Consider the following 72,089-nt stretch of genomic DNA (forward strand, 5'->3'; position numbering starts at 1 on the left):
ATGACTGGCACAGTACACACACTTGCACAAGATAACATCGCCTACCCGCCCATACACACCCAGGCAGCGGCATCACAAAGGCACCCACCGCCCACTGAGCATGCCTGCCCATGCACACCCAGGCCTCACTGCTCACCTTCCACCACCGGTGTGTAGACTGGATGACCCACCACATGCCGCTGCAAGCCACAAGCCCGGGGCCCGTGGACATGGCACCCTCCACACCATGCAGCCATGCAGCGTAGGCCACCAGGCCTCACGTTTGGTGCTGGGTCTTGAATCCTCCATGACAGAGGACATACCAGAGCACCCAGGAACATCGCAGGCTGCACACCCGCCCAATCTTGATTTGTTCAGCATTACGTACATCAATTGTGTGTCTTTTGCACACCTGATCAGCCCAATGGGTGCCACTAAGTCTGTGATTTGGAAGCGAGGCCACGTGGTGGTAGGCCCGCGCTGGCCGCAGGCTCTGGCCTACACTGCAGTCCAGCAGGGCAAACAAAACCTGAGTTGACTGGACCGCCGGGACAGGGCATCATCACAGGGTGCCCACCCGCTCAGAAGAGGTGCCACTGACTCGGTGCACCCAAAGTCACCGTCCTGTGGCAGGGTGCTTGTGCCTGCAAAATGCGCCAGGTGCGACTAGCCCTGTGCAACCCCAGTCAGCGCCACGTGGTGGTCGGCCCGTGCCTTACGCAGGCCTGAGTTGCCACTAACCCTGTGCAACCCCAGCCAGCGCCACGTGGTTGTGGGCCCGTGCCGTACGCAAGCCTGGGTTCCCACTGACCCTGTGCGCAACAAAACTCTTGGGCCCTTTATTATTGGGAACCGTGTCGTCCGTCATCCAGTCGCCATAGGCAGAAGAGAATGTGACATCGTCAGCCCCTTATGTTGGCGGGGTCACATGGTCTGTGACGCCTGTGCCGGATGGGTGTGGTGTGCGTGCAAACCAGCCCTCGGGGAGTGGCTGTGACATGCTGACAACTAGACCAGTGACCTGCACACCACCGGCGAGTATGCCTGCAACGGGTAGCAATGAGGGCCCCCCATCTGAGCGTAAGCCGAGTGGTCTGGCCTGCCATACGCTGGACCAGCGCAGGGCTTCCCACCATGACACGTTGTCTCTGGGCATGGTTCAGTCCGTGTCCGGATATGAAAGTGAGTGATGCGTGTGTCCCTGTTGTGTAGTGTCCATGGGAACCGGTATGGAAAATGCAATGTAGCACCCTCTGACTGGCATCCCACAGGATGAGCATCATTGACGCAAGGTTAATCACTGCCCCTACATACATCTACACATGCATACATGACTGATGAAAGATGTGATAGCAGTGCATCACATGGATGTTTATTGCACAGCCAGTGCAGTTATGCAGATGAAGCGGTTCAGGGCAATGCCCAGCACACTACACTATATGGGCCCTCGTAAGGCCAGACAGAGTCCATCCGGGGATGACAAGTCCTGCTGACGGGAAGGGTACAGTCCCCAGCCTAGTCAACATGTCATTGGTCACCATTCCGGAAGTGGCAGTCCATGTCGCTGTCCAAGGTTAGTGCACTGGAGTGTGTTGTGGGTCAGTGTAAGGTCATGAGGCCATGTGCAGGACCAAGCAGAAACAGGCCATGTGACAGTAATGAATGCTAGCGCCTGGTCCTTCTGACCACAGTCCCATCCATGTCCTCGTCCCCGGGTGTGTGCCCTGCCCCACATGTGGGTGTTGTAGAACTGTCTGCCGCACTCTGTGCCACTGACACATCAGGGGCCTGAGTAGAACCGGCTGCCACACTGGGTTGCACTGACACCCCAGGGGGCAGGGTTGTGGATGGTGTGGGGGCAGCAGCATTCATCTGCGCCACACCTTGTGGAGGCAATGCCATGGTGGAGGTCAGTAGGGCATGATAGATCACAGCTACATTTCGATGATGTGCAGCGGTGGCTTCCATCCTTTCCGCCTCCATATGCACCACGTCCTCCATGAGCCTCCGTATGTGTGACAGCTCACGGCTGGCATCGCTGGAGCCACTCTGAGCGGACAGGTGTTCTTCTTTCCACGTCATGACTCCAACAATGTCAGTCAGGGCTCTTGGAGACCATGGGGTGGACATAGACACCCAAGGATGGCGTCCAGTTTGGCAGCCATGATGCCAAAGCCCACCCACACCTGCTCAGCTGTCTCCATCTGGCACTCCAGCACACAGCGTTGGATGGCCATGTGTTGTTACTGGAGGTCTTGGGAGGGTGCCGGCGCTGTGGGAGCCTCCTGCTGGGTGGTTTGGGTGTGGGATGGCATTTCATTGATGTAGCTGGGCTGCCCTGAGCCTGGAGGTGAGTGGCGGATGAGGTCAATGATGTCTTGGATGTCGATGCATGAAGAGTGGCTGTGACTGCTCTGCAGGAGGTGTTGACGGTGCCCCTGCGATGTGAAGGGGAGATGGTGTAATGCAATGTGTCCACATGTGTAGATGCATGGTACAGGTTGACATTCAGACAGCATGGCATTGTAAATTGTGACAGTCTGTAGATCTGAGCGATGACCCAGAGTAATTGTGGGTTTGTATTGTGCTCTGCTTGATTGTGCATGTGTGCCATTGGGGCCATCTCCACCCGTCCCCCCAGTACCTGGTGGTCACTTACCCTGTTGCGGTTGTGTTGTGTCTCCACACTGATGACTGTCGACACCAGCTCCAAAATGTCATACAGCTCCAGCTGTGGCACTGGGCCCCCAGCTCCAGTCTGCATTGCTGCCTTCTGGTTGGTGGAGAGTTTCTCTTTGGTCTTATGCTTGATGTCATTCCATCGCCTCTTGACCTCATCCATTGTCCTCTTGTGCTCTCTGACAGCATTCACCTTGTCCCGCCATATTGTAGATTTGGTGCCCAGTGACACGTTGGAGGTGACGAAGATTTGTTGATGGTGTTCCATCACCTCCGTGACTATGATCCTGTTCGCCTGTGGACTGAACTTATCTGTGGTCCCAGGCTGGTCGTCCGGGGTGCTTGTGGGGTTGCTCTCATCCTCTGCGCCTGCTCCGGCTGCCTCCATGGTGCTTGGGTGTAGGTCAGTTTGTGTGTGGGTGTTTTTTCTGCTTTTATGGGGATTTTTCCCACCCACCAGGTGTGTGTTGCAGGCCTGGCTCTGCTTATTGCTGATTTCCTCATCGCGCTTTGGCCCATCGCATGTTTTCTGGTGTTGTGGTTTGTGTTTTTATCTCCGTCGGGGTGGTTGTATTGCGGACATTGTCCGCGCTATCTGGTGACTATCGCATGCTACCGCCTTGTTGTGAATCCCATGTTGTCACGGGGTTATTTTCCCGCAATGGGCTGCGATACTGAAAGTTGCGTTACGCTACTCATGCGGTAGTTATCACACGATCTTGTGAATATACCCCCTAGTTGTTATAATTCAGACCAGTAGCTACTGTATGGCCTGGGACTCACCGATCTATATTTCTCATACTTAATATAAGAAACATTTTTCAAATGTCAAGCAATAGGTCCATTTAAAATTCAAACTCTGATTTCAGTCCCTTGTGTGAATTATGGCTTTTCAGGCTGTTGAACATGACTCAACCTATTTTTGTTGACCTTTAGAACTCTGTGCACTTTACCACCGCTGACCAGTGTTAAAGTACTTGTGCTCTCCCCTGTAAAGAAGTAAAATTGATGTACACCCAATTGGCACATTTAATTTACGTGTAAGTCCCTAGAAAAGTGGTACTACATGTACCCAGGGTCTGTAAATTATATGCTATTAGTGTGCTTGCTAGAAGCAGCAACAGGGGTATACCCAAATAACCCTTAAATACCTGGATAGGGATAAATACATGAAACGGAAAAAGGTATCAAGGAACCAATACTGTACATTTGTGTGGAGCGAGCACATTTAATTACCCTCTCCAGAATACTTTATATTTGTACTGAATATATCTAATTCAATTTACAACACACATGAGCAAAACGCCTATTCAAAGAGCAAGTGCATGACATATATCACATTACAAATAACATAACATAAACAACATCACATATATACATATCAAGACCAATAACCCTAAAGTAATTGGTTCGTTATAGTGTCCCCCTAGAAGAATTCTGGGCGATCCACCTAGAGGTAGTCATAACGTGAAACACTGCAGGGCTAAAAATTAACCTAGCTATTAGTGTGTCACGAAAAAGTTTCAAGAATCACTCGTAGTCCTGTGACTCCTCCTTTGAAGTATCTGTCGACGTGACCACGTTTCAGCCTTATCTTTGTTAGCCTCTTCAGGACAGGGGTTATACACAACAAAAAATTAATACAATAACGCACCATTATACTCAACCACAAAACGATGAGGTGTAAATCGGTAAAGCTGGTCGACTGCCCAAGGACCACTCAAAACCTGTACACCACAGTGCCACCAAAAGCCTATAAAAATCGCTCCACCATGTGTCATTAAATTATCGACCAAACCACAGCTACCTTACATTACCGTAAACATGTATGACATGCCAACCATAAATCATTACACTGCATGCAGATCCCTGCAACTTAAGTACTGCCCGTCTTCTTCATAGTGAAAACAATTTACCAGAGCACCAATCACCAACGTCTAACACCGTGATGACACACAGTCTAACGCATAGCTAATTCTACTTACATCTCTGTGCAAGTGCAGACGCGTAAGCTCCCACACATTGAACGAATATACTGCAACCGGGGAGCCCAGCCTTTAAAGATATAGCCATATATTCATATACATAGGTAGGAAGTATCTAAATACTAATCCAAGTCGGGTCAATCCTGTCTCTATGGCCATACAGAGGGGGGCGCTTACCTTCCCGTTAATATGTGGAACACACCCTCTGCAACGGTCTCTTCGGTAAATACAGAGTGTCTCACAACTGGTTATCTCCCGATTTCGACCTGCAACGGTAGGGATGGGTTGCTGTTTTGCTCCAGAAATAGCGAATTTGGTGATGGACCATTTTGAAATGATACACATCTTCCATGAAGCGGCCCCATTAAGGGGTCACATCCTTGAGTGGGTCCGCTTCATTGATGATGTGTTCATGCTATGGAAAGGTACACAAGAAGAATTGGAAGACTTCCATATTTGGCTTAACACCCGGACTACAGATCTCAAATTTACCAAAACAGCTAGTAAAACATGGATTAATTTCCTAGATGTTTGGATTGTTGACAGGGACGGTAGATTGGAGGTAGACTTGTATACCAAGCGTACTGACCGTAACAACCTCCTCGATTACACATCAGGGCACCCGCGTAATCTCAAGGACAACTTGCCCTACGGGCAGTTCCTGAGAGTCCGACGTAATTGTAGTGATAAAAAGGACTACTTCAAAAATGCTAAGATCTTACAGAGAAACTTACCACTAGAGGGTACCCCAAACGTTTAGTTAGAGGGGCACTAAAAAGAGCGTGGTACACTCCACGGGAAAATTTAGTCACTCCAAAAAAGTAAACAAGAAAACAAACAATTGGTTTGTGTACTTACCTTTAATCCCAAGGCGTACAAAGTAAAACAGATTATCCTCAGGAATTTAAGGCTAATAGATCATTTGAACATCCCGAAGCCTTTATTCGCGTTTCGACGAGGAAAAAACATGAGAAACTATTTAGTAAAAACGATTCGTCAGAAACCCACCCCAACAGATTTGAGAGGTCTTTTGGGGCTACCAGCAGTAATAGGACATTGCAGGTGTAACAGTTGCGCCGCATGCCAATACACGGAAGATTCTAAATCTGTGACGATTCACAAGAGACAACACCAACAACTGTGTTTCTCAAATTGCAATACAAGAAATGTAATATATTGTGTGACCTGCCCATGTGATAAAACTTATATTGGACAGACAACACAAGCAGCGAAAATGCGGATATTACAGCACAAATCCCGCATACAATGCAGGACCGTAGGGGCTCCTATGGTCCAGCATTATATGGAAATGGGACATGGCGAGAATGAATTGACATGGTCCATCTTGGCTGTAGTGAAGACACCTAACAAAACAGTCCTTCAAAGGAGTTTAAATAATCTAGAAGCACGGCTGATAGAAAGATAGAAAGATATCAGACATCCAGTATAGGACTGAATGATCGAGATGAAGTGTGGGCATTGATCCACAATTGATGTCAGATGACTATATGTGAAATGTGGGGATCATATGCATAAACCCTGTAACTGTTGTCAGGAATTAGGGCCTGCTACAGGACCTCATGGTTCTAGGTATTTATGCATACATTCAGTTTCACCTGTATGTATATAGGCTCTGCCACTGTATGAACATATTGTGTACATATATGTATATATTTTATGCTATTTTATTTGTACTTGGGAAGAAAGATTGCTCCTCCCTCCGAGTGTTGGAGTCCATCGGGAGATGTCTGGCCGACTGCCTAATTTTATATCACTAATAATTTTATATCACTATTAATTTTATATCACTATTAGTTTTGGTACGGTGAGATAACTTGTTTTTTAGTATAGATTTTGGTTTAGACCTCGTGTAGGCGTTTTGTTGATTGTTTATTTAATTGCGGTCCTGGGGGTGTTTTGCCTGGCCAGTACCTGGTTCTATTTCCAGACTGTATCCAGCGGAGTGGTTGGTTAGAATATGAGAGGTTTGGATTAGTAGGAAAGTGTGAGATTATAGCCCTGTCCTGTATGGCGTACGACGTAATGTGGAACAGTGTGCCCGATGCTCAGTCCCATTTATATGTCCCTCCTTTAGATGGGCGGGTCGTTGCGCACGAGGAAAGGTACTTCTGTGCTTTCATACATGCCGGCATTTGCGCGTTTTGGATTCAGTCGGGCGTTGCGAGAGAAGCTACATAGCGAAGGATCGTGCACTCATTTGGAAAGGCGAATTCTCGTAAGTAATTTCCTGTGTGAATATTTTGAATACGTTTATACGTTGATTCACCACGGCTGAGTCAGGATGACTTATAGGCATGTTTGACCGTTGCAGGTCGAAATCGGGAGATAACCAGTTGTGAGACACTCTGTATTTACCAAAGAGACCGTTGCAGAGGGTGTGTTCCACATGTTAACGGGAAGGTAAGCGCCCCCCTCTATATGGCCATAGACACAGGTTTGACCCGACTTGGATTAGTATTTAGATACTAATCCAATAGTAGTGGATATATAGTGGATATATCTTTATAGGCTGGGCTCCACGGTTGCAGTATATTCGTTCAACGTGTGGGAGCTTACGCGTCTGCACTTGCACAGAGATGTAAATAGAATTAGCTATGCGTTAGACTGTGTGTCATCACGGTGTTAGACGTTGGTGATTGGTGCTCTGGTAAATTGTTTTCACTATGAAGAAGACGGGCAGTACTTAAGTTGCAGGGATCTGCATGCAGTGTAGTGATTTATGGTTGGCATGTCATACATGTTTATGGTAATGTAAGGTAGCTGTGGTTTGGTAGATAATTTAATGACACATGGTGGAGCGATTTTTGTAGGCTTTTGGTGGCACTGTGGTGTACAGGTTTTGAGGGGTCCTTGGGCAGTCGACCAGCTTTACCGATTTACTCCTCATCGTTTTGGGGATGAGTATAATGGGGCGTTATTGTATTCCTTTTTAGTTGTGTATAACCCCTGTCCTGGAGAGGCTAACGAAGGACACACTAATAGCTAGGTTAATTTTTAGCCCTGCATTATTTCACGTTATGACTACCTCTAAGTGTATCGCCCAGAATTCTTCTAGGGGGACACTATAACGAACAAATTACTTTAGGGTTATTGGTCTTGATATGTATATATGTGATCTTGTTTATGTTATGTTATTTGTAATGTGATATATGTCATGCACTTGCTCTTTGAATAGGCGTTTTGCTCATGTGTGTTGTAAATTGAATTAGATATATTCAGTGCAAATATAAAGTATTCTGGAGAGGGTAATTAAATGTGCTCGCTCCACACAAATGTACAGTATTGGTTCCTTGATACCTTTTTCCGTTTTATATATTAGTGTGCTTGCAGCACTTATTGTGCCACCCACTTAAGTAGCCTTTTCAAACTCATCTCAGGCTTGCCATTTGCACTAAGTGCTGGCACGATGGGCCAGCGTGCCAAGGATTGTGGGGCAAAGCTTTTCCCTGACTCACTTGCATTTCAAAGTAGCTGCCTCATGACACTCATTACAAACTTTACACCCCAAACGTGCTGGAGCATGGACAGAAAGGAAAGAAATTCCATAACCATCAACCTATGGATGGACTCAGGTTCTGGCCGCAGTTAGTCAGATTTATTGACTTTGTGAAACGCTCATAACACCATACCACAACATATAAAAAGTGTGCCTAATGATTTTATCAAGGGGTGAACATTATCAACATACATAAACCAGATCCTTCATCTTTGTCTAAAAATCACCAATAACTTTAATCAAATCTATTTTTCAGTAATTCACACAATGCAATGTTTAATAAAAGTGATTGTTGAAAAAAATACGTCCCAAAACACAAGATGGACGCAACATGTTCTTCCACTGAATATGAATCCTACTTTTGCAATGTAGGTAGCTGTAGATTTTGGACCCTAGCAAATCTAGCACCTAGGGAAACCTAGCAAACTTAAAGATTTTTGAAAACTAGACATGCTGGGAAGTCCAGGGGTGCATGACTTGCATGGCTCTCACTAGGTAATTTTACAGAGAAGCCCTAGAAAATTTCAAACTTTATTAAGAAACACACATTTTCCTCACATTTCTGTGACAGAAAGTTCTGGAATCTTTAGGGAGCGACAAATTTCCTACCAACTCACACATCTCCTGATAAGAACGGTACCCCATTTGTGAGGATGGGACAAGAGGTCACAACACAAAAGGTTACAGTAGATGCTGTATTTGGGGCCATGCTCTGGGGCCACCCATGAAAACCTATGAACCACAGACATTATTAAAAACTAGACAACAGGGGAGTCCAGTGTGGTGTGCCTTGCATGACTCCTAATAGGTTTTCTTACCCAAAATGCTCTGCAAACTTCAAACGTTGCCTGAAACAATGCTTTTTAATTACATTTCTGTGAATGAAATCTCCAGAATCTGTAGGAATCCACAAAATTCCCACCACCCAGCATTGCCCCACTGGTGTCAATAAAAACGCTTCCCCGCTTGTGTGGCTAGGTCTAGTGCCTGCCGCAGAAACGGATCAAACTAAGGTCAATGGGAGTCCCCTGGTGAGGGCTCCCATTGACCCAGGTTTGAGGTGTTCCTGTAGCGGGCACACAGAACTTCCTGTCAATGCCTTTTGATATTTGACGTTCTACTCCATCAACATGACGGAGCCTTGTATCAAATTTCTTTTTAACTATCAAAAACAAAATACTGATGCTGAACTTTCTTTTTGAAACAAAAACAGGTCCTCTCACCATGGAAGATCTCTCCCGTGGCAAGGGTTGCATTAGACAGTTATCACTACCTCTTCCCACCATGGTTTTCCAGGTGGTTTTGGGAAGGGAAAACTGACCTGTATGTCTGCATATCTAAATTTGGTGATTTTTTAGTTAATCCACTGTGTCAATAAAACTGCTTCCCCGCTTGTGGCTAGGTCTAGTGCCCGCAGCAGAAACAGATCAAACTAAGGTCAATGGGAGTCCCCTGGTGAGGGAACCCATTGACCCAGGTTTGAGGTGTTCCTGTAGCGGGCACACAGACGTTCCTGTCAATACCTTTTGATATTTGACGTACTACTCCATCAACATGACAGAGCCGTGTATCAATTATTTTTTTAACTATCAAAAACAAAATACTGAAACTGAACTTTCTTTTTGAAAAAGAAAATGATCCTCTCACCATGGGAGTTATCTCCTGTGGCATGGGGGCATTAGACAGTTATCACTACCACTTACCACCATGGTTTTCCAGGTTGTTCTGGGCAGGGAAAACTGACCTGTAAGTCTGCACATCTAAATATAGTGATTTTGTTTGTTAACCCAACACTTACAGAAATGCTAGCTTCAAAGCATAAATGTGTATCAAAGTATCTAAATATTGAAACCAAGACTACTGAAGATGAGCCATAAAGCCACGTTAAGGCACCACCCACTTTATGGTCCTTGCAAACGCCATTGACGCACAATACACCAGACTTTCAGAATGCCAGCCACAATCCCAGACCAACAAAAATTATGAACTCTCAGCTGTCCAAATATATTGAAGAAAATAATCTACTGGATGACACGCAATTTGGCTTTCGTAAGGGCCATGGAACTGAGACAGCACTCATTAAGGCATCAGAAGAAATCAGAATGGTACTAAATCAAGGTGGTGCCGCCGTCCTGGTGCTGCTGGACTTGTCAGCTGCATTTTACACAGTCGACCACACTACTTTGATCGACCGTGTCTCAACCATCGGTATCAGCCTCCTTCCTTTCTAACCACACTCAACTCACTTGGAGCTTTTAACTCCCCATCATTCACCCTCACGTGTGGCGCGCCTCAAGGATCATCGCTGAGTCCAACACTATTTAACATCTATGTGTCGGACTTGGCCAGAGTCATCAAAGCACACTGGATGGGTCTCACATCTTACACTGATGACACACAATTGGTGCTTGCGGTGCATAACGATGGAGGAGCAGTCGCGGCCTATTTTCAGGATAGAATGGTGGCCATCAGTACGTTGATGACTAACCATTGCCTAAAGTTAAACTCTGAACAAACAGAAGTGATGATTTTTGGCAAAATGTCCCAGGGTTGGTCCTCCATCTGGTAGCCTACCAAACTGGAACCACCTCCACTCCCTGTATCAAAGGTCAGAAATTTGGGTGTCACATTTGACAGCAAGTTGTCCTTTGCAGCTCATGTCAACACTGTTGTCTCATCGTCTTTTTACACACTGAGGATGATAAAAAAACTCTTACCATTCCTCCCACTCAGTGCTGGAAAAGCCCTTGTCAGTACTTTAGTAATGTTAAAAATTGACTATTGCAACAGTCTCTTCATGAATGCACTAAGTAAGGTCCTCAAGAATTTACAGCTGGTCCAGAATTCAGCTGCCAGGATTCTATCAGGCACCCCTAAGTACAAATCGATCTCAAAAGTGCTGCAACAGTCAGTTCCACTGGCTTCCTATAATAGGTCGAATCAAATTCAAGGCCCTGTGTTCCTGAAGGAAGCTCTTGGTGCTTACACCCCCAATAGATCCCTACGGTCAACAACAACAAACCTGTTAAGGGTCCCCCGCACTAAGAACGCTTCATGGGGTGACAGATGATTCACCGTCGCCACCGCCAAATTGTGGAATACTCTCCCTACCCAGATCAAGACTAGACCAACCGTGCTTGCCTTCAGGAAAATTATAAAAACATGGCTTTTTAGCCAATAGTCTATAGATCTTGGTTCATGCTCGCTGTCTGTAGCGCCAAGACACCCATGGGAATTTGCGCGCTTTATAAATTGTATAAAATAAATAAATAAAACAGATCAGTGCACTCACATCAACATACCACCAATATGCAAGGGCCCATCAAATTCATATGCCACAGGATGGAATCATCATTTAAAACATCATATCAACAAGTCATCAACCAAATTGCACTCAAAAATACCACAAACAAACCTCTATAAACACATATATACAGCCATGTTGAAATTTGGTGCACCCACACCCTTCAAAAATGGAAGAACAGTTTGACGAGGGGCGCTAGGTGGCGCACGACCAAGATGGCCGCACGCCTGTGAGGGTCTGGCAGCTTGGCATGAAAAATCCATCATAAATCCAACCCCTACCGCATGACTCCTGAATGAAATCCCGGCAGATTAATACTGGATCTCTCCTGCAACACTGTGCTGATTTTCGTGGCTCCCTGACACTGCTGACCGGCTCCTGATCTGCCTCTGTCTATCGAGGGGCGAGCATGGTGCAACTCCTGGAGGCCGGTGCGGCTACTGCTGCTACGTGAGTCCTGGGGATCCCACGTGGTGGCGGGCCTTCTTCGCCGGCGGCGACTGCTGTCTCCCTATGCCTGCTGACAATCTGTCCGACTGCAAGCCCAGGTGCCACTGGCATGTGAAGATTATGAGGCAAAGATCCATCAGAGCCTCTGGAGACATACGGTGTGGTGCCTGCTGCCCTGTGTTAATCCCTGAGGCCCAATCAAGCACCGCTGTCCGCTCCTCACCTAGACTTCTAGCCGGCTATGCTCTAACGCTACCTGGGAGCCTCATTCCTGCTCCAGCCTATAACACTTGCATGAAGCTTGACCGGAGCTTATCACAACTTATTTGTTACTGCTCACAGTTGGCACCATTCAGTTCTAGAGGTGACGATTGGTATCCCTGCCCTATACTGGTGACTATACTTGCAACGGAGCTGACGCCATTGTCGATTTTTGCCCGCGCTGGACTCCGGTGGCGCACCGAGGCTATCCCTGCCACTTCTGATTGCCACTGTGGCCGCCCGTGACCCCCTACTGCTGCACTTGTCTGCCTGCCTCCCTCTTTGGGAACTGATCGGTGCGCTGTCCGAGTGCGCCTTCGGCGGCCTTATCCCTGGTACTTTGGATAACACTGTGGACTCACACACTTAGCCCCTATTGGTTGCGCTTATTACTGGTGAACTGCTGCTGCGCCTGCTCTGGGGTTGCTGTTGTGTCCACATGGAGTCCGTCATGGCCTGATCCTGCACGTACTGCGCCGCCGGAGTTGGGCACAGACTCTTCTCCACCACCTGGCGTACATGCCTCAGTGCTCACTCCTTCCCTGGTGACCATCGCTGCTACTTGCCTGCCGACCACCTGCGAGGTCCTCATACTGACCAGTTGCTGTTTTTCTTGAATCATCCTGCACTGACTTCCTATGACTTGTGGCTCTCCTGCAGTTGATGTTTAGAATCCATTTTTGTGACTGTGCCCCCTTCTATTTGTATTGTCCACCTCGCCACTGGAGCTTCACAATCCATACACCGTCCCCCGCGGAGGTCCCTTGGGTGCACCAGCCACCGTCCAGCTCTCCTACACAATTGCCTAATTATTCTTGTAAGCCACCTGGCCCACACAATGGGGAAGCCTGATGGCTGCCAGCCCAAGCTGGTCTTTGACTCCAAAAAGGTGGCTACATGGTCCAATGCAGAGGACAATAGCCAACTAGGCCCTGAACAATCGCACGAGACGTCGACAGCCCCGGCGCATGAGGTCAAAACGCTATTGTTAGCTATGCAACATAGCCTCACTGATCTCTCTGGTAAGATGGACACCATGAATAGCTGCCTTGACTTTCTCATGCAGAAAGTGGACAAACACGGTGAGCAGCTCAAAGTGGAAAATGCAAGTCCCCAGATGCAGCATCAAATGGCGCAAATGGATAAACTCTTGAAATCATTGCGGTGAAAAATGAGGATCTCGAGGCCTGCAGCTGCCATAATAATATCCGAGTGGTGGGCGTACCTGAAAGAGAAAGGAAACGGGCTGCATGGAGGACTTTATTGAGCGCCTCTTGTTAGATGCCTTCGGATCTGAGACCTTCTCAGCACAACTCATTGTGGAGAGTGCGCATCGCTCCCTGGGCCCTCGTCCTCCTCCAGGTAGCCCGCCACGTCCCATCGTGGCTAGACTCCTTAATTACCGGGACACTGCACTAAAAATGGCTTGAGAGAAAAAATCACTGCACTTTGAGGGGAATGAGTTCACCATATACCCAGACTTCACTGTCGTGGTTCAGGAGGCACACCGAAAATTCCTGAAGTCAAACAAAAGCTTCGCAAAGCCCAAATTGACTATGCCCTCATGTACCCGGCACGGCTGCGGATCACCCATCATGGAAAAATCATCATTTGTACCAATCCGCAGCAAGCTGAGGACTTCCTTAAGTCTCTTAAGCACAGATCGCCGCATCAAGACTCCGCCGACCAGGATTACTGATCTTCCTCCCCTATAGGGAGCTGAACTGAAAGATTTGTCACTCAAATGTTGAGAATCGCCAACGGTCCCCAATACCCTCACTACCGAGCATTACGTTCTGTCTAATCTCAGTTGCTGCAATCACTGCCTGCACATGTTGTGGGCAAAATGAATGTAGTCAAGTGTTTTCCCTTTTTATTGCTCTCCTGTGTTTAGTCATGGGCAGATACATATTCCCTGTGAATTATAAGCATTATATTACTCTTTAGTGTATTTGATTGTTTCCTTCCGGTAGATTTATTCAGGACCTTGCCAAGCACCCTTCCACCGGAGCTCTCCCCTTGTTTGTCCATATAGATCGGGAACACTGCTTCACAGTTATGGGTTGGGAGACGGGAGGGTTTCGTGTTCCACAGGACCCACCCCAAATGTGTTAATTTGGCTTTTTTGGATCTTTTGTTTGGGTCTGTAAAATGAGAAGGAATTTGGGGTAGGGGTGGGCAATCATGCAACAGCACAATTGGGGTGCTGCTGTGGGTGGGGGTGGTTTTGTTTTTTGGATCCCACTACTCTGTCGGCACGGTTGGGGTGCTATCGCGTGTGGAGAATCGTTTGGGATTGTTGTGTTTTTTTGTTGGATTTTGGTCACTTCAGCAGATAGACATGTCAGCCCACACTATACGACCCGTAAGCTCACTGCACAATAAGACATCACTCCTACGGCACAGTATAATCTGGAATGGTTCCACACTCTGATCAGCTACATTTAAAATTACTTACATGGAATGTCAGGGGCCTTGGCGACCCACATAAACGTAGGCAATTCCTTGCATAACTTGTTAGGCATCACATACATGTTGCATTGCTTCAAGAAACGCACACTGCCCCCCACTGCCCCCAGTGCTTTGGAAGTAGGTGGGCCTCTGATCAGGTGTTTTCCTCCTACTCTACATGTGCCCGCGGCACATTGATTTTAATAAAAAAAACACCCCCTTTATTCTTGGCAGTTCTTACAGCGATCCCTTGGGGAGAAGCTGCTTACCCTGGGCACGCTGGGTACACAGTCTGTTACGCTGGTCTGCTGTTATGGAGCCAATACGGATGATCCAGATTTTTTTACTACCCTCTAGGGACACATTCTAAAGGTGGGACCTACACACTTCTTATGGGGGGTGACTTCAACACTACTTTATGTCCCTCAGTTGATAGGTCTAATCCCCTCCCGCACCATTGCACCAAAACCCAAGACACGTTATCCTGGCTGCTCCTTGACCACGGTCTCATTTATGCCTGGTGTCATGTTCACCCACATGGGAGGGAAGGCACCTACTACATGACTGCACACTTTTCATGGGCGCGTCTCGACTATTGGCTATGTACCCAGGGGGTTGGCCCATGGATCTTCTCAGCTGAGCATTTGGCTCAGACCTTTTCCGACCATGCACCAGTCTGTGTAACAATTGTGCCTCTCAATCTTCTTGCAAGCCCAATTTGCTGGAGGCTAGTGCCCGAGGCATTGTTGGGTACGGTTTTTCAGACAGAGCTTGGTGAGGAGATTTCTGATTTTTTCAATCTCAACAAAAGCACTGTTGCACATGTATGCACGGTCTGCTTAGGCATTCAAAGATACGATGCGTGGCACATGTATGTCAAAAGGTTTAGAAGACCTTCACGATATCTGTCGTAATTTGCGGCATCTGGCCGGTGAATTGAAACAACTCGAGAACGGTTTATGAGACATCGGGTACCCAAAGAGCATTACTCTGGGAAAAGCTCACTGACTACACCACTACGGCCGACCGTGAAGCCAAATTCTGGGGCAAATACTTCATAGCTCGAAGGTATGGAGAGGGGTCCAGACCCGGTAGGGCTCTGGCAACTGAGATATGCCTTCCCCGGTTCTATAATTACGTCATAGAAATTGTAGATGAAACTAGTGTGCGTCACCGGGATTCTCCCGAGATTCTTCGCACATTCACCAAGTTTTATACCGATCTCGTAGAACTACTCCCCCAGATTTATCTAATTATCTTAAGGATGTCGCTCTGGGCTGGTTGGGTGACAATCACGAAGAGTTTTTAGGAGCCCCATTTGAGGACGATGAACTCTGTGACGCTATTATGCAAATGGAATCGGGGAAAGCTCCAGGATCCGATGGACTACCTGTAGATTTTTACAAAACATATCTTGACCAATTACTCCCCATGTTAAAAGAGGTATATCTTGAAGCCCGAGAGATGCAAATTTTACCAGCAAAAATGAGGGAGGCACTCATTACTTTGCTTTTGAAACCCGGCAAACCTGCCGACAGGTGGGACTCCTACCACCCCCTCTCCCTTATCAACACTAACGCAAAAATACTTGCTAAACTGTTGGCTAACCGCCTCAGTCTCCCGATGGACAAACTGGATTTACCGGACCAGGCTGGGTTTATACCTGGGAGATCCACTTGTCATAATCGCCAGACGCTCTGATCTATCCTCCAATCTGTTGACCCCCAATTAGCACGTGTTGCGGTCTTCCTAGATGCCACCAAAGCATTTGATTCGGTTGAGTGGGATTACCTTTTTACTATTCTTCAATGCATGGGTTTGCCTGACGGGTTTCTAGCATATATTTGCCTCCTGCACACTTCCCCGAAGGCGAAAGTTTTGATTAATGGACATGTCTCACCCCGTCTGTCTCTTTCGTGAGGCATGAGGCAAGGATGCCCCTTGTCTCCCCTCCTGTTTGACCTCGGCATAGAACCCCTAGCTGCCAAGATTCGGCAACACCATAAGGAGAAAGGTCTTCGTTGTTTCCTTCGCCTGATTCTCATTTCCTTATATGCAGATGATGTTACCCTGTATGGGAAAGATCCCCAGTAGAACCTCAATCCGCTCTTGCAGGAATTTCTCAAGTTTTTGGGCTCTCCAGTATTCATGTCAACTGGACTAAGTCTCAGATTTTCCTACTAACTATGTCAGCGATGCCATTTGCTACCGACTACCCGATAGAATGGTGCTCTGCTGAGGTCAAATATCTAGGTATACATGTTACTGCAGATCGCGAGGAAATTATGCGTCTTAACTACAGGCGAACACTTGACCAAGTAAAGAGCTACATCACCAGGTGGAATGGACTTCCCCTTAATATGGCGGGCCGTATCTCCCTTATTAAAATGGTGATCCTTCCGAAATTCTTATACTGTTTCTAAATATCCCGTACACCCAAGGTAGACATTTTTTCTCCTTGCTCCGGACAGAGCTGCTCCGACTCTTATGGGGTGGCAGGAAGCCCCGTATTCAATGGGACACGCTTGCGAGACCGTACTCCCAAGGCAGCTTTGACGTCCCCAATTTCGAATTGTATTACTTGTTTGCCCAGGCTCATTATGCCCACTACTGGTTCCACCCTCCTACATACACGCCGCATGTAGCAACCAAGCACTGGCTCACAAATCCAATCCCGCTGGACGGGGTTATATTGTCTGTGGTAGCACCCCGGGCCCCCTGCCCGTCTACAGTTGAATGCACAATTAAGGCTTGGACTCGCATTGCTCACCGCATCCACACTCCCATGTTATACTCCCCACTGCTCCCACTCACTTACCATCCGAAATTGTCCCTATTACAGGAAGGTGTGCTTAAAAGAGTTAAACATCAGCGACATATACAGTGCTGGGGTGATCTCTACTTGAACGGCACATTCCGTATGCTCCAACAACTATACTCAAACCTCCCACCCTCTGCCATGGAAACCTTCCTATATGTTCGCTTGCACCAAGGGCTTAAAGACTGTACTCCTTCATACCCTCAAGAACCCCCAACGGTTCCCCCCTTGCATCTCACACTATTTTCAAGCACCGCCTCTCATTTAGTTTCTACACTCTATCATAATCTATAAAACGACACAGAATCTCTCCCATGCGCTGCTCGGGATAAATGGTCAGCAGAGCTCGGGCTGGGCCTCACAGATCAGCAATGGGTGTACTGCTATAAGCAGACGGAGTGGATTTCCTCTAGTAGTCGGCTTCGTCTCATATATTATACATTTCTGCACCGCACCTACTACACCCCTGTTAAACTGCACAAATTTGGGCTCAGAGACACTAACAGATGTGACAGATGCCGGATGGACGGGGCTGATTATTTACATTTGGCCTAGGAGTGTTGCTCAGTTCATACTTATTGGCAACAGGTGTTTACAGCACTGGGTCTGATGATCTCCACGTCACTTCAGGCATCCCCACTATTGGCTTTACTTGGGTATACCGAACAACTGCCCGTAGCCTACCGTAAATTCGCATCATTCACCCTACTACTGGCTCGACGGAGGGTGGCCTGCAGGTGGGGTCGTGTAAGGGCACCTAAATTCAAGGCATGGATTCGAGGACCTGATAATCTGGCAAGAGCAAACAGACACATATGCCAAACTACTCCCAACCTCCTCACGCCCCCGAGATATTTGGGGTCCACTACGATCATATCTCCTAGAACACCCCATTGAGAATTGATGTGATGCCTGATTCCCTTCCAGCCCAGGCCCGCTGGAGGGGATCTGTGATTTGTCTGGTGCCTAGTTCTATACAATGCCTACACACGTGCAGGGAATGGTCCCTCTCTCTCTTATGATTATTGTCATTTACTAATTCAAGTCCATCATCCCGTAAAGTTGTCATGTGTCATGAATCAATGATGTTGATAACTGTATATTGCTGTATTTCCTACTTTGAAGTGATACTTAATTGTCGTAATACAATAGATTCGCTAGAACTGTGCTGTATGTAACTCTAATTGAACCTTCGCTGTATAGCGGATTGTTTCTCATGTCTGCTCTGATATAATTTGTGCAAAAAATTGATAAAGAAATAAAAAATAAAAAAAATAACAGTTTAACTACATTTTTACCACCTTTCAAGTAGCCCCTTCCATTCTGAGCATTACCCAATGCATCCCTAGTGAACCTTTACTAATAGCTCCCATGACAACCACATGAGGCACAGGAAGTCATGTCTTAAATTCTCCTTTAGCGTACTCACTGTGGTAAATTCAACTCCTTCAAGTTTGTGGGTGCAAGTTGGTGGTGTCCGAGAATGCCTTCCGAGTCCTACATTGCTCAAACTGAGGGGTTTATTTACAAGCCCATTGTGTTGCTGATGCATCACTTTTTTGGATGCACCGGTGGCGCTGTGTGCCTGTCCATAATCGCAAGGACACGTAAAGTCAGCCTGCGTGACTTTTCATGGCCTTGTAAATATGGGCCTCTTTCACGCATTACTTTCTGTAAAAGGGGTGTTCCATGGGTGTTGCTGTGGGTGTTCCCCTGCAACATCTATAGAAGCTGACACATTCCCAGATTTACAAAGTGTCACAAACCTAGGAATGCATCAAAATCCTACATCCTTCCCAGGGGAGGCATAGGAGTGGGATGTATGACGTTACAACGCACACTTTTACAACGCATGCACTTACAACACATTTTTTACAACGCATAATCCATTACAACGCATGACATTACAACGCATGACACTACAACGCATTTTTAAAAACTACCTTTACAACGCATTTCCATTACAACGCATACTACCTTTACAACGCATACCATTACAACGCATAATATTAAATTGCATTTAAGGTAAGTATTAGATAGTATAGGGGTAAAAGTTACTTTTCTAACTCCAGGGGGTGCAACAGTAGGGTAAGTGTTGGATAGTATAGGGGTAAAAATTACTATTCTAACTCCAGGGGGTGCAACAGTAGGGTAAGTGTTGGATAGTATAGGGGTAAAAATTACTATTCTAACTCCAGGGGGTGCAACAGTGGGGTAAGTGTTGGATAGTATAGGGGTAAAAATTACTATTCTACCTCCAGGGGGTACATCAGTAGGGTAAGTGTTGGATAGTATAGGGGTAAAAATTACTATTCTAACTCCAGGGGGTGCAACAGTAGGGTAAGTGTTGGATAGTATAGGGGTAAAAATTACTATTCTAACTCCAGGGGGTGCAACAGTAGGGTAAGTGTTGGATAGAATAGGGGTAAAAATTACTATTCTAACTCCAGGGGGTGCAACAGTAGGGTAAGTGTTGGATAGTCTAGGGGTAAAAATTACTATTCTAACTCCAGGGGGTGCATCAGTAGGGTAAGTGTTGGATAGTGTAGTGTAATATTATGCGTTGTAATGGTATGCGTTGTAATGGTAGTATGCGTTGTAATGGAATGCGTTGTAAAGGTAGTTTTTAAAAATGCGTTGTAGTGTCATGCGTTGTAATGTCATGCGTTGTAATGGATTATGCGTTGTAAAAAATGCGTTGTAAAGGTAGTGCGTTGTAAAAGTTGCGTTGTAAAGGTTGTTCCCCATAGGAGTGGGGTAATGAGGATTGCTGTTTGTGTACCAGCCCAGGGGAGAAGGGCAGGGCAGGGTATCTTGTAGATGCAGAACATTCCTCCTGCCCTTTTATTTTGACGCATGGCAGCGCAGCAAGAAGGCTTGCTGTGCTGCCTTGCATCAAAATATAATAAATGTGGCCCTGAGTGAGCAAATCTACATATGAAACACAGGCAAACATTCTTGGGAATACTGCCTAAGTTCCCATGGAAAACATCATAAAATATGAAGAGTGTTAGTCTTTGACACACAGGGTAGTCAGTGAGAACATAGCATATGTCACGTCCATTGTTATGTACAGTGCTGTGACTGTAATGCACGTGTCATACATTATACTGAACATAGACTAGGGGGCTGATTTTTATAGCGGTGGGACTGCTGCCTACTATTGCAGCAGGCAGGAGACTGCTGATATGCAGGCGTACCGCCATCATACCAGACCGCCATCATAATGAGGTCCTAATACGTTCTGAAGGAGTGTTGAGATTGATAAATAGGATACAAAAGTATAACCTGATGTGTGCACGCATAGCAGCAGTACCGCCAATCAATTCAATATCGATGTACGCTGTAATCTGTGCACGCACAATGATGTCAATACCAGTAAATGCAGTACCGAAGTACACTGTAACCAATGCATGCACTGTGATGTCAATACCAGTAAATCCAATGTCAATGTACACCACAACTTATGCACGCATAATGACGTCAGTCTCTGTTAATGCAATGTGAATGTACGCTGTAACAATTGTATGTATAATAATGAGAATATAAGTAAATGTGATATAAATGATCGCCATTTGACACAGGCACTCCCTCACAAACTAGTATTATTGCTGTTGAAATCATCTGTGATGACCTGTCCCCCCAACCCCAAGTCAGAGATATACTTGCCTGAAGACAAATGCCACGACCTATCTGAACAATCCTACAGATAAGTAGTCACATCACAAGCATTGCTAAAGTGATTGCGCTAATAAAACACTTTTATCCAAAAGGGCGTGTTACCAAAATACAACAAAGTTAGATGACACATGTAGTTAGGAATACTCAGCCAATCAGGACACAATAGGTACACCGCATGGGGTGATCACATGCTTACCACACCGGACATCTGGCCACACACACACTGTCCCACACTAGCTCTCCCCGAGGTCAAGCGCTATCTGTGCCCCTTTTATCAGATGGTTGTAATTGTTACTTATGACTATGATCCTTTTCAAAGAATGTCGAGGTGTTTTATTGTACCCACAAAATGTATATATGTGGGGCCAAAATTTCTTATGTGTCCTCAGACGCACCTCTGTCGATACTCTCCCGTCCGCTGCGAATTAAACCAACTTGTTCCTGTTTTTCCAAACGCTTCTGTTCTTTTAATTTATTTAAGATAAATTCATATTCGAGCAATAGGAGGATGAACATGGCAAGAAGGACCAACATTTTTTCCATATTTGCAGCATTGGGTGCAGAGTTCACTCTAGAGGGTATCTTGTCGCCATCACAAGAGCAGTCAGGTCCTTGGAGTAATCTAGTTGAAGAGCTGAAGGTTCAGCTTTGTGTGGAATGCACTCATTTTAGAGACAGGGAATATGTGTAGCGGCAGGTCATTCTACCATTTTGGAGCCAATTAGGAGACGTCTATTCTCCTTGTTTTGGTGCTGCCTATGCTGGGGAAAGGTTTCTGAAATTTGAGGTGGTATTGAGGGTAAACAACCTTTACAATGCAACTTTTACAACGCACTACCATTACAATGAAAATTTTACAACGCAAGTGGATTTACAACGCATGCTTTTACAACGCAAGTCTTTACATCGACTTGCGCTAGATGGCGTGCTAACATTACAAATAGTGTAGTTTACTATCCCAACACCTTCCCTACTGTTAAGTGGACTGGAGTTGGAATAGTAAATTACACTTTTCTAATGTTAGCACGCCATCTAGCGCAAGTCGATGTAAAGACTTGCATTGTAATGGCATAGCGTGGTAACATCACAGTCGTTGTAACGACCGCGATGTAACAGCACGCGTTGTACTGACTCGCGTTGTTACGTCATACATCCTGTATTGAGGTATGCTGGACCAGTGCTGTTTAAGGCTTTAATTGTGTTTCAGGAGTTTGAAAAGAGCTGTGGATGGGGAGTCATTGAAGTTGTTTAAGGTGGAGGGTGTTTTTGTGTTGTGATGTTGAGGGAGGAGGCTGCCTGCTGCGTTTCTACATGGTTTGGAGTCATTTGCTTTGTTGAGTGAGGGAGTAATTCAGAATTGAGGTGAATGCAGCGCCAATGGGTTTGAATCCATAGGTGAGGATGAAGTGATGACATGTGTATTTGTACTACCTTGACTATCTGTCTCCTACCTATACAATATCCTTATGAAAGTACACCCCGCCTATGCTTTTCCTACCCCACTCATTCAGTGCTTAATTTGTAAAAACATAAGTAGTAGGGCTCCTGTTAGGAAGCCACTGCAGCTTGCACAACACATTGCCCCTGCCATGCTGCCAATGATAGTAACAACACTACTACTAACCATCACACTGCTACAAGTGTGACAATTCAGACTATTTCAGGCCTACAAAGCTATAAGAATGGCTTGGGCAACAGGTAATAGTAATTTGAATGTATGTGGAATTAATAAATACATGTTGTTGTGGTCATCTCTAAATTTGCCAGTCAGTGACCCCTTTTGGCTGACTTTCATAAGCAATTGTGTTGAAAATAAAGTGCCGGTATTGAGCACTCGAAAGCACCAGCTCAAATTAAGCACTGCGTTCATGTCTCTGTCCTCATTAAAATCCTGACTTATGTTGTATACTTGCCAAGTGAACCTATGCTAACGTCTTTCATCTCTAGCTATTTGAAGCTCAAGAAAATGTGTCTTTCATGGGCGTAATATTAATGTATTTCCCATAGTACGATCACAGTAAATATTACTCTATAAATATAACAAATCACAGTTTTCTAGTTAAAGTTGATTAATGTAATTGTGGATTATGCTAGCAGCTATAGAAAAACCAAAATAAATACATAAATAGGTTGATGAAAGAATTCACATCATTTCTGCATGATGGTAACGCGTGCATATTTATTAAGGAAAAAATATAAAGTTAACACTTGTTAGGGAACAAATGTCACAGTCTTTTGTATAACATGTTTTCTAATCCACCCTGCATCCGCTCAGTTTAAAAGAATATGAAATCAACCGTCTTATTAATAGTCATCTTTCCTGGTTGGGCCCTTTCAGTGTGCTTGGTACTTGCTGTATAATTACAGTCAAAAGAGAAATTATAGCCAGAAGGCTGGGGCCATAACTAGGGTTTCCACCTTTGTGAGATAACAATACCTGCCATTTGTTCATGTGTTAAGGACCTCAAGTGATAGTTAAATTGGACTTTATATAAAATTGTCATTATTCATTTTCACCATGGCTTTGCTGTCTTTGTTTGCTTTACCTGTCCAGTCACTGGTCATTAAGACAGCTTTAGGTCATATTTGAAAGCACTTTCTGATTATAATTGTTATTTTAAGTAAGTAGTGATAAGTGGAAATAAATACCAGCTTTATGTGATTTCCCCGCTTTTTGTACAGGGCTTTGAAATACTGGTCCTGAGGGTAACCTGAGCTATAATGACATCACTCACTCATATGTAAGGATTGGAGGGGGAAGGCAGAAGAGAAGGGGATGTTCAGACCAAACACTGCACCACTCACCTAACATGTAAAACACCTGAGGGAAAAAAGCTTATCTAATGAACAGCTGCCAGCAAGTGAAGTTTGAAAAAAAGGCTGCATGAAAATGAATACCAAAGATTCTGAAAACCAGTGAAAATAAATATTCCGATGTATTTCAGTCTGTTAGTGTCCATGGAATATAGCAGAGAAATTGACTTTGTAAAAGTAGAGACCGTAGCCTTAGACTAGAATAAGTGACTTTATCCCAATGCTGGGGAACAGCAGAGAGCAAGGATCCTGTCTCACTTCCGGTCTCTCCCAGGAGCACCAAGGGCAGGTAGCGGTCTGTTCTCGATACATCATCCATGCAAGCACTAATTGCCAACACTGCTAATGAGAGCTTACAGCACGGATTTAACAAAGCTCAAAACAAGTGTCTTAATTAGGTAATGGCTTGGCCATCCCACTAGCTCCTGCATTTCAAAGCAGGATCAAAGCCCTTCCTCTAATTAGCAGAAAATGAATGAAGAAATATATGTGTATATAAAGAGGTTATAACTTACTAAGCAGAACTAAAGTTAAGGTTATGCTCGCATTACAACAGCTTGTGTGTTTTTGTACAATTTAATGTCAAATGAAATACACAATGCTTGCCCTCGTATTACCTGAGATTCAGAGTGATTCGGTGGATTTGTGGGTTGCCTATGATCACAATTCTATATTGTTGGTTGAAAAAAGTTTATAAATGTAACATTAAGTTCCTTATTCTAGTGATGTCACTGGTTTGGAATCAGGCGAATCACTGCTTAGAGGGCTTCTTAATTAGGAACAGTTCCTCTGGAAAGAGGAGTATAGAATGTCATACCCAAATGCCCAGGAACCGATTCTTGGGGTCTCCTGTTTTCTGCAGAGCCAATGCAGTGTAATCTATAAATAAAACCCTCTTTCCATTTTATCCCTCTGTGGCCTTCTGTTCCCTGAGACCTGTGCTGCATTTTAACTGATCTGATCAGCCAGACAATAGCCTATCACACTGCTCAGAAAGGCTCAGGGCTCCTTGAATGGGAGCCCCACCAACCTTACACTGGGAAGGCCCAGGATTCTTAAACAAGCAGGGGTAGGGGAAATTCTTCCTTAAGGGTCATTGGTAAAGACTGACAACCACGATTTATGAAATCTCCTCTCTCAAAAAGTGATGGTTACTCATGGTGCACCCCTAATTTCAATGTATCTGATGAAAGTAATACAAAATGTACGATTTATTTTCAGCCTCTATGGCAACGTCTCAGCAGCATTTTTCCCATCTCCATCAACCTCTAATTGTTCAAGGCACACTTTTGTAATAATTTTTATTTGATGTTTTTATTGACTGACACCACTGCATTATTATAGGTTAATTTTAACAAGTTCAGCCGAGCTCATAGCTTTATTAGTTTATTGTAAAAAAGCCTTGTGTTCGCTTTTACAATCTTCCACACACTGACGTCTAATTTTTAATTTTTGATGGCAGCTTTCAGGGGAAGGGCTCATTACTATTTTATTAAATGCCTGTATATCACATAGATGGCATAGCTTTGTTTGTAATATTCAGTTCATTACTTCCTTTGTAGTCAACGTAGATAGAGGTCACTTTACAAAAAAGAAGCGATAAATAAGTCTTATTCTAATGTAGAACTCAAATAACTAAAACATCTATTTGAGTTGTGGTGCAGCAAACCCTGAATGCAGCGCATCTTCTCCAAAGACTAAATTAAGCACATCTACCACGGCACATGAATTAACAATAACAAAAAGGGAAGAATTCTGAATTGACGTACAAATGTGGATGTTAATCCATGGGCATTCTAGACTTTGTTCAACTGACTTTATTGATCAGGGAATAGGAGTTAAAAAGAACCAAGCATTTACAAATGCAATAGGTCTGACATTGCCCAATCATCAATGTAAAACTCACCAATTGGCAAAGACTTATCTTTCCAGGGTTTTGCAAGAGTGGTGCTTATGATTGTTAATTGCATCCTAATGTAAAGAATAACCGTGTGTACTTCACTGAGATTCTGAGGCTGCCTCGAAGGCAGGAGATCAGCTGCAGAATATTCAGAATGTTCACAGCAGAGCATATCCTCACATGAATGCTCACCCAGCCCTATTTCCAAAGCACTGGAAGACTGGTTGTGAGAATATGATTAGGCAAATGTGCATTATTGTTCACATGCTGCACAGATCCAAGGCTCAATCTCACTTGAGTCCAGGAAGCATTTTATGAGAGCTGGGGTGTTAAAGTGGTTAAGAGAAGTGACATACTCAGCATTTGGGTTCATGCAGGTTGTTGTAGACAGCTCTAAACACCAGACTGTATCAACTCCCACCACTTCAATTAGTTTGCATGTGTGTCTTACACCATACTGGGTGTCAAGACCCCAGTCAACAATTGGCCAGAATTCTCACTGACAATGCTCTTTCATTCATCTCGGTGGCCTGTGTCCATCTTGCAGTGTGGCTTCAAAGTACAAAGCCACAAATGACAAAGTCAAATAGAAATCTAGTCAAGGTGCTAAGCCCAAGATGCAGAGAATCATGATTTGAGTAGAGTTCATAAACAAACCGACAGAGATTTGGCTTCTAAGAATGGTGGAAGCGACTTCTCCCTTACAGTGTAAAATAGCACTATTTTTTTATAGGATTTTGGACAAAAGGCTCACTACATTAGTATGGTGTCTCCTAACCAATAGAAATCAATCAAAGAGGAACATTTGCAAAACAATACATTTGAGGATTTTCTTCCTATTTTTTTTCTGTAGTTCTATATAGAACATACTTGAGCCGAAGGTATCGCAGAGCTTAAATGAGCGCCAGTTACATTACACAAGGTCATATTCAGTTTGTTAGGCACGGAGAGATAAAGTGATTTGCCCAGAATCACAGGATGTTGATCATCATTGCCGAGACTCGAACGCGATTCCCCAGATTTAAGATCCACCGCCCTAGCCCATTTGGCCACATCCTCTCCCCAATATTCTGATTACATTACAAGGGATTCTGCTTTCAAATCCCCTACTACATGGGGACACAATGGTTACATTCAGCCCGAGACAGCTAACTTTAACCTTGAGAAATTGCACTTCATGCAGAACATTAAGCAAAGTATTTAGTTTTTTACATGGAGCCTAGTAAATATTTATTCTAAGAGAGAATGATTCAGCAAAGTAAATCACGTTGTCTAGTGCAACATTACATTAAAGATGGACAGCAGACACTAAGTTAGCCGAGTTCACTTAACCTCTTTGGTGAGGGTGTCAGCCAAACGGTAACACCTGCACCCCCTACCGAGTGCGTCTCTCAGCCCTAGGCCAACACTGGGAGATCTAGATCCTCCGATGCTTACACCAGAGGATTTCTTTTTTTTTTCACCAAAGTGCAGTGTGACGCGGAATCGCCTCTGCGTCAGCTCCCACCCAACTGTGACCTCAGTGTGCCACGAGACACACTGACTTCACAGATTCCGCATCGGAGCAGCAAGAATGAGCAGGTGAGTCCTCTCTCCCACTGCAGTGGGGAAAAATGCTAGAAATGGCCTCCATAGGTTTCAGGGAGGCCTCGTTGGCAAAGGGAGAGTCTCCTCTTTCCAATGCGGCCTTTGTGAACTTTTTCATGACTGTGGATTGCAGATGCTCTTCGATCCATAGTCAGGAAACTACTAGGCCATCAGGGATGTTTGTTTGAGGGGGTCTGCCCTCACAATATTAGGCAGACCACCACGGTGGACAAATAAAATATATATATGTATGTTATTCATCTAAGGGTGCAATTGCACCTGCAGCGGAATGTACACTTTTTAAATTTTACACAGAAAAAAGTAAGATGAAATTTTCAGAATGTCGGCCCTCCATGCACACGAGTTGCCTCCCTGTGTGCCCGATAATATTTTTTAAGGGAACCACACATTTCCAAAAAGTAAAAGGTAGGTAGGGGATCTCCCATGGAGGGTATCATCTGCCTCCCCCTCTCAGGGGAAAAACACATTTGAAAAAGTTATTTATACACTACATATGCCACATAAGTCTACCATCTGCAAATTATGCAGCAGATGGCAGACTCATGTGGCATATGCAGTATCAATCAGATAGTGCAAAGGGATCAATGTGGTATATGTGTTTGCATGCAGTGGATGGGCCTGCGCAAATGTTGACAGGTCAACTTTCAGTTACGTATTTCTGCATGTGATTTCTAAACTGATAGTAATAAGGTGTAATGTTTGACCAGACGGTATTCCAGTGTGGGGTTAATGCACTGGCCAAGCCTGTTGTCCTACTAGTTTACTGGCATAATAATAATAATAATAGTAAAATTTATAAAGCGCAAGGTTACACTAGACTAGTGTGTCCCTACGCTGCGGTACAATCTGAAAGGCACTCATCCCAAAAAGACAGTAAGGAAGCTGACCAGCAGACGGCTAAGCTTGGTTTGGGTAACCATCACCTTCACACTGTACATAAGCAGAGATCAGTTTTTACTATTGCATTGTAAGCTGCATTTCATTGACAATATTGCTGCATTGCCCTAGGACAATCCAGACTAGGACAGGTTGTTCAAAATGTGGCTTTTTGTGGAACATTTGTCTGCCAGGTTTCCAGAGATGTATACTCCTGAAAAGAATATAGCAATTGATAAATCCTTGATCCTATACAAAAGGCGGCTGCAGATCAGGCATACACTTTGAGCAAAAGAGCCTGCTATGGCATCAGGTTGTACATGCTGTGAGAGAACTCCACTGGCTATGTGTACAGCTGAATACAGGGAAGCACTCCACTCTATACTCTGTATGTTGCCCGTCCATGCTGGGAGTCACAGGGAAGATTATAGGGTGGCCTGGCCGGCCACTTATTCACAATTCTATACAGGAGTAGAGCCGTTCATTAATCTGTATAAAGCTGGCACTGTAGTTTGTGGTACAGTTCATTGTAACAGCAAAAGATTCTAGCGGGAGCTTGTTTGTAAGAAGCTCCAGAAATCTCAGAGCACTGCATTGCTTTCCAATGACATGCTCGCAGTCAAGTTGTCTGATAGGCGTGATGTGTACGTGGTCACTGCAATTCTAGATGAGAGCACTTCCTCCGTTACTGTTTGGGGTCCGAGTGCCGAAGTTCACAAACCCACCTGTATACTAGATTACAAGTACATCGGCGGAGTGGATAAGAATGATCAGGTTCTTCAGCCATACAATGCGAGTCATAAAACTTGCACTTGGTATAAAAAGCTGATTACCCACCTGTTCCAGATGGCAATATACAATGCGCATGTTGTTTATCATCAGACCAACACAGGAAGACTTATTTCACTCCTTGACTTTCAGTTGACCATCATTGAAAGTCTTGCTGCTACAGAAGCAGCAGTATCCATTTCATATGCTCTGGAGGATGTGGCAAGGCTGAGGGATCAAGACTTTTCAAATCGCATTCCTGAAACAGCTGAAAAGACTCAACCATGTTGTCAATGTAGAGTCTGCTCTAAGCAAGCAAACAGGCAGGAGAGTAATGTTTATTGTCTCCCGTGCCAATCTCAGTCAGCCCTGTTCTCTCCAACTTGCTTTATGTTGTGCCATGCAACAGTGAAGTACTGAGAAATTCTGCTTATGGCCTGCTCAACACCTTTATCTGCTGTCAGAATGTGGTAGGTGTTCTGTTCGCCGATTTACAAATGCATTATAGTCCCCACACTGCTCATATTAATGGACAGAACATAAGCTACGTTGTCATGACGTACCCTGTGTAGCTAAAACATAAAGTCTTAATTAGTTTTTGAGAGGTAAATGGGTTACTCAGAAAAGCACACTTTTGCAGTGTGTCACACCACCTACATGATTACATGGTAGTGGCATAACACAATGCAAAGATGTGCTTTTCCTGAGTAATCCATTTACCTTTAATGAACCGTCTACAGAACCCAGAAGCCTATTTTGCATTGTTTGCTTTATCTAGAAATACTCTTGCATTTCTAAATGTAAATGTAAATCCGTATTTGTAAAGCATGAACTTCTCACCCTTATGGGTCTCAAGGCGCTGGGGGCAGTCGTGGAAATTAAGTGAGCTACTGCCCAGAGTCACATGGTGCTGAGCTGAGCTGCCGCCGGAGCCAGGGATCGAACCCTGTGTTCCGAAGTCAGCTGCCCTGGCCGCTGCACCACACCTCTACTCTTTCTAGATGTGACTACATTTGAGTTTTAAAGCTAGCATTTCTAGAGGGGATGAAACAAAACAGAGTAAATTGGTGGATTAACATAAAAAAAATTGTTCCAGATTTATATCTGTGATGGTAAGGATACTCCATCGCAATTGCATCATGAGGAAATGGTTTGCTGACCCAATATATATGCGGACAGACTATGGGGAAGAGTAAGCAATCTCTGGCATGGTTGCCTCCCTTCAATGTCCCAAGTGAGTAAGGGCCATCTGCAGATGAGCCCTATGTCCGCCCACCTAATTTGAATACAGGTCAGTTTTCACTGCCCACCACCCCCTAAAAACCATGTTGGTAAGGGGCAGTGAAAACTGTCTAATGCCCCCCTTACCATGGGAAATAACTCCTATGGTGAAAGTGTCATTTTTTTTCAAACAGAAAATCCTGCTTTGGGAATTCTTTTTTGAAAAGAAAAAAAATACAAATTGATGGATGGCTCCATCATGTTGATGGTGCAGTAAATCAAATGTAAAAAGGGATTGACAGGAACTACCGTGATGATGGCTCCTGCCTATGTTTTTGAATTGATCGCCAGCTTGGCAATCATTTGTGAATTTGGCGGGGGGAGTAGTCTCAGCATAGCAGATATTAAGCCCTCATCCAGGGTGATCGAGTCTTCTCTCTCAGCCAAAATGTAATTCTTTCCCTACTAAGAACATCTTTTTTGTCTTTTTGCAGTCTAAATACCCAGAGGTGTCCCGCGTTGCTTAACTTGCATTGATTCTATTCACTTTCCCATAATGCCATATACAGCTTTGAAGTAGTTTATGGCTAAGATAGCTCATTTATTTACATTTTGTGTTAGACATTTCTGTAATCTGTTGAGATCCACAAATTGACAACCACTAGCATTCCTGTGTAGCTCCACATAAAAACTGAACCCAATTTTTGCAGGTGACCTTAGCGCCCACAAGTGCAAAATTATAAAACTGCAAAGCATACACATCACATTTATGCATCGAAAATACACCTTTTTTGGGCAATGTGGGAAGCTGTGGGTTTTGGGCCCTAGCTCACCTGGAACCCAATCAAACCTAGCAAACCTGCAAATGTTTTCAAAACTAGGCATCCAGCGGAGTCCAGGGGTGTGTGCCGAACATGACTTATACCAGGCAATTATACACAGAACCCTTTTCAAACCTCAAACTTTTGGTAAGAAACACATACTTTCCTCACATTTCTGCGCAGAATATTCTGGAATTTGTGATTAGTCACAAGTTTCCTACCACCCTGAGTTCCCACACATCTCTTGAGAAGAATGGTACCCCACTTGTGTGGGTGGGTCAAAGGACCACAACACAAAATGCCCTAAAAAGCTGCGTTGTGAGTTAAGCAATAGATGTAGCTGCTGTAGTTGGGAACATGCTGTGGAACCACCCATGCAATCTGACAAACCACAGACATTTTTGAAAAGTAGACAAAAAGGGGAATCTATGGTGGTGTGCCTTGCATGGATCCCATAATGTTTTATTACCCACAATGCCCTGCAAATCTCAATCCCTGCCTGAAATCACGCATTTCCTTCCATTTCTGTAATGGAAACTTTGGGAATCCACAGAATCCCACATTATTTCTACCACACTGCATTACCCCACTTATCATAAATAAGTAAGTTATGCTTTTTCTGTGGTGGTGGACAAGCTTTAAACATGCATAATCTGAAGCATCAGGTCCTGACAAGAAACAAAAATGTGATACCACTTGCAAACAAGAATTTTCAATTTCATCAAGGGCACAAAGGCTAAGATTATTCCTCGCAGTAATTGTTTATCTGAACAATCAACACATGTTTTTGCGAATACCTTGACTATATAAGTACGTGTTGCTATCTCAAATGTCTGTGATTATATTGGATGAACGTTTCAGCCTTTGTGCTTGTTTCAGTTACCATTGAAAAACAATGATTGGCATTACATTACGGGCTAAGCGGGAGTTTTCTCGCAGCAGAATAGGTGGAGAAAATGATGCCTAGCCGGTTTAAAGGCTGACTTGTGTGTGGTTGGTTATTGGACATTTTGTCAATCACATATATGATAACTGAGAGTACTCTTATTTGTAGTTTTTTCTTGACATTTCTGTGGTTTACTGATTCTGTTTTTACATGACTGATGTTAAATATGTCAAAGTGGAGAATGTTTGAAGCCTCCGGTCTTGAAATAGAATTCCTTAATCCATATATATTAAGCTCCCCACTGCTGACAAAGTTTTAGTGCAATATATACATCAAAGCCACCACAACTTCCAGTAATCGAAAACTTTAAAAAACACATCTCAAACGTGCACTCTAGAGTCCTTACAGATGAATAAACTATTTCATAATGAGAAATCTCTGACAGATGAATACACTGTTGAAGCGGAAAGCATACCAACTTTTACCTTCATCTTTATACTGTTTAACATTACTAGGTTCATTCCATCATCAACCCTCAAACTCACAATAATCTCTACTGATGCCTATTTACCACAAATTTGGTCCTCCGATGGATCCTTTTGTTGCGCTGCCAAGGATTAGAGTACTTGGAAACATGAAAAATTGTTCGATGAGGACCTGGAATAAAATAATTGTTACCTCAAATCTATTTCAAAATCTTTCTCAGCAACTGATACAAATGCTTTGAAATAAAGAATATGACTAAAAGAATAAGACAGAATCGATAGCGATAGTTCATGTAAAACAATTATCTAAATGTCTCGTATTGGATAGACAGGTCAAAGATATGCATTTCAGTTGATTTTAATGGCAAATTTCTATTACAGAAAGCCTCACAGCACAATACAGATACGCTTAGGCAGCTAGAGATTGACTCTGGAGAGAAAACAAGATTCACATAGAGGTTCAATTTGTTAATAATACAAACCAAAGCAAAGCTGATCAATTCAAGTTCATCCTCAGTTAGATCTGGTCAAGTCTAAAGTGCAACACTGCGTGCCACAGTAGGAGTCAGCTAAACTCTCAGCTGAAAGGTTAATTTCCTGCACAACTTCAACATCCGACAAAGCACAGGATTCGAAGTCACAGTAAGATATAGTTCAATTCATTAAAGTATATTCCACCCAGTGTAGGTGGATCAGGGACATAGGAAAGACAATAGGGTTCAATAGTCTGTCCGACAGCATGCCAGGCAGGAAAGGAAAATGATAGCCAGCACTTGACTCTTCCTCCGATGGGGCAATTATACCTCAAAACGTCCCTGGTGGTCAAGGAGCTAGGGCTAAAGCATCAGGCATTGAGTGTCATAAAGATAAAGAAAGGGCTAATGCCCCAAGTCTTTCACCCTCCCTCTCATGGCAGCCATATTAACAGCATTTCAGTCACTATATTTACCATCTTCAATCAAGGTCATCAAATCTTATTTTAATGCTGAAATTAGTGATTGCTTTAAATTGCTTGATGTTTTGATAAGTCTGACTGTGGTCCATACAGTGCTCTCCCCTTCTAATCACTCTAAGTACCTGGAGACACCACACCTCACTATGACATAAGTGCAGGGGACTAATTCAGGACAGTGCGCTGAATCATCCATGGCCTGGGTAAATTACCAATTTTACTTTAAAAAAACATGCCCACCACATGACAAATAGTTTTGGTTACAAAATTATGTTGTCCCACCAGTCCCTGATACTGAAAGTTGGTGTAATAAATTGGGTTATTGTTTGATGTCAGTGAAACTGCACTCAAGAAACAAGCACACTCCTTGTAAGTATGAACCACAAAAGTCACTAAATTAACCTATGCTTAACCCTCTGGAAGCTTGGCAAAGAAGCAGTCATGCTTAACTTAGAGGCACTATGGTATATATTTATACAGCCCCCAGAACAATAATGAATTGAAACCAAAATACAAGGAAAATTCCAAACCGATGTAAAGCAGAGTGAACATTTTATTATATAAACTGACACTGAAATAAATGGAATTCAATCAGTAACCCAGATTTGTAAGTGAAAAATAGAACCTGAAAGATCAGAGAGCCAACCACACAAGGCCGGGGCAAAGTCAAAAGTTAAGGCCGACCAAGATGGAGTGAGAGTTCATCTGCACAAGATATCTTGGGCCCAGTCTCAGCTTACCTTTGGACTTAGAACAAATTTCAAGAAAAAGTTCATGTATCCTAAGAAGATAATGTTCAGCTGGAAATGTCTGAGGAGGAGGTGTTGTTGCTGGGAAGCAACTGGACAAAGTCTCAGTGAAGACTTCTACATTTGGACTTGTCGCTTTTTGGTAGTCAAACATTCCAGCAAGAACTGTATGAGGGCTCCACAAGGCCAGATACCCTTTTCGAGAGGGTCCGCTAAAGAGGATTTGCTGCTGTGGAGAAGAAAGTACTGGGAACTACAGAAAAGTCAGGCAGGCTGGTGATGTAAATCAGACACACCGGCAAACAGGTTGGTCCCACTTTCCTATCAGTTCTTAGGTCATTTTTGGTAGTTACATTTTCTATATCTCAAGTTGCAGTCGTTGGCTGCAGGAGATACTTTAGAACCACTCCCAAGGATCCATGACTGGTTAGGCACCACTTGGGGGGTCATGACCCACTCCAGGCACAGGCCGTGAGCAGGGTTCAAGGTCTCTGGACCTGGTATGTCCCTAGGGCTCACACAGGTGGCCAGCCACCTTGGAGTCACTCTAGTAGGCCTGGTATCAAGCAGCAAGTCAGGCCTCAAGGAGCAAGGCAGTCCTATGATGGTACAAGGCAAGTTTCAAGCAGCAGACATGTCTTCTTGGAGCAGCAGGGCAGTCTTATGCGGTACAAAGCAGGTCTCAATCAGATGGGCAGTCCTCAGAAGGTAGTGTCTAAATGAGACATTTATCTGTATTAAGTTATATTATTCATTTATTTTGAAACTTCAGCATTGTCAACTACTGTGATGTGATCAGGAATAAGGTCATGTGGCATCACTTCCAGAGAACATTTGCAGTCAAAGGTCAGATGGAGTCACCTCCTGTAGTGTTATTGTGATTAATGGGTGTGTGATGTAACTTGTGCTACTCCTGGAGTTTTGGTTTAATCACATCCACTATTAAAGAGAGAGTGAAGAAAGAATGCAGAAGAAAAATAGATACAAAGAAAGGACATTACAGGTGTGCACATTGGAGTAAAGGAACAAGGAAGATAAAGAAGCACAGTTAGTGGCAGATGTGCTGATTAAGTGAGATGAGAGAATTTAAAGTTAATAAAAGGAAGATTTGGGTAAAAGAAAAAGTGAGAGAACAAAGAGAAAGAGAGAGGCAGTGTGCTTCATGGACAAATCACAGATGTGAGCAATAACAGAAATCTGAACAAGCAGAGAGGCACCTCCACTGCACAGGACTTCTACTCACACATGTTCCATACATACACATACCAGATCAGGTGACAGACGTTCACTTATGTTGCTTGTACACGAAATACCTTTAAATAACAAGAGATTTTTGGCAAAACAGGAGCAGTTCGTTTAATTGAACAGTGCGGCCTGAAGAATAGTCACAGGCATAGGGTCTGAGGACTTCCTCAACTTACAATCGGTCTGAAATGGTTGAATGCCATAAACAATTCGGTAGATACTTTTTTGGTAAGGAATGTGAGCTACTGCCTGTGGAGTCATAAATGAATGTATCTGATAGGAAATCCTGGTACGTCTCAACCTTGAGTGGACACAATACGACCAGTGGGTAATGTGTCCAGATGTTCAGCATGGGGAGTGTGTGAATACTGTATGTATTGTGTGTGCTCTGTCCAGATTAGGTACAGGTTCCTAACTTGGTGTGGCATCTGACTTTAGGTGTTTTGGGAGCGTGTCCCCCTTGCCCATGTGTGGATCATTCTCCCTAAACAATTGTGGTGTCGCTGTGCATATCTGTGGGATTGATCAGGGATTTCCTGTTCATGCTTTTGTCTGCTAGTTATGTGCCACCTTACCTGGGACCTGTCAATCACCGACCTGAGGCCTGGGTCTCAGAACCTCCCTAACTATGTATTTCTGAGTCGGGGTTGACATGGAGTTCATGACGGGTGGATTCGTTAATAAGGATGCCATTTCATTTTTCTACATGGATGTATCATTAATCATATTGACATTGACTTTCTTCAAATTAACATTGCTCCCTCCAATTGAATTTTCATAATTCATGATAGCAACTTTATTAATATTAACTTTCTTCAATTTGCAAATTACGATTTTCCTACTTACTTACATTCTGCCCAATTTGAGGACTGTGGTTTTACAGCAGGAAATACCCAACTGCACGATCCCACACAAAAACAAGAACACAATGAAAACCGCCAACAACAACGTGCACAATCTGGAGTTCTGCTGCGGGAACCAGGGGAACCAATTCGAGAACCACTTCTACTCAGGGGCACCTGCCTCCTGACACATGAATTAACATATTTTACTGATTTAAGTTAGCCTAACTACTGATGCCATATTGATTTTTGATTTTTCACATTAGGGCTAAGAGGTCTATTTTCGATGTTATGCAGTTTCTTTTGCATGAGATGATGTTTTCGTCCCACTGCAGATGCTGTAATTTTCCCAAAGGCTTCTGTAATCTAGTGAATAGGAATTTGTTATGTATTAGACAATTGATAGTGAGGTTCTCATCAGGAGGAGAGGAGATGCTAGGAAAAGGGACTCATGAGAACAACTAGCTGAACCACAAGATCTGTTCAAAATTAACAAACCATGGACATGACGTTATTGTGAAAACGTGAGAAACTGGCAAGTTTAGCTGCTCCCAGAATTTGCTGGAGACTAACTGGTTCACAGAAGTGGGGAATGTAAATGTTGTTGCCATTAATGTTTTGCTGTTGTGGTTGTTCCCTAGATCAGAGAGCCTCGTTCTTTCAGAGCTTCCCTCTCTTACACAAAAACTAGATATGGAGAGTTTGCTGCAGAACTTAGGAGGCAGACCTTAGAGATGCCTATTGACTTAGAATTGAGAATGTTCCAGTTTCTGCTAATTTCTACTGTGTGAGTGCTAAGGCTTCATGCCTATGCCTTTTATTACTATCTCATCAGAACCCTTCATTGGGGTTTCTGAAACTGACAACTTGCCTTACTTGCTGAAATGAAATGCCCTATATATCCAATATTTATTAATTTAGTGTAGGAATATTTCTTCATAGAACACATTTGCTGGATTTTCTCTATTTCATTAATAATTCTTACTGATTAGGTATTTTATCTCACCTTGACAAATCAACATGGATTATTTGAATCTGTAACAGTGATGACTAAATGTAAAACTTACTAAATTAATTAATTTAATTTGAATTAATTTGTTATTAAAACCCTTTAAACTCACACCAAATATCCTTGTCTTTTCCTGTGAAGCCCCAATTGGTCTTCACTGTTCATGTCAATTGATGTGAATGGTAGCTCCTTACCATCTCTTCATGTTGACTACCAAAGGTCCATATGACTAATGGCAGGAATATTGATGAGTACACTCGGCGATTAAGATAAAAGAATCTCCGCCTCAGCATTGGGCCTGATACACAAAGATGAACTAACACTTTTATGTAAGTTCAGGATTGTTTGCTATTGAGAAAGGGATTTATGAATAGTATTTTTATGAGTGCAGAGTCTCTGCACTCTAGGAGAGGCACAGCGGTAGGCCCTCTCGAGACAGAACCTACACTCACCCAGCACAACTCTGCAGCGGGGAAAATAAATTGTAGTGCGTCCCCGGGTAGGGACCACCTACAAATGCTATGCAGCACCGGGCCCTCTCATGCCCGATGCCCGGTCTAACTGGGCTTTGGGTGACTGACGAGCGGCCCTTCTCTTGCGGCTGAGATTGACTGTCCTGATATGCATTGGTCGTTTGACCTGGGTAAAGGCGCAAAAGACTATTCAAACCATCTAGTAGCTGGTTTCCCCTGAAGTTTCCCCCAGGATAGCTGGTGCTCTGAACCCCCAGTTTTATCTGGTAAAGTCAATAATTAGAGGTCTTGGGACCAAAACGATCTCAACCTACTTTCAATGGGTATGAAGCCCTGCTTGGTTGCATGGAGATGGGCATGGAATGCGAGTATGTAGTGGGCCACTTTTGTAAGCAGAACTGGTGCTGCGGGATAAACCAAATGCCAGGTTAAGGCGTCCGATGCTGACGCTCTTCAGACCCCAGTAGAGGTGTTGGTTGATATAGACTGCAAGACGGTGGCCAAGAAAGAAAGTGAGGAAATTACGCTGTACAATTGCAGGGCCTACTTTATCATAAATCCTCCTTCAAAGGTCTCTTCCTCTGGGAAGCTGACCCATCTCTAAAGTAACAGAATGCATTCTAAACTGAAACTTCATCACAGGTTTCATTTCCTTCCTCCCTCTTTAGTTTGGGTAGTGAGGTGCCCATCTGCTCTATCCCTAGCTTCACTAGAGCAACAGCTAACTTTTCCCAAAGAGGTTACTCAACACTTGAGCAACCCCACCATGACCAACAGGGTCAGGGGGCCTAACTTACTTTTGTCCATAGGGTCTGCCTCCCATGCCAAGTACAGTGCTGCCATGGATACCAGCACCCAGCAGAGGCTACTGACAGCTGTCAGGATCCAGAACCACAACCTCAGCTCTCCACTGACAGGTGGCTGAGCTGCTTTAGGGGCTACTGTGGATTCCTGGAACCTCCATTGCTGTTTAGAGTAGGGGGCTGCCACACCCTGTGGCAGACACTCTACTTCCAATCTCCCTTCTGTCAATGCAGGGGTGGCGCACTGCTGCTTGACAGCTACCTGACTGCTCAGGACTTTCTTGTGCTTAAGTGAAGCCTCACCATTGACAGATCCGTGTTTCTCCCTTAGTGGGACAGAAAACACTTGGCCTACTGGAACTCTTTTTAAGAGTGACTTGCTTCTCCTCTTTTTCTTCCCTTTCTTCTAGGACCCCAGTTTTCTAATTGGCTCCAAAGGAACTTTGGGTTAAGGTGTGCCCTGGACCACCACCCCATTTGGGATCTGACCAACCTCTGGGAGGCCATTGCCCAGGAGACTATCTAAGGGGAAATCTGCACTGACTGCCACCCTATACCAGCTAAGGGACCCTCACATTCTAGGGGCACTTTGGCTACAGGTTTGCCAGGGACCCCAGCTGGGGTTACCTTTACTCTCCTTGTCTTTCTTGACATCTTTTATAAGGTAACTGCTTCTAGTTACATGGCCCTCCCACCACTGGGACACCTAGGGAAGACCTCCGCTGTGCCTAATATGTAAAACAATAAGTAGATTATCACTTTTAAAGTGCCCCTACCACCAAAGTCGAATTTGCAAAACATTGATTTTTAAAGACAGTCTGCAAAGCAAGGCTGCCGTTAGAATTATAGCAGGCGTACATCAGTGCACACATACAAGTGCAGGAAATGTCCTGGGCCACTTAACCCTTTTATACTGGAGACTTATAGGTAGTGTGAGACTCCTGGCCCTATTATATACTAGGGACTCATGGGGGTCTAATAGAGCCAATTTTAATTAGACAAACTTACCATAACTAATCTTCCCTGCAAGGTAGGGCTGCGTTTAGCAGTGGAAGAGAGCCTACAGCAGTGCACACATGCAAGTGCAGGGAATCTGCTGTACCTCTAAACCTCTTTTTTTTATATACTAGTGACTTATAGGTAGTTTGAGCCCCCTGGCCCTATTATCTACGAGGGACTTACAGGAGTCAGTCATTGCCAATGAAATCATACTCACGTAATATATATTTTTAACACAGAGCATAGGCCCTAGGTCTAGTTAGCAGAGTTCAGAGCACAGTCAAAGCCAGAAAAACAGCATCACGTGGTATAAATGGAGGGCATAAAGTGGGGGGGGGGGGGGGACACGGCAAACAGGTCCTGATTTCTCACACCTAGTGACAGTTGTTAGAATGTTCTGCACATGTTCCATGGGATGGGAAAATGTTAACTTTGTTGTAGTTTTGGCATTCGCCATTAAATGCAATATTTGGGAATATATTTTTTTTCTAAAATTGTTTTAGGGACACCCCTCCTTGCTTGTCATTTAAAAGAGCCTAAACTCACTTCACTCAAGGTAGCCATGAATGGTTAGGGCTCTGTGTGTTAGGAATTGGAGAAAGGGAATAAAAAGCATTTGACATTGAGACTGAAAGGACATTTAGATTGCCACGAGCTACAAAAAGCACTCGGCCTACTACAGCTGGTGTAAAGCAATTCATAGCCATGTTCCTTGTTGGGTAATGTTCTTGTACATTTACACGTGAACACCTTCCACAGTTCAGCTCATTCCACTGCTGTCAGTAACCTGCATTTTAACCCTAGCGTATCATTATTGCCTGAGTTATCAGGCCCTTCACTCCTCCTTTCATCCCATGCTGTATTGCCCAGCCGAGCAACGACCCATTTGTCTGCATGTATGATATGTTGCCATAGATCAGGAGCACTATGTTTTTAGGTCTCGCGAGCCAAAGGCTCGTAAGAGACATTTTATAACTGGGTTTTTCAAAGTGCTGCCGTGGCCTAAAGCTACAGTGCACGTGAACGTGCACGCGCGCAGCCGCCAATCACTGCTGCGCGCGCACCACTCACGTGCTTGCCACACAGCGCTCCCGTCCAAGCGATCGCGATCACTTTTGCTTTGATCGCGATCGCTATTACTTTCGTTTTCGGCCGCGCGGAAACCTCCATTCTAATACTTACTGTGAATAGGCTGAGGCTATCTTGCCATTTCTTTTGAACATGCACTGAGTGTGCATGTGTCTGCAGTCTTTCGCATGCACCAGCCCCCGTTCCTACCATCACCTTACTGCCAGTGCTGCTTGGCCTCTTCCCGCCCAGTTGCTTTCCCCATTCCTATCCCGGGTACTCTGTGGCTCAAAAAAGTGAGCTTTCCGTTGCTTCCGAGGGCTTTGGCACAACATTAAGGCTGGTTGTGAAGTGTCATCCCCTTACTGGAATGTCACCCGTTGCTTAGCACCCTCCCCCCCCGAACCCTTTTAAACAAACAATTCATCTTCAGTTGTTAATGTTCAGTTGTGTGATTTATAAAAGAAGCGGTGAAAGAGACCATCCTGCGTACGTCCAGTAAGTCACAATGACGCAGGCATCGCTTGATCACTGCGCAGCATTTGTGGTTGTTCTTCTAATGGGCATTTGAACAGCAGCGTTGAGAGCGCAATCACGACTCCAAAATGTGCGTTTGTTAAAGAAACGTCACGTTAAGGTTGATGACTGGCACGCTCACAAAATAACTGTGAAAGAGTTGTAAATTGTAATCTTGCACCATGGACACTGCAGGGCTTAAGCCTTTCACTGAACAGGTCACGCGTCTTTTATTGTATACACGACCCATATTGTAATGCACTACTCGAGTTCAACAAGTCAATTTTGCCATCAAGCCCGGGCAATTGGCATTTGTTTTTCGTTTAACATTTTTTTCACATAAATGTTTCATCTTACACATACGTTTCTTAGAAAGTTTATGGCAGGTATGTAGTGTTATGTGGTAGCTGTGAGAACATTTAATCACTTTCATAGCAAATGTATCATCTTATTCTTTACATGTTCGCATCAACTATCAAAACCCGTTGTAACTGTTCCGGGTTTCTTACCAAGTGAGTTTTCATGTTAGCGGATATTTCATTCACTTTATCTTCAAGTTGTTATTTGCAATGTTACTTTGGTGGTTTCATTGCCAGAGCAGCCCATTTAGGAGCTGGGGAACCTGGTTCGAGTCTCGGCGTGGGCTCACCATCCTGTGATTCTGGGCAAATCAATTTATATGCCTACCAAAAACGACTGTGTAAAGTGACTGGAGCTCATATAAAGCGCTCCAATGAGTTAGCGCTATATGTCAAACTGCAAAATAAATACTTTGAATGGAAATCCCCTTGCTTCTTAGGGGATGGGGTGGTGGGGGTGTCTGGTCTGTCTTTTATGCTTATCATGGTGATGTCTTTCGCATGGGTGTGGCTTATTTATTTAAGCGCGGACGCAAATGTAGGCACATTGCTCGTACTGTTGCAGCAGCACTCCATTCCGGGTCACGTCGCGTTCAGGTAATCCATGTTCACTTTACACATATTAATTTTACGGGCTTGGGACAATCTGGTAACCAAGTATTTTAGATTTGGTTTATGCTTCTGTCATTTTGCTGGTTAGCTGGTGATACGATCTCCACTGCCGTTGCTTTTCAACATTAGTGGGTTTTGACCAACAGCAGCTGGCATTGGTTTTCTAGCACAGAACATGTTGGTGGGTGGTTTAAGTGGTTGCATTGGGGTGCAGCTTAATCAGGGTTTTATTATTGAAGGTTAGTTACTGACAGCGTTTGGTTTATGCAGTTGAGCCTGGACAGATTCTTCTGTTTCCTCCTTCAATAAAAGTGCGCGTTGTAAGTTATGTTAGACACGTTTGATGTCTACAACGCACTGGGTTCTGTGGTCACGTTCTTTCGGCTTTTTGAATGGCTGCAGATATGTTGGCCACTTAATCTCCCCTGCACACTGCTTGCGCTATAATCAACAGCTCGGGCCGAGTCAGGTGCATGACACAAACCCATTGAAAACTGCTTTATTCCTTTAACTGTTCAGCAAATGTTCCTTTATCCATCTACGTGTAAGCGTTGGACCTAATTGCTTACCTGGCATGGATGGCATGTCAGTGCACACCAGCTATTGTTGTAACAGCATTATAGCAAATTTGTAATTACATGAACACAGTTTGCAAGAAAGCATTGCCTTTCTCAATAAACATGTCATAACATTTTAGCAGCCTTTCAGTAACTTATATTGCACAACTGCTCACCAAGCTACAACTTAGAACAACAAGCATTGGCATAGCCAATAGGTCTCGCCTTTGGGACCATATAAGTGTTTAGCCATGCAACAGTTACATAACTAAATACTTATAAGGTCCCAAAGGCGAGACCTATTGGCTATGCCAATGCTTGTTTTTATTGCTGCCTGAACAGCTACAATTTGCTTTAGAAAATAGAATCGAAAGTGCTCCTCATCTTCAAGAACGTCAACGTTTTAGTTCATGATTGGATGCGCAACTCTGCAAAAGACATTAGTGTTCTCTTTTTTATGTTACAGTTTGCCTTGCTTCAAAAGTGCTAAAATCAAACCATGGCAAACACAATGCAGAACGACTGGCGTCGCGGATATTTCTGCGCGGAAACAGCCTTGACTTCTTGCTTCTTTGTGAGAAGCTCGGTGAGGATAATTACCCAATCTTCATCCAGTGCAAAAATGACGGCAATAAACCAAAGCCTCTATTCATAATGAAATGCTGTATATGCTTACTCGACAAAAAGGCGCCCTTTTATTGCCGAGTAAAATGAAACGCTCACAAAGGGAAGTTAAAAAATTCTGCAAAGCGCCCGACATGCAGTTCGGGAGTTTGGTGATGTGTCTGCCTGACTACGAAGACGCATCTATCACAGGAACAGATGAGGGCAGGAGTAATTTTTAATCGATATTTCTTATAACAAACACATTAAATCTGTCTGACGAGCCATCTAAATAATATATTGCTACAAATGTGAAAAAAAATCTCATTAGACCATATATTTTCAAGCATAGCTAGTCATTGGCGATAATTTATTTTCTTTACCGTATTTTTTCCCTATGCCATTTAGATGTGTAAAGTCGTGGGCTCTAGGTCCACATACTTTGTGGATAAGCGAGAGACTCATTAGTAGGAGAGTACTAGAACTGGCCACCAGCACGTGCACTCCGGCTCTTTTATTGGCAGGGTCACCTGACCGGTGACGCCTGTGTTGGATGAGTGTGGGGTGGGTGAATGGGCCATCCCTGGAGGGAGTGGCTGGCAAAACACTAGACTGTGCAGGACGCAAGAAGATGGCTCGTTAGCCCAAGAGTGGCTGTGATCATTGGGCATCCCGCTCTCATTTAGTAGAGGCTATGGTGAACTGGCCTGCTATTTTTTATAAACATTCCAGTATTATATTAAGCCAGTTGGGCGTGTTTTCAAATAGGGTGGGCGTGTTTTCAAGAAACATGCCCAACAAATACGTAGACAGGATTGCAAATAAGCGTTGAGGGTTAGAGAATTAATCTCAACATTGAATTTACGCGTGCAGAAATTGTGACTCTGCTAAGGAGGTTTGGACCGAAGACCCAATTTTCCATTATTAATTGCAGTTAGGATTACATGCATTGCACCATTGACCAAGCAACTTACTACTGGTAGTTGAGCAATTTTGTAGTGGAATAGGCTTGAAAAACCCAAAACGGCAACTTTAAGTTGCTGCAAATGATATTTTGCACGTGTCGGTCAATGCAAATGCTAGAACATTGCCTTGTCACACACAGGAAGATTTGAAATTTTTAATGCCATACTCAGAGCACGCAGCAAACAGTCATTATATGGATGTGGTGGTAAATGTTAGGAGCTGTTTCTTGTAGTTGTAGGTCTGCACCGATGGAAATGAGGGAGCGCTAGTCTAAAGTTTGAATCACAACTTCAACAGCTCAACAGGTAATTACATGAGTGCGACATTCTGCTATATTTGCGTTTTTACGCAAACAACACTAACTATGATCTGCCTGCCTGAGTTCAGTAAACAGCTGCAGAGTTGCTGCACTATAATCAGGGCAGCTGGAATTATGTGGCACAGGAGGACCAAATTATGCAGCAGGGTGGATTGAATTATTGCATCAAAAAAGGCAAATTATGCGACCTAACGTGGTACATTTTGTGATAGTATAATTGATATTGCCATTTGTATATGCTAACACTGGCTGGGCAAAAGTTCCACCTCAAGAGTACTTGTTTAACATCCAAATACAAGTAATAGAAAGTTAAAGATGACCATTGCATAGGGCCTTTCACAGCGTAGCAACACAAGTCCCCACAAATTCTGTTAACAATGGCAAATTAAGCAAAATAATAAAGCTTACCATGTTTCCTCGCCACTCCTCGTTGTCCCTCATCGTCGTCCCTCCACTCCGCAGGAACCAGGAAGCACACCCATGCTCCCCTGACCAATCACACCGCTACAATACAGAGTTGTGATTGGTAAGCACCCAGGCTCCTTTAACCAATCACAACGCTGCAATGCAGCATTGTGAATAGTCTGAGGGATGTGATTCGGTGCTCAGCTAGTGAATGGGGGCCTGGGTATGTTCTACATGAAGGCTGTAATGCAGCCTGCATGGAGAACAGGCAAAGTGTGCTTGACTGTTTGACCAGCCCAAGCACAGGCCCAGGACCAGGAAGCGGCAGCCATTTCCTAATGACATCAGAGCTGATGAGAGTTAAGTCAGTGTCAGTGTCTCCTTTCTTTTTGCACGCTCTACTTCCACCTAGCGGCCAATTCTCTCATTGCAGCTGCACTGTGAAAAATATGAAAATACTACAAAAAAATTACAGTCTGTATAATGGTGAGCCTTATTACCTCTTATTCTTGGAGCATATCATTTTTTTCAGTGAAGAGTTTCTTCAGCACCCTTTGCATTTGGCCTTTTTTACCTACACCTACTTACTCACCGCTGTGGTTTGATTCATATTTCCACTTTTTTTTTCAAGTTTCTTGTATGGAAAGGATTTAATAAATTAAATAAAAAACAACTCTGGCGCCAAAAACACCTCTGACCACTGCAACTTGTTTGCATAAAATGGTGACCGGTACAGCTTCTGGTGAGTTGCGTCCTTCTGCAATTCCAAAGCTTGTGGGATGATCTTCCTCCTCAACGTTGCCCTCTGCGTCTTCTGCCACCAAGAGCCTTAAGCATGACCCTACTTCACCTGATAAGCCTTCCTCACAGGTTTCTTTGGAGTACTTGCTGGATGAGATTAGAACATTGTGTCCTTTTGTTGAGGAGACCAATAAGTGCATGCATAAGTTGGATGACAAATGGTTGGATGAAAGGATGTGGCCTAATGGCTAGTACGGTTGATCTCAAATCTAGGGAACTGGGGTTGAGTCTCGGCAATGACACTCAACATCATGTGATTATGGGCAAATCATTTAATCTCCCCGTGCCTAACAAAAATGAATGTGTCCTTGTGTAATGCAACTGACGCTCATGTAAAGTGCTCTGATACCTGATACCTTCGGGTCAAGCTTGCGCTATATAAAACTCCAAAGAAAAAATGGTCTCTTTCTGAAAGGAGGGTTTCTGAGGTGGAACAAAGAAGTAGCAACATTCAAGATGATATGTGCAAAATATATATAGCAGAAAAGAAAGTATCCATATTAAAGAGACAGTCAGAAGGCTTGGAAAATAGAAATAGACTAAATAGCTTACATATTTGTGGTCTTCCAGAAGAAATTGAGAGTGCATATCCTGCCTCTTTTTTTGCAACCTTTTTGTCTCAATTGGTGACTAACTACTTTGCCCCATATTAAATATCCATCAAGCACAACGGTTAGGTCCACATATGAATTCTACTACTCCTTCTTTTAAACCCAGAGGAGTTATGCTCTTATTCCTGGAATATTCAGTGCTCTTTCAAGTACTTAATCATTCAAAGACTAAAAAAGAATACTTTGACCTGGAAGTAAAATGTTCCTGACTCAAGATGTTGTAAGGGTCACGGGCAATTGCTATAAACAATTTCTTAACCTTCGCCCTCCACGACATGCTCTGGGAGCTTGTTATGGGTTGTTCCAGCCATATATTTTCAAAGTCAGCTATAAGGATAAGACTATAGCCTATGAAGACCAGGGACGGCTGGTAACGTTTGAAAGTGTTGAGGTGAGGATAGTGTCCCACCACTTCCCAAGATTCAAAAATGCCATTTTGCCCATATTCTAACTGAGGCTTACGATTCTTTGGGGAACTTCAATTTTGAAGTTTGTAAGGAATTTTTTGTTTATGCTTAACCATAAGCTTGCTTTTCCTTCTAGATTTTTACTTTTGAGATTGTGCATTTTCTCTTGCAGGGAACTAAACTGGGATTTTACAATACATTTTGTTATGGAGAATGTTTTTTTTGCTGTCAATTTATTTTCCTAACAGTTGTGCTCTTTGGGACTTTGTATTATGGTGTTGCGTTTTAGCAAACAAACATTTTGGTTTGGAACAATTGGCACCTAGGAGATGTTTTCAATTTACATACCATATTTTTCGGGACTTGGAGTTTTTTATTGGATATTGCTTTCCCTCTATGGGATATTGGAGAAAAGCAGACTCTTGGAGGAAGTGTCTGCCCTTTAAAAATGTGTCCAAGGCTGGAAATAAAGGTTGTTGAAGTATTAGACCAAGATGCTGATAGACATCAAGGGAGGGCTGTTGGCGGGGCTGGGTGGGAGACCAAGTGATATACTGAGATGGGAACCTTCATCTATGGGCCCCAGAGTACCCTACCTTTTGACACAATCTGAGCACACACTCCAAAAGCCTCCCATTTTGACAATTCCCCAGCAAAATCGAATTGAAGTGCTAGCGGTGAGGGGAGATATCCCCCCCGCTGCTAGCACCGAAAGCCCAGGTCGCAAAGCTGGCAGCTGGAGTAAAAGAATATTAGGACTCCCAATAAATAAATAAAGTCACGTACTGGCTACAGGAGGTTAAGCCCTTCTACTCTATCACCAGGAGTCTTATAACTAGAGCTGAGAGGATTGTACCTACAGGGGACTCTTTGATGTGGTGAAGGTATTCATTATACACAAAGAGCTGGAGGGCCTTAATAGCTATTGATGCATGATCAATGTGTAATGCTTACTCCCAAATTTTGATCAAGGATAGATCTCAAGTTGATCCTAAAACCTAATTTAAATTAGCAAATGGTGCTTTCAGAAATTACCAGGGAAATCCTGTACTAAGGGAGTCCAATGGTACAAACTGACAAGAGTGTATCCAGAATTAATTCGGACTGGAGTAATTGTGAGGGGTGACTGTTGTCTTTAGAGTATAGGGAGCTGAATATGTCAACAGACCTATTCAACAGAGGGTTGTGTAGTATAAAAGAATGTAGATACTGTGATCCATTTTTAAGGAGCGAAGAATGGAAACAAAATCAGGGGTGTAAAGCAGAATTGTGGCACATCAGGTAGGGGAAGACCTTCCAGGAGGTTTCCAATCGGCGTGAAGATCTCGCTCCGATGCACAATTAGTCCTATCACTATTGAGTCTCCAGATGCACTAGCAATTCGTTTGGTGCTTTTGCCAGGTACGCCTTTGAAAATTTTCAATGTATATACTCAGGTGGAAGCGTGTAATGTGGAGTCCATGGTGATAAATGTCTTAGAGAACACTCTTTTATAGCTAACTGAAAAAAGGTATTTAAAAGTGTCTGGGGATTTTATTCAACCATTGAACCCATGACAATAACCCAAACCCCTCTTTCCCCCCCTTTTCACATCAGAACAAGAAAACCAGTGGAAGATCCAGCAGATAGAACTTCTTTCTGTGAAACAGTCACCTAGAGCAGCGCAAGTGCTGGCATTGACGTTATAATTTTGACCTGTGCGTGGCTAATGGAAGGACACCTTCAGATAGGGAAGGCAAGATTACTTTTAATAGACCTGGTCATTCGAGTCAAATTTACTGTTCTTTAATTGGTTTAAGCCTTTGGCCTTTTCTGATGGATATGGCAGTATTGTATAGGACGGATAGAGCCCACAATGCTCTGTGTTTGGAACTAGTGGGTAGTATGGCAGAGAACCCACCCTATTATGTGTGGGCCGGATATCGGGGACCTTTCCGACGCTAATAACAGCAAAACCATTCAGTGGGATTGCGTTGTAAAACATCCTAAAGTTTTTACTTAGCTCTCCGGGAAGGTCTAGGTGAAAGTCCAAAATGTATATGTCCTCCCCCCTGGGCATAGAATAACTGTATTGCAGGAAAATCATGATGATAAAAGGGTTGATAGTAATAACCCAAAGGAGGTGGCCTGGAATACTAAAGTATGCAGGACAGCAAACGTAGTGCTTCTAGTAGCATTTAAATCAAAAGGTGTGTCTGATTTGGTGAGGTGTAGATCCATTTATTGGAGAGAATTGGCCCAAGCCAAGAGGGATTGGGAGAGTACCTTGTGGGAAAAGCTGAATGGCGCACTGATAACCAAATATAATACATCTTTTCAAAAATTTGCCCCAGTTTGTGCCAAGAGAACCAAGAGAGATCTGGAATATTAAGTGAAACGTTATTAACAATTTAGCTCTTGTCTTGCATCTAGATCCTCAGGAGGCCTGACAAGATCCCAACCTATCTTTGTATGGCCCAATCGGTAGTGTGCGACCCTTATATAAATATCCATTCTAATGCAATCCTGCTAGGTATTGAAATAGGGATGGTTGTGATTCACCAAAAGTGGGTGGCCTGAGGGTGCCTGCCTTACTCTTTCCAGATGAGACCCTATTTTTTTTAAATCCATCCAGGGGCTACAACTGTTATTAAACAACTTTGATGTATTTTGTGCTCAGCGGGACTTGGAGTTGAATTACTGGAAGACAAAATTTAGGATATTAAGCCCGGTGAAACAAAACAAACCATAAGAGAAATATATATATGTGGCTAGTTACACAATCAATCAGGTGTCAAACTTTAATTACTTAGGAGCAAGAGTAATGCCAAATCTAAACTGGGCTCCCCAACTTCCGAAAATGCATATATTACTAACACAGAACACAATGAGTATAGCAAAGATCATAGATGGACAATATCTAAGAGGGTTGCACTGGCTTTAGAGATTTGCAATGTAAAGGCCAAAGGGGAAGCTCTGTATGGCTCAGAAATTGGGTGGGGGGGCTGAACACCAAAATTCTATCACCAGCGGAAAACAAATTTATTAGCTATCTCTTGGGACTCCTACTGAGTACACCAATGACTCTGGTGTGTTTGGATCTGGCACATCTCAGAGGAAGATCTCAGAAAATAGAGTGTAGTCTTTTGAACTACTGGTGCTGATTGTGGACTTGGGTAGCCCTAGAATCATACAGAGTGGGTTTAGGAGATCTTATGTATCCTGCATGTGTCTATACAATCTTGTGGTTGAACTCTGTAAAAGCACTACTGGGTAAAATAGGTTTGGAGAAATGTTGGCTTTCCTCAGAAGAAATGTATTAAATATCTAAAGAAGAGTTAAAAGAAACATACGGGAAACATGTGGTTGTTCAAACTTCAATCAACTGCAGAGAATCTTGTCCTCGGAATTTACAGATGTAAAACCACTCCCACGGTATGAGTCCACAATAGCTGAAATTATTTCCCCTCTTAAATGCAAATTGTTTATACAGTTCAGATATAAGACTCTTTCAGCAAAAAGGTTCTATAGTAAGTGGTCTGTAGCCTTTCCTGGGGGTGATCTTTGATGTGCCTGCCTAGAGGTGCAGGAAACAATTTTTTTTATTTTTGTTTATTTGCCTGGTCCACCGCTGCCAAAGAGCAAAGTCGATAGCCCCTCTATGTAGGAATTTGGGCACCGCTGGAATAAAGAGGCTTTTAGCATCCTCAGAAGAAACAAAAGTAGATTGGTCCAGTGTGCTATTGCCAAATTCCTCATGTTATTCTGGATTTTGCGCTGGAAGTGCATTCTAGCAAGTGCGAAGTTGTCTCAATTCTGTACATCATTAAGGTGGTTTGTTTACTTCCATTCTCTACCCTTCTAATGGGTCAGAATGTAGTAAGATCCTTGCTCGATTCAGCCTTTTTCTAATGTGTTTTTACACAGTGTCTGGCATATACTAAAATTATGGTGCGTAGTCCAAATTTGAGATCTTAGGCTGGACATATATCATTTATAGCTATCACAATTTATTGCTCTTTGCACATTTCGAATAATTGAGCTATTTTTTACCATATTATTCACTGTATTAGAAATACATCAAGCCAGTCTGACATTGTTAGTGTTGATAAAATTGCCTTTAATCAGAAGTCCTTATTATAATTTTCAGCCTAAAGTTGATCCACCGAGATCCATGTTATGTTAAATTATCGTAACAAAAGCAGGTGCCTACCACTACTGTTTACATAAGGAAATCCACATAACACTGAATCAACACTGGGCTATTTTTACCTGGGTTCTTGGTTCTTTGCCGGGTTGAATGATTTCAAAAGTTGAATTCCTATAGCCACAACAATTGACATTTGACATGCATGAGCACATACCCAAACTTTTGGGGCAAATCTAATTGAAACGATTGAATGCCTGTAGTCATCAAGATTGACATGTGACATACATGAGTACAAACCAAAGGGTAGTGCTGAGCCTTTGTTGTACTCATAGTGGCAATTATTGAGACACACACTCAAGAATAAATCTGAGACCAAATAATATTGATTTTTATGTGTATTGTAAGACCAAGAACTTTAATCTACAGTAAGTACTTTAGAAGTCACGATTTTTGTAAGAGTTCGGCAAATTTATCACTATTGTGCGCAAATACACACCATTGAAGTCAATGGAGCAAAACAGAAAAATGCCTATAAAATGAGGCAATGCTTTCGCAAAGTACACCTTCTTGCTTTAGGTCAATTGCAGGACCAGGTCCAAAGTTTCAGCAGCAGAAGATCGGGAGCATCCAAGATTTGGGCAGGAGCAGGAGCTGAAGGTGTTGGTAGCTGGTGCACTAAGATGAAGGGGGCCACCTGGAAATACACTGCAAAGGAGGACTTAGAGGTAAGTCTGGTGAGTCCCACTGAAGGTAGGAGATCTTAGGGATCGCAGGACCACGAGAGTATGGCTGGTTCATTGCTACAGTGGCCTGATGGGCTAGGTGCAGAGCAGATAGTTCAGTCGGGCGTTGTACAAAGCAGGAGCAGGCAACTTGGAGTGCCTGCGGTGTGCAGGGGAGTGAGAGCTACACTTCAAGAGAAGGTTCTTGGTGATTTTGCAAAGGCTGGAGGAGCTCCGGTGTTCTTGGAGTCTTCACAGTTTTAGAACAACACGGCACACCACAATTGTCAAAGTCCCAGTGGCAGCAGGCAGGGCTTGGTGCCAATTTTCTTCTGCAACAGACTTTCAGTTCTTTGACATCAATTTAGTTTTTCATGATCTTCTTCATGTCTGTTGAATCTAGGTTCCAGGTCTAGGGATGCCACCTAACCACTAAATTTAGGGGCGTTAGAGGGAGAGACAGGTAGTAGCCCAGGGGCTACTTACTTTTAGGATTCCTACACCCTCTAAGTGACCACTTCCTGTGGGAAGGGGCACTACTCTAGCCCTCACAGGTTGTTTCTCCACCATCCCAAAATTATAGATTTTCAGGAGAGGAGGATCACAACACCTGCCCCATCCTAGGAGTGTGGATCCTCCTCCTCCTCATCTAACTAATTTTCTAACCTGTGCTCCTACCAAATGTTGAGCAGGACACAGTGGTTGGCATTCCCCACTATCTGGGGGAAGCCTGGGATGAACATCAAAGGCCTGGAGGAGGTGTGAAACATCACCACCCAGAGCAGGCTTTGTTTCTGGCATCTGAGCGTGCAGGCTCTCACCCCATGAGGTCCGAAACATGTCTGGTGGCAGACCACACCAGTGATAGGTACATTTCAGGGGTCTCCTGCATTGCTTTATTAATAACTCCCTTACTAGTCAATGAGAATATATTAAGACAAGATGTTTGGCACCAAACATCTGAGGGTAAAGTGAAGCCATCATAGAGCTAGGAAACTCCTAATGACAAGTATTCAGCCCATGTATTCTTTATGACTTCCCTGTGCACATACAATATCCAAGAATGGCTCAGATCTTGTAGGGTCATATCTGCTCATGCAAATATGTTCACATGTGGGATATAGTGCACTCTGTCTTAGGATTGTAAGGCCTGTTGTAAGTATATCTCATGCAGTGTGTGAAGGCATGGCACACAAGGCTGTATACCATGTTGACTCTTTGGTTTTCTCTGTACCAAGACACACAGACTGCAGTGGCAGTTTGCATGGTCTTGCTGAGGGGGTCTCTGGTGTTGCACTATTCATGCTGTAGCCTAGTAGACCCTGTTCAGTGCCCATGCCCTAAGTACCAGTGGTAGTATTTACTAGGGACTTACTCAGCTGATGTTTGGTGAATATTTTAAGTTTTGAAAAGTCCACACTATGAGAGGTAGGGGGGCCTTGGTTGGTGGCTGCTGACTAGCAAGCCACGGGGCTGTGGGAGCGGGGCTCCTGGTCACTTACTCAGGGCAAGTGGGGAAGTAGATAGGTGTAGAGGTTGCATTGCCAGGGCCACTCGGGCGGCTGGGTGCAGGGTGCTTTTGAGCCTTCGGGCGCTCAATTGGTTTCAATGGGAAAGCTCCAGTTTAGAAAAAGACTGCAAGCTCGGGGACGAAGATTCTTCAGGTGCCACCACCACTTCGAGAGGTAAGATGGGTAGTTGGAGGATAGGTAGGTACCCCGGGATTGGGCACAGGGGGCGCGGGGCGTCGGGTGCAGGTTTACCTTTTGGTGTCGGGAAATCTTACCCTCTTTTGATCGCGGTTGGGGGGGCACCTGGTTCTGAGGCTGCAGGCTTCTGCAGGAGTGTCGAGGGAGGTCCTTAGGTGCCGGACTCGGGTCACAGTCGCCGTGGGGTCGACCTCGTGGTCTTTGTTCACTCCAGCACAGGCCAGGCTTGGCGGGTGCAGAGTGTGAAGGGTTCGCGGTTCCGGGCTGCTGCCAGGGATTAGAAGTAGATTTTGAGTAGAGCCTCTACCCATGGGAGTCAAAAGGTAGCCAGGTCCTCCGGGGTTTGTGAGGTTGCTGGCCACAAGAGGTTCCGGGTTGGAGCAGGAGCAGGTTTGAGGGTCGACAGGCCGGTAGGGCAGGAGCCAAAGCAGTTGGTGTCTTCCTCTTCTTAGCAGCTGCAGGGCAGGTCTTCTTTCTTCTAGCTCTTGGGAGCCTCGTTATCAGGTATCCAGTGCACTTACAGTTCAAAATCACATCAGGCATCAAGCAAAAAGTAGGGGCTAGCCTGTTAAAAGTGGCACTTTCCGACAGAAACACATCTAGCTTGGACCCTGGGCATTTAACAGGATGGAATTTCGACATAGGGAAAAAAATTAGACCAAGAAACCTGGGTGTAACATGTGTGTGGCCAAGAGGAGCTGGTGATTCCAGAGTTATTACGATATGGTTTCTATGATTACCATCATTTTTTAATATCTAGCTCAATCAGGAACGTGTTCCACACAGTCTTCTCTTTTTAGGTGATAATGTGCTGAGTGCGTACTAATTTTTTGACAAAGTTATTTTTTCTGTCAACTATTATTGAACGGTATTATGTATGTATTGATTGTTGATTGCAAACTGTACTGTGTGAAAAAACTGAGATCGTGCAGATGCTATTTTAACATATCGCAGATTCACCCCATTTTGTGATATTACATAGGCATTGTTATCTTGTTTTTATTGAAATATTCAGTTGAACTGTTTGATGCGAATACTGTAAAAACGCTGAGCACCTAGTATGTGATTTGTAAGAGTGCACCACGCATGATTGCCCCTATGATTAGACAAACAAAACTATAAATCGTCATTTGAGTTGTATTTATTCAAATTACTAAACTTGCCGTGAATTCCCTGTTAAAGCATATGGAAACTGGGACCCAAATTCTCAAAGGTTTAACGTCAGGTTAGATTTACTTTTGCAATGCTAAACCTTTTTTTGGGATTCACAAATAAATGTAAATTGGAAAATGCATTAGTTTATATTGGAAAGTAATGATAAGCAGCGCAAAATGTTGCTCTGATTACTTTGCATCAAAGGAGCGTTACATGGGTGGTACATGACTGTATCTGTGCTACCACCCATGCTTTATGATGCTAAACCCTATTTTCAAACCTCAGTAGAAAGGGTTTAGCGTCACAAATTAACACCGCTGAAAAGCTGGCGTTAAATGGAGAAATACTTTCATTTCACTATGCTTCTCCAACTTTCCAACTTTGCCTACGTGCTGCACTGTGCATCACACATACAAAGTAGGGAACGCTTTTTCACTTGTCTAAGCATAGTATTTTGTATAGGAAGGATACCCTTCCTGTACAAAACCTATGCTAGACTCACACCCACGTGTGTCTGGCGCTCGTCAGATTTAATCAGTGCCGGCTCTAGGGAGAGGGGAGGAGAGTTCCATTTCCATGTGAATATGGCGCTCTCCTACTCCCTCCCTTTCACACTAGCAGTGGAGCCTCTTTGGGTGCAGTGCTGCATTACGTGACATCTTTTAGAATATGGACTTAAGTTCCTGAATCAGATAAAGAGACTTAATAAGGTTTGCCAAGAGTGGCATTTACACACAAAGGCACACACATTTCCCTAGCCTTCAGAAATGATGTAATTAAACATACTAAAACACATATAAAGACTAGATAGGCTTTTGGGCCATCTCTGAATAAGCTAAAACCGCCCTCTCCTCCCCCCACAGAAAAAAAGTACAGTTAGGGCTAGGCCCAATAAAACCAAAATCAAGCAAGTCCAGATGCCTCCAGAACCCCCCAAGTCCCATGGGATGGTCCCCAAAAGCTCGACTCCCCGTCGAACCACTGTCCACACATGATACCTCATAGGCAAGTAAAACACCCACCCACTGGTTCAAGCAAGTGTACACAAGTGGCAGGAAACTTTGTGGCAGTTGGCGATTGTGACTCGGGAGAGGAAAGGAGCTCAAGTCCCCTGGGAACCGATGACGAGGGTGGGGCTACACGGATTGCCCAGGTAGCCAAGGAGGAAATGGAGAGTGAATTTAAAGGTGAAGCCAGGCCAACAAAGGCAGCGCATATCTCAGAGCTAAAGAGACAGGCCAGAGGTTTTGAGGAAGAGAGGCGTGATCTGATGCTCAAGAGAGAAAGGGCACACAGTCAGGAGTTAGAGCAAGAGTACCAGGCAGCACATTCTTCAAATGAGGGAAGCGGGCCAGATACAGAGTGCAGCACTGGGAAGAATCAGAGTTAGATGAAAGGCTACTAGGAGACGTCAGAGCCTCACCGTCCTGTTGACAAAGGATAGGAGCTGACCAAGAAATAAAGGAACAAGGCAGCCCGGTACTTACCCACCCTTAAAGCTATAAATACAAAATGGTACATGTGCGTACACACAAGTGAAGCTTCCACAAGGATACTAGCTTCTCCGCGCTAGTGCACAGCAGAGATAAACTAACCCCGAGAAATAGAATGCTTGAAAAGGAAGGCAAGACTTTTGCGACCCTTTTTGCAACCTACTAGCAGATTGGACTGAGCAGAGGGACCACTATGAAGAGTCTTGGCTGAGGGAAGGATCGTTTGAGCAACGTAACTGTCGAGCTGTCAATGTTCGAGCTGATTTTAGGAATTGAAGGTTTCGATGGTCAGTATAGACAGTTCCTTTATGCAAGGCACCCAACAGATAATGTCTCCATTCCAAAAAGGCACTCTTCACTGCTAGCAATTCCTTATCAGAAATTGAGTAATTGCATTCTGGAGGCGTTAGTTTTCTGGAATAATATGCCACTGGGTGAAGCTGACCAGTATTCTTGTGACGTTGTGATAGAATTCCTCCAATGGCTTCATCTGAGGCGTCAGCTTCTACAAAAAATGGTTCATCAATTCTGGGATGCAATAAAATAGGAGCTTGAGTGAAAAATTTCTTCAGAAATTGAAAGGCTTCTTCAGCTTCATTGTTCCAGACGAACTTGACTCCTTTTCTTAACAAACGTGTGATTGGACTGACCTTGTGGGAAAAATCCGAAATGAACCTTCTGTAAAAATTTGAAAATCCTATGAAACTTTGGACCTCTTTCACACTCTTGGGTGAAGGCCATTCTTGAACTGCCTTGACCTTTGAAATATCCATGGTGACCCCTTCTTGAGACAACACAAATCCAAGGAATTCCACCTTTTCTACATGAAAAGCACACTTCTCTAATTTCACATAAAGATGGTTCTCCAGTAACCTGGTTAAAATTGACCTAACGTGAGCTACGTGTTCTTCCATGCTGTCAGAAAAGATTAAAATGTCGTCTATGTTGACTACGGCGATTCTGTCTAAGAATTCTCTGAGGATATCATTTACAAAATGTTGGAACGCTGCAGGAGCATTACATAACCCATAAGGCATCACCTGATACTCAAATAATCCATAACGGGTTCTAAATGCGGTCTTCCATTCATCTCCTGGGGCAATTCAAATTAAATGGTACGCCCCACGCAGATCCAGTTTGGTGTAGACCTTTGCATTCTTTACTTGGTCCAAGAGGACTGAAATCAGAGGGAGTGGATATCGATTCTTAATTGTAACTTGATTCAGTGCTCTATAGTCGATACAAGCGCTCAAGTCACCATCCTTCTTAGGAATGAAAAAAAAAGGGTGACGAGACTGGAGACTTGGAGGGGCGTATGAAACCATTGGCTAAGTATGATTCCAGGTAAGTTTTAAGATATTTGTTTTCCGTTTCGGTCAATGCATATATTCGACTGCATGGCAAAATCGCTCCTGGTTCAATGTCAATCTTGCAATCGTATGGACGATGAGGGGGAAGCTTTTCTGCCTCTTTCTTGTCAAATACCGTAGACAAATCCTTGTATTCCATTGGAATCTCCTTTGTTTCCAAAGAACATATCAAAGCAGGTTGACTAGCTAATTCTCTAGCTGGAGACTCCTCAGACAATATCAAATGCTCACAAAAGCAATTTTCCTTTCAAAAGATTGAATCCATAGTTATTGTTCTCTTCTCCCAGTCAATACGCGGATTGTGCTCTGTTAACCAAGGAAGACCTAGGATTAACTGAAACTGTGGAGCATCAATCAAATTGAAGGCTAGTTTTTCAGAATGACCATGCAAACCTGTTAATTGAATCAATTCAGTTTCATGAGTAATTGGCCCAGAGGATAGATTTGTACCATCCACAGCTCTCACTGATTCCATTACTTGCTTGGCCACAAACCTGATTCCAATGCGCTTTGCATATTTGATGTCGCAAAAGTTCCCAGTTGCCCCTGAGTCAATCATAACCGAGGCTTCACTGATTACTTGATCACAAAATTTTGCAGTAAAGGAGACCACCAAGTGAGGTGCAGAAGTTTGGAGAGTATTAACTACTTGCTGAGAACATGGAACTGACTTTAAGACTGCTTTCACCTGTGCAGCTCCTTCTACAGGTGAAGCCTCTCTTTTCCCTGCTGAACAGATTTTGGCTTTTTTGGGCAATCTTTAACAAAATGACCTGAGAGCCCACAGTACAAACACAGATGACCAGTTCTGCGCCTTTCCTTTTCTTCTTTAGACAACGGTCCTCTTATTGATCCAATCTGCATTGGCTCTTCTGAAGATGAGCTTTCTGTTGTCTTGTGGCCTTCTACCTTCATGCGATCAAACCGAGGAGGGAGCGGATGAAAATCTCTTTTTTTTTCACTTCGACGCTCACTCAGTCTATGATCAATTTGCAATACCAAGTCTATCAACTCAGAGACTTCAGTGAGTCTCTTCGGGATTTGTGCCAAGGCATCTTTAAGTTTGTCTTTTAAACCCCTATAAAAAATTGCGGCTCTCTTGGCTTCTGGCCACTTAGTTTCCACAATTAATTTGTTAAAGTGGGCAAGATATGACACCAAATCCCGATTGCCTTGCTTGAGCTCCAACAACTCATTGTCAGTTGCTTGCGAAGCTGAACGTCGATCAAAAATTCGTAAGAATTCCAACTTGAAATCATCAAATTTATACAACATTGGATCATTGTGCGTAACTAATGACATTGACCATGCCGCAGCATCACCATTCAAATACGACAGTATGAAAGCCACCTTTGATTGATCTTCGGCAAAAATGACTGGCCTGCACAGATAATGCAATGAACACTGTGTCAAAAATATTTGCGCCTTCTGAGGGTCTCCGCCAAATCTCTCAGGAGGGGCCAAAGGAATAATGGGCGAGACTGCATGGATAACTTGAGTGGAGATATCAGAAGGAGACAGACTACCAGGCATACCTTGCATACTCTTAAAACTTGGACCTGCTGCTACCAGCTCATCTAACTTCTGCCTAGTCTGGATGGTTTCTTGACTTGACCTTCTAACTTCCTCCCTCAAGGACTTATTATCGTCTAAGGAACAATTGAATTGCTTCTGCATTCCCTCTAAAATGGAAGCTAGCGTTTTTAAATCAAAGCCTTCAGTCATTCTGCTCAGGGGGAGATCTATGTCCTCAATAAAAAGGTTTTAGGCACTTCAATCTGTCAGATCCGTGTAGCGATCTCCCCAGGAACAGATGATTGGTCCCAAAACCCTCTCACCAAAGTCAGCGACAGGTGAGAACAACTGTCTCTGAATTCAGCCAGGGGGAAAGGGGAAGTGGAGGACAAACAAGAGAGACTGCCTTTGGTTTCTGTTTCTTCTTCCGGAATTCAGTTCTAGTGAGGTTCCTGAAATAAATAACAATTGTTAGCTTTTTCCCTATCTAAGCTCTGCGTAATATACTTTTACTATTTAACTACTCTTTACCTCTTAAAGCCAGAGATCTAGCCCCCCTCTTAGTGTTCAGTTATTTGATTTATTTAATCAGTTGGTTAGGATCTTTTGAGGAAAATTGAAAGTTCGTTGCTGTCCGTTCTTTTAACCATTTACTAGTTCTGAAGCATTGCAGGAGAGAACAACTCCGTTACAGTACTCTAGTGATGTCTTTCTTTAGTAGCACTTGAAAAGTTATGTCAGGAAAAACAGTTCAAAAATACCTTCTTATAGGGTTAAGATATAACGCTGCTTTTAGATCTTCGCTGAATTAATTGCCAAAGAATAGACTTGTGAAATACGATAGAAATAAACACGCTTACTTCTGTGAGTGAGAAGGCTTCTCTTCACAGAAGACTCTTCTCTTTTACAAACCACTCGAACTTCTCACTGACCCTTCCTCAGTACTTCACTTGACACACAGGAAAGTTTGCTGACTGAAATTGCGCTGCAATTTAAACGGAAAAGGCACATAAAGATATGCTCAAGCTAAGCACAACAAAAATCTCCAGTACTTTCCTCAAAAATAGCCTCGGCGGAGCTTCAAGAAAACGCGCTAGTTAGTCAGGTCACTGCGCACTGTAGATAAACATCCGTTCAGGTTTCTTCAAATGCACGCGCATTAGCACAGAGAGAGTCTTGAGTCGAAAAACAACTAGACCGAGAACTCTCCATTGAAATGGGACATTGGCCTGGCTGTGAGGAAGTGGAAACTCTTAGTCCAAGTAAAATGGACCTAAGAGTTGTTTTCCAAGTAGAGCCCAGTTTAATCCAACGTGGATATTTCATTGGGGACAGCTTCTCGGGGTGACAAAGTGTTTTTTCCATCTCAATGTGAGCGCAAGTCAATGGCGTCATGACAATCAACCTCAACTCGCAAATATGTAGTCAAGCGGGCCCTGAGACCAAAGTTGGAATTCCCGATTGATAGGTCACAGGTGGGAGGGTGTGTAGCTGGTAGGCAAATACTCAGGCAGGAAACTGTTGATCAATCCCTCTGATAGGCGCAGCAACATTACAACGGTCAAGGGAGATTGCCCCCAATATATCCAACATTGCTAGAGGGGGTACGCGCTCCTAAAACACCATAAAAAGTCAGAAGCCACATGAGTTAGGAACATATAGCCTATCAGTACCTAGCACACGCAGTGATCACGCTTTCCCCATGCCAGATATATCTGGACACGTTATTTACTGGCCACATTATGTCCACACGGGGCTGAGACCCACCTGTGGTAACCATTAGACACCTAATTTAAGACTGCAAAGGCAGCAACCAACATTCCTCACTATATATTGCAATCCATCATGTGTTTTATAAAAGGACACATACTGATTGTAATTTGAGACAGTCCTCAAACCTTGTGTTTATAACTGTTCCACCAGCCATAATGTTTAATGGAACAAACTGTTCTTGTTTTGACAAACGCCTCTGGTCTTCTGTTTTTAAGGGATTTAGAACTCAAGAAACAGTACATACATTCTTGAAACAGACAGTACCTTAAATAATTAAGGCAGTTATGTCCCAACAATGGCATTTTGGCACACTCACAATTTTCAAGCTTTTGATCTCTAATCTGAAGACTGAGAGACTTGTATGAACCTTTGGTACTATCTGAATTCTTAACAGTTTGGACAACCAGTTGCAATTGGCTATGTGAGGTTCAGTGAATCACAGCGGAGTTGTGCACAGCATTGTTCAAAGCTGAAGATCAGTTGGCTTCCTTTAATTGAAGTGAATTTTCTCCAGGATGCAGAAAAAAACAACTCAATAGATGTTAATTGATTTTAGTTTCAGCAGTAGATATAGGGGTGCTTTGGGCATAGGATTCCAAACAGACTCTGAACCAGTTTTTACTGGGCAGTGGGGACCCTGTACCCATTTAAGATGAATTATTATTGTTTTATTAAGTTTCAGGACCTCGCACATGTACCATGTTTGTTGAGCAGCACAGTGAATAGTCAGCAGTGCAGCTCATCACATCTCCACCCTCCATATGTGTCGCATTGTAACTGATTTATAGTTTATGGGAAGCATTGAGGCTACCACAGAAAGCACTGTGGAAACAAAAAAATTGTGATGTTTAGCCACAGAAAGTCTGTCGTAATGGCAGAGCAAAAAAAGAGACTAAGCATGGTGGGTTTTATTGTGTGTCCACTGCAGTTTTGATGGATGGTTGTGAGACTTCTAGGGATTTGCAGTTTCAGTATATGCTCCAAACCTAGAAGATCCTGTTTGTAGGCTAACTTTCATAACACGATAATGTAGGTCCATGACACTTAATATAATTAAGAAGGAAGGATTGGATCAATTTCAAGCTGTCCTGAAAAGACCACTTTTCCTAACATTCCAATATGTTATAAGACCTGACTCCTAGCAAATAATACAGTAATAGCAAGAACAGCAAAGTGTATCAACACTGGAAGTTTTACCTGAAGGCATGCCTTCTTGATGTTGAATCACATCTCACCGCCTGTCCTGCACTGCTAAACAATCAAAGTGTCAGTGGTCAGAGGTAAAATGCCATGATGAAAGACAAGTGGGAATCTCCTCATTAACAAAAAAATACGCCCTTCTCTGTCACTATAGAAAAGCAGAGGCCGGCCTTAACTAACTATATTTTGGGCAGACCATGACCAAGATGTAGGTGTGGGTTTCCATAGTCTGCCTACAAAAAATAAGCAACACGTTAAAATGAACAACAGGGAAGAGTATAAAAGCATCAAAAACAGGAACGCAGAGAGCAGCAGGTGGAGTCACCACAGCTCAAATACATACACAAATAGTGTTCCTGTGAATATGCCACAGTGAAATATCTGAAAAACAAAGTACAAGAGAATGCCAGAACCTGTAATATAAATGACTCCATATTTTGAATTCGGACTCATATAAACAGCAGGAACAATTGGGGTCGACCATCAATATTTGAAAAGAGTGAATTCCGAATACAAACCATGATGGGGATAAGGCAGTATGAAGGTACAGCAAAGGGGAGACTGTATCAATTTATATTGTGTCTGTCACAATGAGTCTATTGGATTGTGAGCCAGTACCCCTACAAACTCAATAATGCGCAATGGTTAGGTCACTCTGCAAGAACCTGGGCAATACTATATGTAGTAATGAGGCTGATGCAGGTAGTAGTAAGTTGGTAGTTTATTAGCTACATGGACAACAGAGCAGGGGGACCAGCTCTGCCAACAGCTCCAGCGAGAATGTCAACCAATATCATTCCAAGCAACCATGTATACATTCTAGATCACTTCAACATCAGGGTTCAGATAAGCTGCAGTATGACAGAGTAAACAAGTTGCAATACAACATATCGTCTCTTCTTCCAAATAATCAAAAAATATATGTCTGTACAAAATAACAAAATAAACTATCAGAAAGAAACAATAAGAACATTATGACCAACAATAAGAATCTCATGACCTGTACCTGGCAGGTTTAACAATATTTCTAGAGCGTTTCCTCGAATGTACTTGATCAAAGCAAGAAAGAGGGCTCTTACTTGAAAAAGAAACAGTAAGAAAATCTACAAGAGCATTAGTGTTGGCATCTTTCACCAACTTGATCCATTTGGATGTGTAATCCATTAAAACCAATATAAAATGAGCTCCTCCTGGGAGAACCTCATAGGGACCCATCACATCAATCCCCAGTTTTGACCAAGGGCTTTTGGGACATTCAATGGGCATCAATGGTGGGATAGACACTTTTAGACTTTTGTCAGAAGCGCCACAAACACAACAACCTGAAACCATGGAATCAATCTCAGAATCCATCCCTGGCCACCAATAAACATCTCTGATGCGCGGCTTAGTAAGCCTTGAACCCAGTTGACCCTCATGAGCCCTTTCAATAATAGTTTTGAGAAACAGACCCGGTGGGACAAACCTATCACCCCTAAGTAGCAATCCATCTTCAATGGAAAGTTTGTCCTCAACTTTCCAGAAAGATTGCAGAGCAGGAGAAAGTACCTTTTCCCTTGGCCAGCCATTCCTAACAAAACCAGCCACTTCACGCAGTACATAGTCAGATCCTATGGCTTGTCTCCAATCATCCTCAGAACCCAAGCTGAAAACGGGTAGATCAAGCACAGCAACTAAACAATCATCAAAATCTTCACTTGAAAATTCTTCAAGATTTACATCATCAATCTCACTGGACTTAACGGGAAAACGGGATAAGAAATCTGCCCTCCCATTCTTTCCACCAGCAATATGCTGTACCGAGAACTGGCATTGTAAAAGTTTAGTAACCATACGCATGATTCTAGGAGAACAGCATTTACTCACACTTCCACACAGGATGTTTACTAAGGGCTTATGATCCGTCAAAAGCTTGAACCATTTTCCCCAGACGTAAGGTCTAAATTTTTCGATAGCCCATGCACACGTAAGTAACACCTTTTCGATGACCGAGTACTGAAGTTCAGGAGTTCTCAGTACCCTTGACGCAAAACATATAGTGCTTTCATTATTGTTGTCAATCTGCGTTAATGTTGCACCAATACCTACTTGACTTGCATCAAAGTGACACAACATGGCACACTAGGGTCAAAAGGTTTAAGTACAGGACCATCACTTAAAGCAGACTTCACGAACTTAATGGCTACAGCACAATCGTTGCACCATTCAAACTTGACTCCCTTTTTTAGGAGATTGCTTATGGGACGGACAATTGTGGCAAAGTTAGGAATGAACTGAGAATAATACTCACATCATCCCAATGATGACTTAACTCCCGCTTTATCTACAGGGTCAGGTGACTCCACTATAGCTTGAAGAAGACCTGGTCGTGGACTGGCTCTTTCTTGGGAAATGACATGCCCCAAGTATTCAACTTTAGTGCACAAGAATTTACACTTTCCTTCCTTTAAAATCACACCACGTTTTTTGAACAGGTTCAACACCTTTTCTAATGCAAGATTATAGGAAGTAACATCTTTCCCAAAAATAAGCACGTCATCCTGAAATACAAGGACACCATCGACATCTCTTAGTATACTGCTCATTATCCTCTGAAAAACAGACGCAGCAGACGCAAGCCCAAAGGGCATGCGACAGTAGCAAAAGGTTCCCAGAGGTGACACAAACGCAGTTAGATGGCGTGACTCAGGATCAAGTTCTACCTGGTGATACGCACTGGCCAAATCTAGTTGGGAGAAATAGCGCGCTCCTTTTGTGGAGGAAAATAAGTCACTAATTTTGGGTAGTGGGTGGGAATCAACCCATATCTCCTTATTCAGGGACCTCAAGTCCACACAAATGTGAAGATCTCCTCCCCTTTTCCTCGCCACGACCAATGGAGAGAGCCAAAGGGAAGAGTCAGTGGGTTCAATGATCACACAACTCCTTCAATTCTTTTTCTAAATCTTACCTCACACTGAAAGGAACCCCTCTAAGTTTGTGCTTGATGGGTAGAGCACCCTCTTTATTTTGTGTCGGAACCCTTTAATTTTTCCTAACACGTTGCTATAAACTTCAGGGTACTTTTCTTTCCATTCTAAACTGGTATCTTCGCAACCAACCACTAACACTTGTTCTTTTTGACCAGGTTTGAGTATCATGCCAAAAAGGGCTTGATGAAACCAACCTAATATGTTTAATCCTTTTACTGCGACATACATTTTCCCTTCCATTCTCCTTCCTTTGAATTGCAACTCCTCTTCAAAATATCCCAATAGATCTATTCTACGCCCCTCGTATAAGACAGGAGAACGATCAGGAGGAAATAAGGATTGAGAACCATTCCAAGTTTCTTCAAATAATTTTTGAGTGATCATAGTGATTTTTGCTCCAGAGTCAACTAAAAGTTTCACAGTGTGATCACCTATCTTGATATCTACAATGGGATCAATACACAAAGATGGATCCCCCGTAACAATATTTGGAGAAAGATCAGATTCGACAGAATCTAACTCATTTTCACATCTTATAATTGAAACAACTTCTAGGTCTGATTCACTATCCGATTCCACACTACAAACAGTTGGTTTGCTTACATTCTTTTTTTTTTTAAACAGATTTTTGCAAAGTGACCCATCTTTTTACAGTAATTGCACATAACATTGTTAGAGGGAGAGCGTAAACCTTTGATATGTGGAGGATTACCACATCAATGCACATATTTTTAGAGACTGTCTTAATTGAATTATTTCTATCTGAGTTAGGTTTGGAGGCTTGATGAACCGACTGTACAGGCTTACAACAATGTTTAACATTATTATTTGTACCAACAACATTAATGGCATCTTGTGACTTGTCATCAAGTTCCTTAAGAGAGACCATAGAAATCTCTATACTTTTTGCAATTTTTATAATTTCATCTAGTGACGCATCACCTAGAGTCAGCAATTTTTGGCGAATGTTTTTGTCCTTGCATTGACACACAAACTGATCTCTAATTAATTGATCTGTGAAGATCTCAAACTTGCACTCAGCTGCCAGTCTGCGCAAAACAGAAATGTAGGCATCAACATCTTCTCCTTCCGTTTGCTTCCTTTTAAAAAACTTGTGTCTTAAAACCATAAGGCTCGGTTGCTTTTCAAACCTAGCTCTTAATTTAATGACCGTCTCTTGATATTCGTCAATTCCATCAAGTTCTTCTTGTGAGAGAGGTGGTAAATGTTTATGAATGTATCTTCCTTCAAATCCTAAAGAGTGCAGGAGGAGACATTTCCTCCTCTCTGCACTGAAACGTAAAGCACCAATGGCTCCTAAATATGTTTGGAAAGTGTCGTACCAGATTTCCCATCTGACTGGGGGATCACCAGGTGATTCAAGAAATGAAGGTGGAGGATTAACAGATTGCATAGTGCACAATTCCGCTAGGGTTGGAAAATTTGAGAAAGAAATGGTGTCAAAAGTCAATTCAATCAAAAATGTGTGTGTTTTTATTTTTTTAAATAAAAAAAATCACTACTATATGTGGAATATCAAATGTAAGTGTTTGACTTTTTTTTGAAGAAGAAGAAGTATAACGAAAAAAAAATGGGTTTGAGCCTGCACAAATTTTAAATTAAATGTTAAAATGCACATAACTGTGAGATGTGTAAATAGTTAATCATGAATTAAATTATGCATTGACACTGGGATCAAAAGTGAGAACCTCACTGATTGAAACTCCTAAGATAAAATTGGGTTTTTGTACATTTGAAATACGTATGAAACAGCAAGAAAATATCTCTTAAACTAGTTATTCTGTTGTGTATATAACCGATGATGATTAACATACATTGGATAAAACTGTATTTATAGATAGTAAGGTGTGTGTATCACCGGCAGTGACGACACACACATTGATGAGAAACAAATAATTATCCAATGGTGTGCGTGTCACGAGCATCAGGATACACGCATTTTAAATAATTATCTGATGGTGTACGTCTCACCGAGCATCAGGATACACGCATATAACTTCCTCTTTTGTTGTTATCAATGGCACTATAAGAATGGTGTGCGTGTCACCGAAAACGAAGAGGCACGCTTTGTTTTGTGAAGAACAATTCAAAATGGTTTGCGCATCACCGACAAGTAGAGACACGCGTTCCTAGGAGATAGTAGGCTGCCCCTCACAACCAACCAACAAGCGTTCCACTCTTCACGTTGTTGATGACTTCAGACGTGGAGACACGGAACTTCAATGGAAAGCAGAACAGGGAGGCTCGAGATGTGAGGTGAGCGCGCTGTAACTTAAACGAAAACACTGTGCTCTAAATCTGAGAGCGCGAATGAATGGCGGTTAACTGGTGAACACAAAAGATATATAGTTTTGTTACATGTAGCGAAACCAATACAGTGCGCATAAATCACCACTCTTGGCATGCGGAAAGTCACAATTTGTCGCTAAGCGGCGTTTTTTTTTATCCAAAGAGCTATAATCGTTGACGGTGCCCTGCCACAAATATGACACTAGCGTAAGACAAGTTGATAGGAAAGCCGCAGGTTGCCTCAATTTTGAAAGCTGCTTTCTCAATAAGAGTAATGATGGTGAAGGGTGAAGAGCAGTAAGCTGATACCGAAGTCAATATTGACAGACGGTTAATAAACGGTTGGAGATTGTTTTAAACACAGTTTCTGATTTGAAGAGCAATGCTACCTTATGTGGTAATGTGACTATAACAAGTCACAGTAGCGCAGCGCAAATAAAAATTACCTTTCACCAGGAGTCAGCAGGAGTTCTTCAGAAGTATGTGTAGAAACATTTTGATTGAAGAATCTTTTTCTCCTTGAAAGGTTGTCAAAGTGGCTGCATGGGTTCTTCCATGTAGCTAAATTGTCGCCAACATTTTGTAGTAATGAGGCTGATGCAGGTAGTAGTAAGTTGGTAGTTTATTAGCTACATGGACAACAGAGCAGGGGGACCAGCTCTGCCAACAGCTCCAGCGAGAATGTCAACCAAGATCACTTCAACATCAGGGTTCAACAAGCTGCAGTACAACACTATAATCACACATTGTCTCAGAGAGGACTTGAACATGAGTACAATGACACAGCATCTCTGAGGGGACTTGGGCATGACTGTGATCACAGACTATCTTCATGTGGATGTGACCATCACTATAATAACAAAGTGTTGCAGTTCCTGAACATTACTATAATCACTTGCCTTCTGTATGAAGACTAATATTATACAGTCCTGCAAAGAAGATGATGTCTGGTGCTCCTACCTGACCCCATTGCATGATCTTTTTCTAACCAATTAAATTGTCTTGGGCTTTTGGGATACCCCCCCATCCCCACACCTGTTTAGCCATTGCTTTGAGGCAGCATGAAATGAATTGTTTCAGATGCCAGAGTCACGTTCCAGCTCTTGGAGTACCCTACGTACTGCACTCAGTTGCCTGGCCCCATATAAAATGTATTGTTCCAGTAGCTCCCCTGCTCCTGATGCCAGCTGAAACAGAAAATCAGGTCATCCAGCAGCTTTGACAAAGCCAATAGACCTGCCTTAGAACTGAAAGTACAAATCTGGCATGTTTCACTGCCACTGCTTTTTTTTTTATGTGCTGTTACATTTTGTTTGGGCAGTCCCATATATTTCAACCTAATTGTGAAGTCTTAAACCTTTTCAAAGAAACAGTGGGAATAGGAATGTGTAAAGAGGTACAATCTGTACAACCTGTTTTATTATTCCTGACTACCCTTATTCTTTGTTCTACACCATGTTCTTTCTTACTCTGGCCAAAAACCTGTGTGGGAGTGCTGTAGAAAGTGCCCTGTCAGGGCCTCAATACGAGCTTCATTTCAGCTCTAGGGGGCTTATTTACAAGCCCCTTGGTCCGCCTGTACGTCACTTTTTCACTTTGCACCGGCGGCGCATGGGCTTGTAAATAAGCCCCTAGGTTTCTTTAGTTCCCTGCAGTGGACTTGATTCACCAGAGTTTAGCAGTTCCTAATATTTTCTTAACAAACTTTAATTTCCTGAGATACCTGTGCCTTCAACTTGGCATATAAATGTAATCCTATTTTCTCGGTTATCTGTGCCGCTTTTCGAATGGTTCTTAATTCTATTGCACAAATACAACTAAATTAAATATGAATTTAATAATTTGTATTATTTGATTATGATTGCATAAAGCTTCAATTTAATATTCATCGAAAAATGCTAAACTCAAGGGCAAATATAACAATGGATTAGATAGCCTGAATACAATACATCCCAAATCATTGGTGCAAAGACATTTTTGTCCTATTCAAAAATCGCTTGGCAAAGAAACAGACACACTGACTGCATCATTTAATTGGTGCCGTTAATATAGAAGAGAAAATAGCTAAGCCATGTTTTAGCGCTCAGTTGATGATTTAGGAAGTAAATTAATCATTATATATATTCTGTGTGTATTATCAATAACCAAGCCTATTGTATTTATGTATGTATTTCAACTGCTTCACAAAAACTGTATTGGCAAAGAGTGTTATTGTCTTGCTGCTGTTTCAGGAAAGACGGTTTCGAGACTATGTTCTATTATGTGTGGCATTTATAGAGCATGTAGCTACCCCATTGATATCAGTGCGAATTGGAACTAAACAGTGTGCTCTACAGAGGTATGTTTTCAAATAGGTTTTTAGAAGTTTCCAGTATGACAATTCATTGTCAGACGTTCGCAAAGTGTGAGGGAGGTCATTCCATTGCTTGGCCACAATTAGCTGAAGGTCCTCCCTCTACTACTTGCCTCTTTGATGATGGGACCACTGCCCGTCAGCGTTGGATAGTTGAAGGGTTCTACTAGGAGATCAGAGGTCGAGAAAGGGGTGGGGTTGGGTGGGCGTTGTCCGACAGGGCCATGTGGGCAATGCTGAGGGCTTTGTGCTTCTAAGCAACTGGGAGCCAGTGGAGAGAGGGTAAGGCCTGTCATGCTGAGTTGTGCATGCGGAATACGGGAATGCGAATGCTGTACTACTTAGAGTTTCCAGGTGACACATTTTGGAGCTCCGAGGGAGAGTGATTTTCCATAGTCCATGTGGGAAAGAAATCAACGCCTGGACCACAAGCTTTCTGGAGAGTGGGTGGAGTAAGTCCATGACTTTACAGAGCAATATAAAAATGCCATGACAGCTAGCTGAGAGTTTGGTCAAAGATTTGCCCAGCCACACTCCCAGACTATTTATACCCGTCTTGGAGGAGGGAGGTGAACCCAGGCATTCTGGCCAGCCCGTTCTCAAGTGGGGATTGAAACTGTTTCCTAGTATCATCAGCTCAGTCTTATCCTCGTTTAGCTTCAGATAGGATTTGTTCATCCAACAGGAACTCTCTCCGGCCAGGGACCCATAGTGGGGGACTGGGGTTCCTGTTCGGGAGTAAGAGAGAAAACCATTTGAGTATCATCAGCATAAGGGATTATGGAGATCCCAAATGGCGATACAATGCCTGACGGTGGAGACAAATATAGCCTGAATAACGTGGGGCTTAATGAAGAACCCTGTGGTACTCTACAGCTCAAAGAGAGTATGTTGGAGGGACAAGGTCCATTGAAGATCTGGAAGGTTCTGTCTCTCAGGAATGTATTTGAAGGCTATGTGTCCAGCTGTAAACCACATGCTGGTAGTGCTGGAATTTGTGAAATGCACCTAGCCAGGTTTGCCTCACAACAAGGCCCAGTACTGCACCTTCCAACCGTCCCCAACTCCTGCCCTTTGTGGTGCCTATCTAGTTCAACCAGTACCTTCACATATCCCTGTTTCACACACTCAAATGTTAACATTTGTGGCATGGTGATACCTTTTTCCTTCAGACTCCCTCCTGCCACGTGCTACATTTTTACCCAGGTCCACCTCACTTGTATGATGTAGTACACCAATGGGCTCTTCTATGTTATGCCTTCGCAGCTGCAACACATGTGTGAAACTGTCAGACACAGCAGTGCATGTGTGTTGTTCATGCCGGCTTGTAGTACACACCACCCTTCTCACCTCCTTGCTATGTAATGTCTCCCCTTTCCTACACCATGCCAGTTCAATGTGCTCAGCCACACCTACAAAGTACAAAGCACTGCACTGCCATGAGCCCACCTAGGCCACACACCATTTTTTCATTCAACACACATGGTCCTCTGGTGTCTCCCAATTGCATTCAGCCCCACACCAAGTATGAATGGATACATGACAGGAGTTCAGATCGTCCCTACCATGGCAGGTGACACCTGTGTGCTCTCACCCAGCATGTCAGTGCAGCTGTGTAAAATGTAGTTTCATTCTAGTGACTCTACACATGGCTTGGTATATGTTCCTATGTGTTGATGCTTCACATAGCTCACACCCGTACACCCTCCCAGGTGAGTCGTTTTTCCTCTGACAAGGCCATTCCATAGCTTTCCAGTCCTGATTTGTGTGCATGGACTCAGGTAAGACATCCTAACTTCATGGTGCAAGGTGGCCTGCATTGTCACAGTCAGGTTGGGCATGATTGAATTATCCATGCATGATGTGTTGTTGCAGTCCATGTTTTGTGCTTCGTATTGTGGGACTTGTCGTTCTGGTGACTCATGGTCTACATTCCAATGCAATTCCCAGTATACAAAAGTGAACCTGGACTGGTGCTGCACATCAAACATGGAAAGGACAAATTTGAGTGAGCTGGACTAGGCTGTGCAATTTGTGACTGGGCAGTGTGAATTACATGGGTGATGTTGAATGGTTCATCAGTGAGGTTCTTACCCTTACCCTTGCACACAGTGCAGTGGAGCTCAGGAACATAGCTTGCTGTGCTGCACAACTTGACCTTTTTGCCAATATTGCCTGTTGTTGCCACTTACCCTGTAGCTGTTGCTAGTCCTCATAGCCAGCACCCTCCTGTCTGGGAAATCATGATAGCAACTTGGCTGGGATGACAGATGCCACCCGCACCTCCAGGCATCCAGCTACTCCTGAGGTATGGGTCCTCCTCCTGCTCCAGTGTGCATTGCTGCCTTCAGGTTGTTGGCCAGTTTCTCCTTCTTCCTGCGCTTATAGTCATGCCAACATTTCTTGAAGTCGATGACTGTCCTCTTCACTTGTCCCACACTGTTGATCTTGGCCACTATGGACTGCCAGATGGACTCTTTCTTACCTAATGGCAATTTGGAGGTGACAAAGAGCTGGTGTTCGTGCTTTGTCACCTCCATGAACAAGATGTCATTCTCGTCCATTCTGAAATTGCACTTCCTCTTCCC

This window comes from Triturus cristatus, chromosome 2_2 (assembly GCF_964204655.1).
Source record: "Triturus cristatus chromosome 2_2, aTriCri1.1, whole genome shotgun sequence".
Classification (NCBI taxonomy): Eukaryota; Metazoa; Chordata; class Amphibia; order Caudata; family Salamandridae; genus Triturus; species Triturus cristatus.